Raw genomic sequence first — 66,341 nt, forward strand, 5'->3', positions numbered from 1 at the left:
CCGTGCTTCTCCTGCTGCTGGCCGCCGTGGCTGTCTGGTGGGCCTTTGGCCACCGGCAACCGCGGGGCCGGCGGACACGGAGAGGGAAGTGGAGGAAGCGCCCCAGGGTCCAGCCCAGAGGCTCACGGAGGAAGCGAGGAGCCCCTGCGGCTCCCAGGTTCCCCAGGCCTCGGGCGACTCCTGGCAAGCGGCCACGTGCTCCCGCCAGCCCCCTGGGCAGCCCCTGCAGCTGCGGCCCCTGCCTGGCAGAGGCCCGGGAGCTGCAGGAACTGATGCTGCACCTCGGGGATGGCAACGGGACACGTGAGCCGCTCTATTCTGGGATGTGGCAGGCATTGTGGAAAGAACTGGAGGAGCTGCAGAACCAAGGCCACCTGCCCTGCTGTGGCTTAGCCAGCTCCTCCAGAAGCCTCCATCCCATCCAGAGGCTGCTCCCAGCAAGATTCTCCATCCCTGGGAGAGCCTCACGGCCTGCAAGGATGGCACAGCAGGGGAGAGACATCACCATCCATGCAGGAAGCTCAGGCTGTCAGAGACCCTGCATCCTGCCAGGAGCCTCTGCTATCTCTGACAGCCTCCATCCCTTGCAGAGGCTCAGTGAGACCTGTCAGCCTGCGGAAAGAGCAGAGCCCGTGGACAGGTCTCCCAGCTCCCTTGGACTCTGGGACTTCAACAACACAGGCGCCATCCTGACCCTTGACGTGGCAAGGGAAAGCCCAGAAGTCCAACTGGGAGCCCAGCCCGGTGCAGGGGAGCCTGCTGAGGAGCAGCTGGCGGGGCAGCAAGCGTCCTGGAGCCAGCAGTGGGCATCCCACAGCAGCCAGGACAGCCAGGACGCTCTTCTGGTTCTGCCCGCCAGCAACAGCCCCAGCCTGGTGGTGGAGACGGGCCTCCAGACAGCACGGAGGTTCCTCCATCTGCAGGAAGCTGCCCCAAGACAGCCCTCGAGTGCTGCCAAGGCCTTTCTAGTAGCAGGTGAGATCTCCCGAGGAGCTGCCTGCGGCTCCCCCGGGGCTCTGGAGGGGCGCGGCCAGGCCAGGCCAGGGCCCCTGCGAGCAGCCTAGTCGCTGGCTGTTTCCAGTGCCTCCGACGGCACGGCTTGAAAAAGCCCTGTCTGCCTTGCAGCCGCTCCTGGCATCCCCCTGTGCCAAGGCTCGGGCTGCAGCCCCGGCCGTCGTCAGGAGCAGAGCCCAGCCCACGCCGCCGGGGACAGCGACGGTGCCGCCCTGCCCCGCTGCCCCGGGGCTGCCGCAGCCGCCTGTGCGCGCTGCCCCGGCCCGGCTCTGCCGCTCGCCAGCCCGGCGGCTGCAGGGCGGTGGCCGCTGCCCGGCGCGCAGCAGGAAGCAGGTGAGAGCGCGGCGGCCGCGGGGGCCCGGCCCGCTTCACTCGCGGGCACTTGCGGGGGGTTCTGGGCGCAAGGCTGATGGCTTCTCTCGGCCGCAGGGCAACAGAGGCAGCGGCAGGAGCTGTACCTGTGGGGCCCGCAGCTGGGCAGCGGCGGCTTCAGCACCGTCTACTCGGGCATCCGCCTCTCGGACGGGAGCCCGGTGAGTGGCCGCCACGGCCGGGCGGGGCAGGAGGGGCAGCGGCGGGGAGCGGCAGGGCTGGAGCTCAGCCCTCCTCTCTCCGTGGCTCGCAGGTGGCCATCAAACGCGTGGCCCGGGAGAGCGTCCTGCAGTGGGACGAGCTGGTGAGTGAACGGGGCCAGCGGGACAGAGCGGGGCGTGGCGGGCAGGGAGAATCCCGGGGCGGGCTCAGCGTGCGGAGCCGCAGCCCCGCGGGCCTGGGCACACCGGAGAGCGGAGCTGGGGCCGGGCAGCGGCAGCCCCGAGCATCCCCCGGGCGGGAGGAAGCGCAAGCGCCTGGGCGGCTGCGCCAGGGGGCACTGGGGCATCCCGGGCAGGGCGCAGCGCAGCCCCAGGGCTGCTGCAGCAGCAGCAGCAGCAGCAGCAGCAGGCTGCTGCAGGCACTGACTTTCTCCTGCTCACAGCCCGACGGCACCCGCGTGCCCTTGGAGGTGGTGCTCATGGAGAAGGTGGGCTCTGGCTGCCAGAATATCATCCAGCTCCTCGATTGGTTTGAGCTGCCTGACAGCTTTGTGCTGGTCCTGGAGCGTCCGGAGGCATCGCAGGATCTCCTGCAGTTCCTGCAGGAGCAGGGCTGCCTGTGCGAGGAGCAGGCATGCTGGCTTTTCTGCCAGGTGCTGGAGGCCGTGCGGCACTGCACTGCCTGCGGCGTCCTGCACCGGGACATCAAGCCAGAGAACCTCCTGGTGAACCCGGAGAGCGGCCACCTGAAGCTCATTGACTTCGGCTGCGGCACCTTCCTCCAGGAGCGGGCCTTCACGGGCTTTGCCGGTGAGCCCATGGCCTGGGCCCTGCTCCCGGTGCCAGGCACCGCACGGCCCCGTTCCCTCCTGGGCTGCGGGCTGCGTCCTTCAGCCGGCCGCCTTTAGGAACGGGGCGGATGCCGAGACCCAGGAGCCGGCTGCCGGCCCTGCCGACAGAGGGGGGGCAAAAGCGGCTCCCGGCCCCTGGGCTCAGCGGGCCCACGAGGGCCTGGGCTGCTCCGCTGGCCTTCTTGGCCTTGCGGAATGGTTTCGTGCCTTTGGCCAGCTGGCTGGGGGACGCGGGGTGGCCTCGGGGGGAAGCTGTGGCCACGGCTGCAGCCCCTGCCTCGGCCAGGAGGCCGGCGCCAGGCTCTGGAAGGCAGCAGCCTGTGCCCGGCCAGCGCCGCCTGTCTCCCCTAGGAACGCGCGTGTACAGCCCGCCCGAGTGGATCTGGCTCGGCTGCTACCACGGCCACGCGGCCACCATCTGGTCCCTGGGCGTGCTGCTCTACGTCATGGTCTGCGGGAGCCTCCCCTTCCAGGATGAGCCTGACATCGTGCTGGGCAAGCTCGTCTTCCGGCAGCAGCTCTCTCCAGGTGGGTGTCCGGCCTCAAGCCGGCGGGCTTTGGCAGCTGGCGGCGCGCAGCTCGGCGCGGCCCTCACCAGCTCCGCGGGACGTGGATCTGCCCTCCAGGGCCGGCCGCAGGAGGGGCCCGTGCCGACGGGGTCAGCGCGGCACGGGCGGCCAGAGGAGGCGGCCGTGTCCCGCCGTGCCGCTCTCCCGCGTGGGGCAGAGCCGGTCGGGAGCCCGGCACGGCCCAGAGCCCGGCACAACATGGCCCGGGCCCCGCGGGCAACGGGGGCAGCTGGGCAGGAGACTCTGCCGGTGACCGGCACTTTCTGCCTTCTCTCCCCAGAGCTCCAGCACCTGATCCGATGGTGTTTGGCCAAGCACCCTGCGGACAGGCCGGAGCTGGAGGAGATCTCATGCCACCCTTGGGTGCGGGGACGGCATTTTTGATGCCTTGCCGGAACCTCTGCAGCACCAACTTAGCGAGTCCCACGCAGGACTGAGAACCCGAAAAATAAAACAGCAAACCCATTGCGGTGTGTCAAGGGGCTGATTCTTTTCAGCAACTTCAGCTAAAGAAACATCTTGGGCAAGGGGGGAATCAGAGTGCTGCCTTCAGCCTTTGTCAAGCTTTCCATGCCTGCCCTCCCGGCTGGTTCTTTATATCTTCCAGCTCAGGCCGTATTGCGGGTAGGAGGGGCTTTGCCCAGCCAAGAAATGCAGCAGTGGAACAACAGCTGCTCTTGCAAAGTGGCAGGGCTTCTTGGTGTCTCTTGAAGTGACACACAGGTCCATGTGTGCATTCCAGGGGTTATTTGGTTTCAGGGACAGAGACGTTCCTCTCTTAGCAGAACTCTGAGGAGAGCCAGAAGCTACAAAATATCATTTCAGGTTGAGCCCTGCTGAACTCTTTTTCTTTCTTCCTATGAAATGGGAGGCAGGGCTAGGCAGTTCTCTGGGATTCTCGCTGAAGGAGCTGCTTCTCTCGGAATCCCGCAAAGAGAGAGCTGCTCTGTCTCCCAAAAAGGTACCACTTTATACCATAAAAGAGTGCTTGGCTTCCCCCTCTGGGTGGAGCATCTCAAATTGGGATGGTGTTACGTTACCGGGCCTGCAGTGAGCCAGTCAATGGCCCATTAACAAACGATTACCTCTTCGGAGCAAACCATCGTTCTTGCAAGAGATAATAAACCTGCCCAACCTCCAACAGATGGCAAATAGAATACAAGCTTATCTTACAAACCAGGACAACTACTTTATAGAGAGGTAGCGGTTGTAACCAATACTTATTAGATTTTTTTTGTTGTTTCGATTTATACTATGGCAAGATGATAAAATATGTATTTGACATTACCTTGGAATGCAAAGTTTTTAAAAATAATTTTAAGGGAAAATATATTGAAACTGGTTTGGATAGCATAATTTTAAAAAGCCAGTTTCAATACCAGTGCAGTAGCCACAAAGAAGATCTGCATCACTCATCTAAAAAGAAAGCAAGCTTTAGATTTGACATGCACATTTAGATTTTTTTTGTCATGTATAAAAGAAAGGAGAAAAAATACACTATGACAGTTTATCTTCAACTGCACATCACTTGAACCTTGAGTGAAGACTCTGCATTATTGAAGAGAACCAGCTGAGGCAGTGCAGCTCCAGGTTCACACATTATCAGAACCTTCGACTGCTCATTAAAAGCAGAAAATAGTGTGGCTGCCTCTGCGAGGCAACAGCGCATTCTCCTGCTGTCATTGCCACTGTCAGAGCAAAACTGGAACCAAGCCATCCCATTCCATCACAAGCACCCTTACGCTGCAAAGGTGGAGCCCTGATCTCAGGAATGCCATTTGTGGCAGAGGTTTTCCATGGGTGATGTCACACAGCTCTCTGTGATGCCACACTGACACCTCTGTGATGTCACAAATCTTTCTGTGATGTCACATGGACATCCTTGTGATGTTACACTAATATCTGTGATGCCACACAGCTCTCTGTGATGTCACACAACCTCCTCTGACATCACAATGACATCTCTATGATGTCACACTGACACCTTTGTGACGTTGCACAGCTCTCTGTGGTAACACATGGGCATCTGTGGTGTCACACAGCTCTCTGTGATGTCACAATGCCATCTGTGATGTCACACAAGCTCCTGTGATGTTACACAGACCTCTCTGTGATGTCACGCTGACATCTCTCTGATGTCACACAAGTGTAACAAGAAAAGAAATAGCTGAAGGAAAATTAGCAGTATTTTATTTGTCCTGAATCTAAGAATTTAGAACCTTCAATTTTTACAAACATGATTTGATACTAACTATAGGCAATGAAGTTTTCCATCCCCAGTAAAGAAAAGGATTTGGCCTGAACCACGGCTGCAGCACCCCCAAGGATGTAACTGCTCTGCCAGGGGTTCTTCCATGGTCATGGCTCTCAGGTGCTCCAGCACGACCCCAGGCACAGGCACTGATGTTTCGAGGGCTACCTGCTGAGCATGGCCTAATCCACAGCCACAGAGGCTTCAGGTTTATCCCTGGGCCACAATCCCTTCTTGGCCATGGAAACAACCATGGCCACAGGTACTCTGAGAGATTCCTGCTCTGCCATGGGCTTATTCCCAGCCGCGGATGCCTGCGGGTGTCCTGCTCCTTTCTGGGCTCGTCCACAGGTTACAGATCCCTCAACTGGAGCTCACACCACTGGAGTTCCAGCAGCATAGAAACAGCAGCGATGTCCTGGCCTGGTCTCATGGATGATGGGAAGGCAAAGCAGGTTCTATTTCAGGGTTTTAAGTACAGTTTTGATCCTGTTCCTCGCAGAATACATCTGGAGCAGGTGTCCAGCTGTGAGACAAACAGAGACAGGGTGTGCTGGGTGAAGAATGGTGATGTACTGGTTTTCAAGGGGATAGGATCCATTTTCTTCCCAGGCAGCGGCAAAGAGCTGGGTTTGGATTCAGCACGGGAATGTGGTGGATAGCACACGGATGGCTTGGATGTTGCTGAGCGGGGCTTGCCCTCCTCAAGGACTTTGCAGTGGCACATTGGACAATCCATGTCCCGTGCTCTGCCAGCAAGGAGGTGAGACCATCAACATTCCCCTCCTCATCCCTGTGTCCTACGTAAAGAAGAATCTTCCACCCGCTCTGCTCCAGAGAGCTGGCAAGTGCCCCTAGGGAGCCCCCTCATCCCTCCTGGGGCACTGCGGAGGGCGGGGCCGAGGCAGGGCTGTGACTGCACAAAGGGGCAGAGCGCTGGCGTGAGGCAGGGCTGTGATGTCCCAGGGCTGTGCTGGCCGCAGCACTGTGACATCGCTGTGACATCACCGCGCTGTGGCTGTGTGAGACGGGCCAGCGCCCGCAGCTGCCAGTGCAGTCGCGACGGGACGTGCCGGAGCCATGGGTGACGGTGACGTCCTGCTGACCGTGCTTCTCTTGCTGCTGGCCGCCGTGGCTGTCTGGTGGGCCTTTGGCCACCGGCAACCGCGGGGCCGGCGGACACGGAGAGGGAAGTGGAGGAAGCGCCCCAGGGTCCAGCCCAGAGGCTCACGGAGGAAGCGAGGAGCCCCTGCGGCTCCCAGGTTCCCCAGGCCTCGGGCGACTCCTGGCAAGCGGCCACGTGCTCCCGCCAGCCCCCTGGGCAGCCCCTGCAGCTGCGGCCCCTGCCTGGCAGAGGCCCGGGAGCTGCAGGAACTGATGCTGCACCTCGGGGATGGCAACAGGACACGTGAGCCGCTCTATTCTGGGATGTGGCAGGCATTGTGGAAAGAACTGGAGGAGCTGCAGAACCAAGGCCACCTGCCCTGCTGTGGCTTAGCCAGCTCCTCCAGAAGCCTCCATCCCGTCCAGAGGCTGCTCCCAGCAAGTTTCTCCATCCCTGGGAGAGCCTCACGGCCTGCAAGGATGGCACAGCAGGGGAGAGACATCACCATCCATGCAGGAAGCTCAGGCTGTCAGAGACCCTGCATCCTGCCAGGAGCCTCTGCTATCTCTGACAGCCTCCATCCCTTGCAGAGGCTCAGTGAGACCTGTCAGCCTGCAGAAGGAGCAGAGCCCGTGGACAGGTCTCCCAGCTCCCTTGGACTGACGGACTACAACAACACGGGCGAAATCCTGAACCTTGGCATGGCAAGGGAAAGCCCAGAAGTCCAACTGGGAGCCCAGCCCGATGCAGGGGAGCCTGCTCAGGAGCAGCTGGCGGGGCAGCAAGCGTCCTGCAGCCAGCAGTGGGCATCCCACAGCAGCCAGGACAGCCAGGACGCTCTTCTGGTTCTGCCCGCCAGCAACAGCCCCAGCCTGGTGGTGGAGACGGGCCTCCAGACAGCACGGAGGTTCCTCCATCTGCAGGAAGCTGCCCCAAGACAGCCCTCGAGTGCTGCCAAGGCCTTTCTAGTAGCAGGTGAGATCTCCCGAGGAGCTGCCTGCGGCTCCCCCGGGGCTCTGGAGGGGCGCGGCCAGGCCAGGCCAGGGCCCCTGCGAGCAGCCTAGTCGCCGGCTGTTTCCAGTGCCTCCGACGGCACGGCTTGAAAAAGCCCTGTCTGCCTTGCAGCCGCTCCTGGCATCCCCCTGTGCCAAGGCTCGGGCTGCAGCCCCGGCCGTCGTCAGGAGCAGAGCCCAGCCCACGCCGCCGGGGACAGCGACGGTGCCGCCCTGCCCCGCTGCCCCGGGGCTGCCGCAGCCGCCTGTGCGCGCTGCCCCGGCCCGGCTCTGCCGCTCGCCAGCCCGGCGGCTGCAGGGCGGTGGCCGCTGCCCGGCGCGCAGCAGGAAGCAGGTGAGAGCGCGGCGGCCGCGGGGGCCCGGCCCGCTTCACTCGCGGGCACTTGCGGGGGGTTCTGGGCGCAAGGCTGATGGCTTCTCTCGGCCGCAGGGCAACAGAGGCAGCGGCAGGAGCTGTACCTGTGGGGCCCGCAGCTGGGCAGCGGCGGCTTCAGCACCGTCTACTCGGGCATCCGCCTCTCGGACGGGAGCCCGGTGAGTGGCCGCCACGGCCGGGCGGGGCAGGAGGGGCAGCGGCGGGGAGCGGCAGGGCTGGAGCTCAGCCCTCCTCTCTCCGTGGCTCGCAGGTGGCCATCAAACGCGTGGCCCGGGAGAGCGTCCTGCAGTGGGACGAGCTGGTGAGTGAACGGGGCCAGCGGGACAGAGCGGGGCGTGGCGGGCAGGGAGAATCCCGGGGCGGGCTCAGCGTGCGGAGCCGCAGCCCCGCGGGCCTGGGCACACCGGAGAGCGGAGCTGGGGCCGGGCAGCGGCAGCCCCGAGCATCCCCCGGGCGGGAGGAAGCGCAAGCGCCTGGGAGGCTGCGCCAGGGGGCACTGGGGCATCCCGGGCAGGGCGCAGCGCAGCCCCAGGGCTGCTGCAGCAGCAGCAGCAGCAGCAGCAGGCTGCTGCAGGCACTGACTTTCTCCTGCTCACAGCCCGACGGCACCCGCGTGCCCTTGGAGGTGGTGCTCATGGAGAAGGTGGGCTCTGGCTGCCAGAATATCATCCAGCTCCTCGATTGGTTTGAGCTGCCGGACAGCTTTGTGCTAGTGCTGGAGCGTCCGGAGGCATCGCAGGATCTCCTGCAGTTCCTGCAGGAGCAGGGCTGCCTGTGCGAGGAGCAGGCGCGCTGGCTTTTCTGCCAGGTGCTGGAGGCCGTGCGGCACTGCACCGCCTGCGGCGTCCTGCACCGGGACATCAAGCCAGAGAACCTCCTGGTGAACCCGGAGAGCGGCCACCTGAAGCTCATTGACTTCGGCTGCGGCACCTTCCTCCAGGAGCGGGCCTTCACGGGCTTTGCCGGTGAGCCCATGGCCTGAGCCCTGCTCCCGGTGCCAGGCACCGCACGGCCCCGTTCCCTCCTGGGCTGCGGGCTGCGTCCTTCAGCCAGCCGCCTTTAGGCACGGGGCGGATGCCGAGCCCCAGGAGCCGGCTGCCGGCCCTGCCGACAGAGGGGGGACAAAAGCGGCTCCCGGCCCCTGGGCTCAGCGGGCCCACGAGGGCCTGGGCTGCTCCGCTGGCCTTCTTGGCCTTGCGGAATGGTTTCGTGCCTTTGGCCAGCTGGCTGGGGGATGCGGGGTGGCCTCGGGGGGAAGCTGTGGCCACGGCTGCAGCCCCTGCCTCGGGCCGGAGGCCGCCGCCAGGCTCTGGAAGGCAGCAGCCTGCGCCCGGCCAGCGCCGCCTGTCTCCCCTAGGAACGCGCGTGTACAGCCCGCCCGAGTGGATCTGGCTCGGCTGCTACCACGGCCACGCGGCCACCATCTGGTCCCTGGGCGTGCTGCTGTACGTCATGGTCTGCGGGAGCCTCCCCTTCCAGGATGAGCCTGACATCGTGCTGGGCAAGCTCGTCTTCCGGCAGCAGCTCTCTCCAGGTGGGTGTCCGGCCTCAAGCCGGCGGGCTTTGGCAGCTGGTGGCGCGCAGCTCGGCGCGGCCCTCACCAGCTCCGCGGGACGTGGATCTGCCCTCCAGGGCCGGCCGCAGGAGGGGCCCGTGCCGACGGGGTCAGCGCGGCACGGGCGGCCGGAGGAGGCGGCCGTGTCCCGCCGTGCCGCTCTCCCGCGTGGGGCAGAGCCGGTCGGGAGCCCGGCACGGCCCAGAGCCCGGCACAACATGGCCCGGGCCCCACGGGCGACGGGGGCAGCTGGGCAGGAGACTCTGCCAGTGACCGGCGCTTTCTGCCTTCTCTCCCCAGAGCTCCAGCACCTGATCCGATGGTGTTTGGCCAAGCACCCTGCGGACAGGCCGGAGCTGGAGGAGATCTCATGCCACCCTTGGGTGCGGGGCCGGCGCTTTTCATGCCTTGCCGGAGCCTCTGCAGCACCAATTTAGCGAGTCCCGCGCAGGACTGAGAAGCCGAAAAATAAAACAGCAAACCCATTGCGGTGTGTCAAGGGGCTGGTTCTTTTCAGCAACTTCAGCTAAAGAAACGTCTTGGGCAAGGGGGGAATCAGAGTGCTGCCTTCAGCCTTTGTCAAGCTTTCCATGCCTGCCCTCCCGGCTGGTTCTTTATATCTTCCAGCTCAGGCCGTAGTGCGGGTAGGAGGGGCTTTGCCTAGCCAAGAAATGCGGCAGTGGAACAACAGCTGCTCTTGCAAAGTGGCAGGGCTTCTTGGTGTCTCTTGAAGTGACACACAGGTCCATGTGTGCATTCCAGGGGTTATTTGGTTTCAGGGACAGAGACGTTCCTCTCTTAGCAGAACTCTGAGGAGAGCCAGAAGCTACAAAATATCATTTCAGGTTGAGCCCTGCTGAACTCTTTTTCTTTCTTCCTATGAAATGGGAGGCAGGGCTAGGCAGTTCTCTGGGACTCTCGCTGAAGGAGCTGCTTCTCTCGGAATCCCGCAAAGAGAGAGCTGCTCTGTCTCCCAAAAAGGTACCACTTTATACCATAAAAGAGTGCTTGGCTTCCCCCTCTGGGTGGAGCATCTCAAATTGGGATGGTGTTACGTTACCGGGCCTGCAGTGAGCCAGTCAATGGCCCATTAACAAACGATTACCTCTTCGGAGCAAACCATCGTTCTTGCAAGAGATAATAAACCTGCCCAACCTCCAACAGATGGCAAATAGAATACAAGCTTATCTTACAAACCAGGACAACTACTTTATAGAGAGGTAGCGGTTGTAACCAATACTTATTAGATTTTTTTTGTTGTTTCGATTTATACTATGGCAAGATGATAAAATATGTATTTGACATTACCTTGGAATGCAAAGTTTTTAAAAATAATTTTAAGGGAAAATATATTGAAACTGGTTTGGATAGCATAATTTTAAAAAGCCAGTTTCAATACCTGTGCAGTAGCCACAAAGAAGATCTGCATCACTCATCTAAAAAGAAAGCAAGCTTTAGATTTGACATGCACATTTAGATTTTTTTTGTCATGTATAAAAGAAAGGAGAAAAAATACACTATGACAGTTTATCGTCAACTGCACATCACTTGAACCTTGAGTGAAGACTCTGCATTATTGAAGAGAACCAGCTGAGGCAGTGCAGCTCCAGGTTCACACATTATCAGAACCTTCGACTGCTCATTAAAAGCAGAAAATAGTGTGGCTGCCTCTGCGAGGCAACAGCGCATTCTCCTGCTGTCATTGCCACTGTCAGAGCAAAACTGGAACCAAGCCATCCCATTCCATCACAAGCACCCTTACGCTGCAAAGGTGGAGCCCTGATCTCAGGAATGCCATTTGTGGCAGAGGTTTTCCATGGGTGATGTCACACAGCTCTCTGTGATGCCACACTGACACCTCTGTGATGTCACAAATCTTTCTGTGATGTCACATGGACATCCTTGTGATGTTACACTAATATCTGTGATGCCACACAGCTCTCTGTGATGTCACACAACCTCCTCTGACATCACAATGACATCTCTATGATGTCACACTGACACCTTTGTGACGTTGCACAGCTCTCTGTGGTAACACATGGGCATCTGTGGTGTCACACAGCTCTCTGTGATGTCACAATGCCATCTGTGATGTCACACAAGCTCCTGTGATGTTACACAGACCTCTCTGTGATGTCACGCTGACATCTCTCTGATGTCACACAAGTGTAACAAGAAAAGAAATAGCTGAAGGAAAATTAGCAGTATTTTATTTGTCCTGAATCTAAGAATTTAGAACCTTCAATTTTTACAAACATGATTTGATACTAACTATAGGCAATGAAGTTTTCCATCCCCAGTAAAGAAAAGGATTTGGCCTGAACCACGGCTGCAGCACCCCCAAGGATGTAACTGCTCTGCCAGGGGTTCTTCCATGGTCATGGCTCTCAGGTGCTCCAGCACGACCCCAGGCACAGGCACTGATGTTTCGAGGGCTACCTGCTGAGCATGGCCTAATCCACAGCCACAGAGGCTTCAGGTTTATCCCTGGGCCACAATCCCTTCTTGGCCATGGAAACAACCATGGCCACAGGTACTCTGAGAGATTCCTGCTCTGCCATGGGCTTATTCCCAGCCGCGGATGCCTGCGGGTGTCCTGCTCCTTTCTGGGCTCGTCCACAGGTTACAGATCCCTCAACTGGAGCTCACACCACTGGAGTTCCAGCAGCATAGAAACAGCAGCGATGTCCTGGCCTGGTCTCATGGATGATGGGAAGGCAAAGCAGGTTCTATTTCAGGGTTTTAAGTACAGTTTTGATCCTGTTCCTCGCAGAATACATCTGGAGCAGGTGTCCAGCTGTGAGACAAACAGAGACAGGGTGTGCTGGGTGAAGAATGGTGATGTACTGGTTTTCAAGGGGATAGGATCCATTTTCTTCCCAGGCAGCGGCAAAGAGCTGGGTTTGGATTCAGCACGGGAATGTGGTGGATAGCACACGGATGGCTTGGATGTTGCTGAGCGGGGCTTGCCCTCCTCAAGGACTTTGCAGTGGCACATTGGACAATCCATGTCCCGTGCTCTGCCAGCAAGGAGGTGAGACCATCAACATTCCCCTCCTCATCCCTGTGTCCTACGTAAAGAAGAATCTTCCACCCGCTCTGCTCCAGAGAGCTGGCAAGTGCCCCTAGGGAGCCCCCTCATCCCTCCTGGGGCACTGCGGAGGGCGGGGCCGAGGCAGGGCTGTGACTGCACAAAGGGGCAGAGCGCTGGCGTGAGGCAGGGCTGTGATGTCCCAGGGCTGTGCTGGCCGCAGCACTGTGACATCGCTGTGACATCACCGCGCTGTGGCTGTGTGAGACGGGCCAGCGCCCGCAGCTGCCAGTGCAGTCGCGACGGGACGTGCCGGAGCCATGGGTGACGGTGACGTCCTGCTGACCGTGCTTCTCTTGCTGCTGGCCGCCGTGGCTGTCTGGTGGGCCTTTGGCCACCGGCAACCGCGGGGCCGGCGGACACGGAGAGGGAAGTGGAGGAAGCGCCCCAGGGTCCAGCCCAGAGGCTCACGGAGGAAGCGAGGAGCCCCTGCGGCTCCCAGGTTCCCCAGGCCTCGGGCGACTCCTGGCAAGCGGCCACGTGCTCCCGCCAGCCCCCTGGGCAGCCCCTGCAGCTGCGGCCCCTGCCTGGCAGAGGCCCGGGAGCTGCAGGAACTGATGCTGCACCTCGGGGATGGCAACAGGACACGTGAGCCGCTCTATTCTGGGATGTGGCAGGCATTGTGGAAAGAACTGGAGGAGCTGCAGAACCAAGGCCACCTGCCCTGCTGTGGCTTAGCCAGCTCCTCCAGAAGCCTCCATCCCGTCCAGAGGCTGCTCCCAGCAAGTTTCTCCATCCCTGGGAGAGCCTCACGGCCTGCAAGGATGGCACAGCAGGGGAGAGACATCACCATCCATGCAGGAAGCTCAGGCTGTCAGAGACCCTGCATCCTGCCAGGAGCCTCTGCTATCTCTGACAGCCTCCATCCCTTGCAGAGGCTCAGTGAGACCTGTCAGCCTGCAGAAGGAGCAGAGCCCGTGGACAGGTCTCCCAGCTCCCTTGGACTGACGGACTACAACAACACGGGCGAAATCCTGAACCTTGGCATGGCAAGGGAAAGCCCAGAAGTCCAACTGGGAGCCCAGCCCGATGCAGGGGAGCCTGCTCAGGAGCAGCTGGCGGGGCAGCAAGCGTCCTGCAGCCAGCAGTGGGCATCCCACAGCAGCCAGGACAGCCAGGACGCTCTTCTGGTTCTGCCCGCCAGCAACAGCCCCAGCCTGGTGGTGGAGACGGGCCTCCAGACAGCACGGAGGTTCCTCCATCTGCAGGAAGCTGCCCCAAGACAGCCCTCGAGTGCTGCCAAGGCCTTTCTAGTAGCAGGTGAGATCTCCCGAGGAGCTGCCTGCGGCTCCCCCGGGGCTCTGGAGGGGCGCGGCCAGGCCAGGCCAGGGCCCCTGCGAGCAGCCTAGTCGCCGGCTGTTTCCAGTGCCTCCGACGGCACGGCTTGAAAAAGCCCTGTCTGCCTTGCAGCCGCTCCTGGCATCCCCCTGTGCCAAGGCTCGGGCTGCAGCCCCGGCCGTCGTCAGGAGCAGAGCCCAGCCCACGCCGCCGGGGACAGCGACGGTGCCGCCCTGCCCCGCTGCCCCGGGGCTGCCGCAGCCGCCTGTGCGCGCTGCCCCGGCCCGGCTCTGCCGCTCGCCAGCCCGGCGGCTGCAGGGCGGTGGCCGCTGCCCGGCGCGCAGCAGGAAGCAGGTGAGAGCGCGGCGGCCGCGGGGGCCCGGCCCGCTTCACTCGCGGGCACTTGCGGGGGGTTCTGGGCGCAAGGCTGATGGCTTCTCTCGGCCGCAGGGCAACAGAGGCAGCGGCAGGAGCTGTACCTGTGGGGCCCGCAGCTGGGCAGCGGCGGCTTCAGCACCGTCTACTCGGGCATCCGCCTCTCGGACGGGAGCCCGGTGAGTGGCCGCCACGGCCGGGCGGGGCAGGAGGGGCAGCGGCGGGGAGCGGCAGGGCTGGAGCTCAGCCCTCCTCTCTCCGTGGCTCGCAGGTGGCCATCAAACGCGTGGCCCGGGAGAGCGTCCTGCAGTGGGACGAGCTGGTGAGTGAACGGGGCCAGCGGGACAGAGCGGGGCGTGGCGGGCAGGGAGAATCCCGGGGCGGGCTCAGCGTGCGGAGCCGCAGCCCCGCGGGCCTGGGCACACCGGAGAGCGGAGCTGGGGCCGGGCAGCGGCAGCCCCGAGCATCCCCCGGGCGGGAGGAAGCGCAAGCGCCTGGGAGGCTGCGCCAGGGGGCACTGGGGCATCCCGGGCAGGGCGCAGCGCAGCCCCAGGGCTGCTGCAGCAGCAGCAGCAGCAGCAGCAGGCTGCTGCAGGCACTGACTTTCTCCTGCTCACAGCCCGACGGCACCCGCGTGCCCTTGGAGGTGGTGCTCATGGAGAAGGTGGGCTCTGGCTGCCAGAATATCATCCAGCTCCTCGATTGGTTTGAGCTGCCGGACAGCTTTGTGCTAGTGCTGGAGCGTCCGGAGGCATCGCAGGATCTCCTGCAGTTCCTGCAGGAGCAGGGCTGCCTGTGCGAGGAGCAGGCGCGCTGGCTTTTCTGCCAGGTGCTGGAGGCCGTGCGGCACTGCACCGCCTGCGGCGTCCTGCACCGGGACATCAAGCCAGAGAACCTCCTGGTGAACCCGGAGAGCGGCCACCTGAAGCTCATTGACTTCGGCTGCGGCACCTTCCTCCAGGAGCGGGCCTTCACGGGCTTTGCCGGTGAGCCCATGGCCTGAGCCCTGCTCCCGGTGCCAGGCACCGCACGGCCCCGTTCCCTCCTGGGCTGCGGGCTGCGTCCTTCAGCCAGCCGCCTTTAGGCACGGGGCGGATGCCGAGCCCCAGGAGCCGGCTGCCGGCCCTGCCGACAGAGGGGGGACAAAAGCGGCTCCCGGCCCCTGGGCTCAGCGGGCCCACGAGGGCCTGGGCTGCTCCGCTGGCCTTCTTGGCCTTGCGGAATGGTTTCGTGCCTTTGGCCAGCTGGCTGGGGGATGCGGGGTGGCCTCGGGGGGAAGCTGTGGCCACGGCTGCAGCCCCTGCCTCGGGCCGGAGGCCGCCGCCAGGCTCTGGAAGGCAGCAGCCTGCGCCCGGCCAGCGCCGCCTGTCTCCCCTAGGAACGCGCGTGTACAGCCCGCCCGAGTGGATCTGGCTCGGCTGCTACCACGGCCACGCGGCCACCATCTGGTCCCTGGGCGTGCTGCTGTACGTCATGGTCTGCGGGAGCCTCCCCTTCCAGGATGAGCCTGACATCGTGCTGGGCAAGCTCGTCTTCCGGCAGCAGCTCTCTCCAGGTGGGTGTCCGGCCTCAAGCCGGCGGGCTTTGGCAGCTGGTGGCGCGCAGCTCGGCGCGGCCCTCACCAGCTCCGCGGGACGTGGATCTGCCCTCCAGGGCCGGCCGCAGGAGGGGCCCGTGCCGACGGGGTCAGCGCGGCACGGGCGGCCGGAGGAGGCGGCCGTGTCCCGCCGTGCCGCTCTCCCGCGTGGGGCAGAGCCGGTCGGGAGCCCGGCACGGCCCAGAGCCCGGCACAACATGGCCCGGGCCCCACGGGCGACGGGGGCAGCTGGGCAGGAGACTCTGCCAGTGACCGGCGCTTTCTGCCTTCTCTCCCCAGAGCTCCAGCACCTGATCCGATGGTGTTTGGCCAAGCACCCTGCGGACAGGCCGGAGCTGGAGGAGATCTCATGCCACCCTTGGGTGCGGGGCCGGCGCTTTTCATGCCTTGCCGGAGCCTCTGCAGCACCAATTTAGCGAGTCCCGCGCAGGACTGAGAAGCCGAAAAATAAAACAGCAAACCCATTGCGGTGTGTCAAGGGGCTGGTTCTTTTCAGCAACTTCAGCTAAAGAAACGTCTTGGGCAAGGGGGGAATCAGAGTGCTGCCTTCAGCCTTTGTCAAGCTTTCCATGCCTGCCCTCCCGGCTGGTTCTTTATATCTTCCAGCTCAGGCCGTAGTGCGGGTAGGAGGGGCTTTGCCTAGCCAAGAAATGCGGCAGTGGAACAACAGCTGCTCTTGCAAAGTGGCAGGGCTTCTTGGTGTCTCTTGAAGTGACACACAGGTCCATGTGTGCATTCCAGGGGTTATTTGGTTTCAGGGACAGAGACGTTCCTCTCTTAGCAGAACTCTGAGGAGAGCCAGAAGCTACAAAATATCATTTCAGGTTGAGCCCTGCTGAACTCTTTTTCTTTCTTCCTATGAAATGGGAGGCAGGGCTAGGCAGTTCTCTGGGACTCTCGCTGAAGGAGCTGCTTCTCTCGGAATCCCGCAAAGAGAGAGCTGCTCTGTCTCCCAAAAAGGTACCACTTTATACCATAAAAGAGTGCTTGGCTTCCCCCTCTGGGTGGAGCATCTCAAATTGGGATGGTGTTACGTTACCGGGCCTGCAGTGAGCCAGTCAATGGCCCATTAACAAACGATTACCTCTTCGGAGCAAACCATCGTTCTTGCAAGAGATAATAAACCTGCCCAACCTCCAACAGATGGCAAATAGAATACAAGCTTATCTTACAAACCAGGACAACTACTTTATAGAGAGGTAGCGGTTGTAACCAATACTTATTAGATTTTTTTTGTTGTTTCGATTTATACTATGGCAAGATGATAAAATATGTATTTGACATTACCTTGGAATGCAAAGTTTTTAAAAATAATTTTAAGGGAAAATATATTGAAACTGGTTTGGATAGCATAATTTTAAAAAGCCAGTTTCAATACCTGTGCAGTAGCCACAAAGAAGATCTGCATCACTCATCTAAAAAGAAAGCAAGCTTTAGATTTGACATGCACATTTAGATTTTTTTTGTCATGTATAAAAGAAAGGAGAAAAAATACACTATGACAGTTTATCGTCAACTGCACATCACTTGAACCTTGAGTGAAGACTCTGCATTATTGAAGAGAACCAGCTGAGGCAGTGCAGCTCCAGGTTCACACATTATCAGAACCTTCGACTGCTCATTAAAAGCAGAAAATAGTGTGGCTGCCTCTGCGAGGCAACAGCGCATTCTCCTGCTGTCATTGCCACTGTCAGAGCAAAACTGGAACCAAGCCATCCCATTCCATCACAAGCACCCTTACGCTGCAAAGGTGGAGCCCTGATCTCAGGAATGCCATTTGTGGCAGAGGTTTTCCATGGGTGATGTCACACAGCTCTCTGTGATGCCACACTGACACCTCTGTGATGTCACAAATCTTTCTGTGATGTCACATGGACATCCTTGTGATGTTACACTAATATCTGTGATGCCACACAGCTCTCTGTGATGTCACACAACCTCCTCTGACATCACAATGACATCTCTATGATGTCACACTGACACCTTTGTGACGTTGCACAGCTCTCTGTGGTAACACATGGGCATCTGTGGTGTCACACAGCTCTCTGTGATGTCACAATGCCATCTGTGATGTCACACAAGCTCCTGTGATGTTACACAGACCTCTCTGTGATGTCACGCTGACATCTCTCTGATGTCACACAAGTGTAACAAGAAAAGAAATAGCTGAAGGAAAATTAGCAGTATTTTATTTGTCCTGAATCTAAGAATTTAGAACCTTCAATTTTTACAAACATGATTTGATACTAACTATAGGCAATGAAGTTTTCCATCCCCACTAAAGAAATGGATTTGGCCTGAACCACGGCTGCAGCACCCCCAAGGCTGTAACTGCTCTGCCAGGGGTTCTTCCATGGTCATGGCTCTCAGGTGCTCCAGCACGACCCCAGGCACAGGCACTGATGTTTCGAGGGCTACCTGCTGAGCATGGCCTAATCCACAGCCACAGAGGCTTCAGGTTTATCCCTGGGCCACAATCCCTTCTTGGCCATGGAAACAACCATGGCCACAGGTACTCTGAGAGATTCCTGCTCTGCCATGGGCTTATTCCCAGCCGCGGATGCCTGCGGGTGTCCTGCTCCTTTCTGGGCTCGTCCACAGGTTACAGATCCCTCAACTGGAGCTCACACCACTGGAGTTCCAGCAGCATAGAAACAGCAGCGATGTCCTGGCCTGGTCTCATGGATGATGGGAAGGCAAAGCAGGTTCTATTTCAGGGTTTTAAGTACAGTTTTGATCCTGTTCCTCGCAGAATACATCTGGAGCAGGTGTCCAGCTGTGAGACAAACAGAGACAGGGTGTGCTGGGTGAAGAATGGTGATGTACTGGTTTTCAAGGGGATAGGATCCATTTTCTTCCCAGGCAGCGGCAAAGAGCTGGGTTTGGATTCAGCACGGGAATGTGGTGGATAGCACACGGATGGCTTGGATGTTGCTGAGCGGGGCTTGCCCTCCTCAAGGACTTTGCAGTGGCACATTGGACAATCCATGTCCCGTGCTCTGCCAGCAAGGAGGTGAGACCATCAACATTCCCCTCCTCATCCCTGTGTCCTACGTAAAGAAGAATCTTCCACCCGCTCTGCTCCAGAGAGCTGGCAAGTGCCCCTAGGGAGCCCCCTCATCCCTCCTGGGGCACTGCGGAGGGCGGGGCCGAGGCAGGGCTGTGACTGCACAAAGGGGCAGAGCGCTGGCGTGAGGCAGGGCTGTGATGTCCCAGGGCTGTGCTGGCCGCAGCACTGTGACATCGCTGTGACATCACCGCGCTGTCGCTGTGTGAGACGGGCCAGCGCCCGCAGCTGCCAGTGCAGTCGCGACGGGACGTGCCGGAGCCATGGGTGACGGTGACGTCCTGCTGACCGTGCTTCTCTTGCTGCTGGCCGCCGTGGCTGTCTGGTGGGCCTTTGGCCACCGGCAACCGCGGGGCCGGCGGACACGGAGAGGGAAGTGGAGGAAGCGCCCCAGGGTCCAGCCCAGAGGCTCACGGAGGAAGCGAGGAGCCCCTGCGGCTCCCAGGTTCCCCAGGCCTCGGGCGACTCCTGGCAAGCGGCCACGTGCTCCCGCCAGCCCCCTGGGCAGCCCCTGCAGCTGCGGCCCCTGCCTGGCAGAGGCCCGGGAGCTGCAGGAACTGATGCTGCACCTCGGGGATGGCAACAGGACACGTGAGCCGCTCTATTCTGGGATGTGGCAGGCATTGTGGAAAGAACTGGAGGAGCTGCAGAACCAAGGCCACCTGCCCTGCTGTGGCTTAGCCAGCTCCTCCAGAAGCCTCCATCCCGTCCAGAGGCTGCTCCCAGCAAGTTTCTCCATCCCTGGGAGAGCCTCACGGCCTGCAAGGATGGCACAGCAGGGGAGAGACATCACCATCCATGCAGGAAGCTCAGGCTGTCAGAGACCCTGCATCCTGCCAGGAGCCTCTGCTATCTCTGACAGCCTCCATCCCTTGCAGAGGCTCAGTGAGACCTGTCAGCCTGCAGAAGGAGCAGAGCCCGTGGACAGGTCTCCCAGCTCCCTTGGACTGACGGACTACAACAACACGGGCGAAATCCTGAACCTTGGCATGGCAAGGGAAAGCCCAGAAGTCCAACTGGGAGCCCAGCCCGATGCAGGGGAGCCTGCTCAGGAGCAGCTGGCGGGGCAGCAAGCGTCCTGCAGCCAGCAGTGGGCATCCCACAGCAGCCAGGACAGCCAGGACGCTCTTCTGGTTCTGCCCGCCAGCAACAGCCCCAGCCTGGTGGTGGAGACGGGCCTCCAGACAGCACGGAGGTTCCTCCATCTGCAGGAAGCTGCCCCAAGACAGCCCTCGAGTGCTGCCAAGGCCTTTCTAGTAGCAGGTGAGATCTCCCGAGGAGCTGCCTGCGGCTCCCCCGGGGCTCTGGAGGGGCGCGGCCAGGCCAGGCCAGGGCCCCTGCGAGCAGCCTAGTCGCCGGCTGTTTCCAGTGCCTCCGACGGCACGGCTTGAAAAAGCCCTGTCTGCCTTGCAGCCGCTCCTGGCATCCCCCTGTGCCAAGGCTCGGGCTGCAGCCCCGGCCGTCGTCAGGAGCAGAGCCCAGCCCACGCCGCCGGGGACAGCGACGGTGCCGCCCTGCCCCGCTGCCCCGGGGCTGCCGCAGCCGCCTGTGCGCGCTGCCCCGGCCCGGCTCTGCCGCTCGCCAGCCCGGCGGCTGCAGGGCGGTGGCCGCTGCCCGGCGCGCAGCAGGAAGCAGGTGAGAGCGCGGCGGCCGCGGGGGCCCGGCCCGCTTCACTCGCGGGCACTTGCGGGGGGTTCTGGGCGCAAGGCTGATGGCTTCTCTCGGCCGCAGGGCAACAGAGGCAGCGGCAGGAGCTGTACCTGTGGGGCCCGCAGCTGGGCAGCGGCGGCTTCAGCACCGTCTACTCGGGCATCCGCCTCTCGGACGGGAGCCCGGTGAGTGGCCGCCACGGCCGGGCGGGGCAGGAGGGGCAGCGGCGGGGAGCGGCAGGGCTGGAGCTCAGCCCTCCTCTCTCCGTGGCTCGCAGGTGGCCATCAAACGCGTGGCCCGGGAGAGCGTCCTGCAGTGGGACGAGCTGGTGAGTGAACGGGGCCAGCGGGACAGAGCGGGGCGTGGCGGGCAGGGAGAATCCCGGGGCGGGCTCAGCGTGCGGAGCCGCAGCCCCGCGGGCCTGGGCACACCGGAGAGCGGAGCTGGGGCCGGGCAGCGGCAGCCCCGAGCATCCCCCGGGCGGGAGGAAGCGCAAGCGCCTGGGAGGCTGCGCCAGGGGGCACTGGGGCATCCCGGGCAGGGCGCAGCGCAGCCCCAGGGCTGCAGCAGCAGCAGCAGCAGCAGCAGCAGCAGGCTGCTGCAGGCACTGACTTTCTCCTGCTCACAGCCCGACGGCACCCGCGTGCCCTTGGAGGTGGTGCTCATGGAGAAGGTGGGCTCTGGCTGCCAGAATATCATCCAGCTCCTCGATTGGTTTGAGCTGCCGGACAGCTTTGTGCTAGTGCTGGAGCGTCCGGAGGCATCGCAGGATCTCCTGCAGTTCCTGCAGGAGCAGGGCTGCCTGTGCGAGGAGCAGGCGCGCTGGCTTTTCTGCCAGGTGCTGGAGGCCGTGCGGCACTGCACCGCCTGCGGCGTCCTGCACCGGGACATCAAGCCAGAGAACCTCCTGGTGAACCCGGAGAGCGGCCACCTGAAGCTCATTGACTTCGGCTGCGGCACCTTCCTCCAGGAGCGGGCCTTCACGGGCTTTGCCGGTGAGCCCATGGCCTGAGCCCTGCTCCCGGTGCCAGGCACCGCACGGCCCCGTTCCCTCCTGGGCTGCGGGCTGCGTCCTTCAGCCAGCCGCCTTTAGGCACGGGGCGGATGCCGAGCCCCAGGAGCCGGCTGCCGGCCCTGCCGACAGAGGGGGGACAAAAGCGGCTCCCGGCCCCTGGGCTCAGCGGGCCCACGAGGGCCTGGGCTGCTCCGCTGGCCTTCTTGGCCTTGCGGAATGGTTTCGTGCCTTTGGCCAGCTGGCTGGGGGATGCGGGGTGGCCTCGGGGGGAAGCTGTGGCCACGGCTGCAGCCCCTGCCTCGGGCCGAAGGCCGCCGCCAGGCTCTGGAAGGCAGCAGCCTGCGCCCGGCCAGCGCCGCCTGTCTCCCCTAGGAACGCGCGTGTACAGCCCGCCCGAGTGGATCTGGCTCGGCTGCTACCACGGCCACGCGGCCACCATCTGGTCCCTGGGCGTGCTGCTGTACGTCATGGTCTGCGGGAGCCTCCCCTTCCAGGATGAGCCTGACATCGTGCTGGGCAAGCTCGTCTTCCGGCAGCAGCTCTCTCCAGGTGGGTGTCCGGCCTCAAGCCGGCGGGCTTTGGCAGCTGGTGGCGCGCAGCTCGGCGCGGCCCTCACCAGCTCCGCGGGACGTGGATCTGCCCTCCAGGGCCGGCCGCAGGAGGGGCCCGTGCCGACGGGGTCAGCGCGGCACGGGCGGCCGGAGGAGGCGGCCGTGTCCCGCCGTGCCGCTCTCCCGCGTGGGGCAGAGCCGGTCGGGAGCCCGGCACGGCCCAGAGCCCGGCACAACATGGCCCGGGCCCCACAGGCGACGGGGGCAGCTGGGCAGGAGACTCTGCCAGTGACCGGCGCTTTCTGCCTTCTCTCCCCAGAGCTCCAGCACCTGATCCGATGGTGTTTGGCCAAGCACCCTGCGGACAGGCCGGAGCTGGAGGAGATCTCATGCCACCCTTGGGTGCGGGGCCGGCGCTTTTCATGCCTTGCCGGAGCCTCTGCAGCACCAATTTAGCGAGTCCCACGCAGGACTGAGAAGCCGAAAAATAAAACAGCAAACCCATTGCGGTGTGTCAAGGGGCTGGTTCTTTTCAGCAACTTCAGCTAAAGAAACGTCTTGGGCAAGGGGGGAATCAGAGTGCTGCCTTCAGCCTTTGTCAAGCTTTCCATGCCTGCCCTCCCGGCTGGTTCTTTATATCTTCCAGCTCAGGCCGTAGTGCGGGTAGGAGGGGCTTTGCCTAGCCAAGAAATGCGGCAGTGGAACAACAGCTGCTCTTGCAAAGTGGCAGGGCTTCTTGGTGTCTCTTGAAGTGACACACAGGTCCATGTGTGCATTCCAGGGGTTATTTGGTTTCAGGGACAGAGACGTTCCTCTCTTAGCAGAACTCTGAGGAGAGCCAGAAGCTACAAAATATCATTTCAGGTTGAGCCCTGCTGAACCCTTTTTCTTTCTTCCTATGAAATGGGAGGCAGGGCTAGGCAGTTCTCTGGGACTCTCGCTGAAGGAGCTGCTTCTCTCGGAATCCCGCAAAGAGAGAGCTGCTCTGTCTCCCAAAAAGGTACCACTTTATACCATAAAAGAGTGCTTGGCTTCCCCCTCTGGGTGGAGCATCTCAAATTGGGATGGTGTTACGTTACCGGGCCTGCAGTGAGCCAGTCAATGGCCCATTAACAAACGATTACCTCTTCGGAGCAAACCATCGTTCTTGCAAGAGATAATAAACCTGCCCAACCTCCAACAGATGGCAAATAGAATACAAGCTTATCTTACAAACCAGGACAACTACTTTATAGAGAGGTAGCGGTTGTAACCAATACTTATTAGATTTTTTTTGTTGTTTCGATTTATACTATGGCAAGATGATAAAATATGTATTTGACATTACCTTGGAATGCAAAGTTTTTAAAAATAATTTTAAGGGAAAATATATTGAAACTGGTTTGGATAGCATAATTTTAAAAAGCCAGTTTCAATACCTGTGCAGTAGCCACAAAGAAGATCTGCATCACTCATCTAAAAAGAAAGCAAGCTTTAGATTTGACATGCACATTTAGATTTTTTTTGTCATGTATAAAAGAAAGGAGAAAAAATACACTATGACAGTTTATCTTCAACTGCACATCACTTGAACCTTGAGTGAAGACTCTGCATTATTGAAGAGAACCAGCTGAGGCAGTGCAGCTCCAGGTTCACACATTATCAGAACCTTCGACTGCTCATTAAAAGCAGAAAATAGTGTGGCTGCCTCTGCGAGGCAACAGCGCATTCTCCTGCTGTCATTGCCACTGTCAGAGCAAAACTGGAACCAAGCCATCCCATTCCATCACAAGCACCCTTACGCTGCAAAGGTGGAGCCCTGATCTCAGGAATGCCATTTGTGGCAGAGGTTTTCCATGGGTGATGTCACACAGCTCTCTGTCATGCCACACTGACACCTCTGTGATGTCACAAATCTTTCTGTGATGTCACATGGACATCCTTGTGATGTTACACTAATATCTGTGATGCCACACAGCTCTCTGTGATGTCACACAACCTCCTCTGACATCACAATGACATCTCTATGATGTCACACTGACACCTTTGTGACGTTGCACAGCTCTCTGTGGTAACACATGGGCATCTGTGGTGTCACACAGCTCTCTGTGATGTCACAATGCCATCTGTGATGTCACACAACCTCCTGTGATGTTACACAGACCTCTCTGTGATGTCACGCTGACATCTCTCTGATGTCACACAAGTGTAACAAGAAAAGAAATAGCTGAAGGAAAATTAGCAGTATTTTATTTGTCCTGAATCTAAGAATTTAGAACCTTCAATTTTTACAAACATGATTTGATACTAACTATAGGCAATGAAGTTTTCCATCCCCACTAAAGAAATGGATTTGGCCTGAACCACGGCTGCAGCACCCCCAAGGCTGTAACTGCTCTGCCAGGGGTTCTTCCATGGTCATGGCTCTCAGGTGCTCCAGCACGACCCCAGGCACAGGCACTGATGTTTCGAGGGCTACCTGCTGAGCATGGCCTAATCCACAGCCACAGAGGCTTCAGGTTTATCCCTGGGCCACAATCCCTTCTTGGCCATGGAAACAACCATGGCCACAGGTACTCTGAGAGATTCCTGCTCTGCCATGGGCTTATTCCCAGCCGCGGATGCCTGCGGGTGTCCTGCTCCTTTCTGGGCTCGTCCACAGGTTACAGATCCCTCAACTGGAGCTCACACCACTGGAGTTCCAGCAGCACGGAAACAGCAGCGATGTCCTGGCCTGGTCTCATGGATGATGGGAAGGCAAAGCAGGTTCTATTTCAGGGTTTTAAGTACAGTTTTGATCCTGTTCCTCGCAGAATACATCTGGAGCAGGTGTCCAGCTGTGAGACAAACAGAGACAGGGTGTGCTGGGTGAAGAATGGTGATGTACTGGTTTTCAAGGGGATAGGATCCATTTTCTTCCCAGGCAGCGGCAAAGAGCTGGGTTTGGATTCAGCACGGGAATGTGGTGGATAGCACACGGATGGCTTGGATGTTGCTGAGCGGGGCTTGCCCTCCTCAAGGACTTTGCAGTGGCACATTGGACAATCCATGTCCCGTGCTCTGCCAGCAAGGAGGTGAGACCATCAACATTCCCCTCCTCATCCCTGTGTCCTACGTAAAGAAGAATCTTCCACCCGCTCTGCTCCAGAGAGCTGGCAAGTGCCCCTAGGGAGCCCCCTCATCCCTCCTGGGGCACTGCGGAGGGCGGGGCCGAGGCAGGGCTGTGACTGCACAAAGGGGCAGAGCGCTGGCGTGAGGCAGGGCTGTGATGTCCCAGGGCTGTGCTGGCCGCAGCACTGTGACATCGCTGTGACATCACCGCGCTGTCGCAGTGTGAGACGGGCCAGCGCCCGCAGCTGCCAGTGCAGTCGCGACGGGACGTGCCGGAGCCATGGGTGACGGTGACGTCCTGCTGACCGTGCTTCTCCTGCTGCTGGCCGCCGTGGCTGTCTGGTGGGCCTTTGGCCACCGGCAACCGCGGGGCCGGCGGACACGGAGAGGGAAGTGGAGGAAGCGCCCCAGGGTCCAGCCCAGAGGCTCACGGAGGAAGCGAGGAGCCCCTGCGGCTCCCAGGTTCCCCAGGCCTCGGGCGACTCCTGGCAAGCGGCCACGTGCTCCCGCCAGCCCCCTGGGCAGCCCCTGCAGCTGCGGCCCCTGCCTGGCAGAGGCCCGGGAGCTGCAGGAACTGATGCTGCACCTCGGGCATGGCAACGGGACACGTGAGCCGCTCTATTCTGGGATGTGGCAGGCATTGTGGAAAGAACTGGAGGAGCTGCAGAACCAAGGCCACCTGCCCTGCTGTGGCTTAGCCAGCTCCTCCAGAAGCCTCCATCCCATCCAGAGGCTGCTCCCAGCAAGATTCTCCATCCCTGGGAGAGCCTCAAGGCCTGCAAGGATGGCACAGCAGGGGAGAGACATCACCATCCATGCAGGAAGCTCAGGCTGTCAGAGACCCTGCATCCTGCCAGGAGCCTCTGCTATCTCTGACAGCCTCCATCCCTTGCAGAGGCTCAGTGAGACCTGTCAGCCTGCAGAAGGAGCAGAGCCCGTGGACAGGTCTCCCAGCTCCCTTGGACTGACGGACTACAACAACACGGGCGAAATCCTGAACCTTGGCATGGCAAGGGAAAGCCCAGAAGTCCAACTGGGAGCCCAGCCCGATGCAGGGGAGCCTGCTCAGGAGCAGCTGGCGGGGCAGCAAGCGTCCTGCAGCCAGCAGTGGGCATCCCACAGCAGCCAGGACAGCCAGGACGCTCTTCTGGTTCTGCCCGCCAGCAACAGCCCCAGCCTGGTGGTGGAGACGGGCCTCCAGACAGCACGGAGGTTCCTCCATCTGCAGGAAGCTGCCCCAAGACAGCCCTCGAGTGCTGCCAAGGCCTTTCTAGTAGCAGGTGAGATCTCCCGAGGAGCTGCCTGCGGCTCCCCCGGGGCTCTGGAGGGGCGCGGCCAGGCCAGGCCAGGGCCCCTGCGAGCAGCCTAGTCGCCGGCTGTTTCCAGTGCCTCCGACGGCACGGCTTGAAAAAGCCCTGTCTGCCTTGCAGCCGCTCCTGGCATCCCCCTGTGCCAAGGCTCGGGCTGCAGCCCCGGCCGTCGTCAGGAGCAGAGCCCAGCCCACGCCGCCGGGGACAGCGACGGTGCCGCCCTGCCCCGCTGCCCCGGGGCTGCCGCAGCCGCCTGTGCGCGCTGCCCCGGCCCGGCTCTGCCGCTCGCCAGCCCGGCGGCTGCAGGGCGGTGGCCGCTGCCCGGCGCGCAGCAGGAAGCAGGTGAGAGCGCGGCGGCCGCGGGGGCCCGGCCCGCTTCACTCGCGGGCACTTGCGGGGGGTTCTGGGCGCAAGGCTGATGGCTTCTCTCGGCCGCAGGGCAACAGAGGCAGCGGCAGGAGCTGTACCTGTGGGGCCCGCAGCTGGGCAGCGGCGGCTTCAGCACCGTCTACTCGGGCATCCGCCTCTCGGACGGGAGCCCGGTGAGTGGCCGCCACGGCCGGGCGGGGCAGGAGGGGCAGCGGCGGGGAGCGGCAGGGCTGGAGCTCAGCCCTCCTCTCTCCGTGGCTCGCAGGTGGCCATCAAACGCGTGGCCCGGGAGAGCGTCCTGCAGTGGGACGAGCTGGTGAGTGAACGGGGCCAGCGGGACAGAGCGGGGCGTGGCGGGCAGGGAGAATCCCGGGGCGGGCTCAGCGTGCGGAGCCGCAGCCCCGCGGGCCTGGGCACACCGGAGAGCGGAGCTGGGGCCGGGCAGCGGCACCCCCGAGCATCCCCCGGGCGGGAGGAAGCGCAAGCGCCTGGGAGGCTGCGCCAGGGGGCACTGGGGCATCCCGGGCAGGGCGCAGCGCAGCCCCAGGGCTGCTGCAGCAGCAGCAGCAGCAGCAGCAGCAGGCTGCTGCAGGCACTGACTTTCTCCTGCTCACAGCCCGACGGCACCCGCGTGCCCTTGGAGGTGGTGCTCATGGAGAAGTTGGGCTCTGGCTGCCAGAATATCATCCAGCTCCTCGATTGGTTTGAGCTGCCGGACAGCTTTGTGCTAGTGCTGGAGCGTCCGGAGGCATCGTAGGATCTCCTGCAGCTCCTGCAGGAGCAGGGCTGCCTGTGCGAGGAGCAGGCGCGCTGGCTTTTCTGCCAGGTGCTGGAGGCCGTGCGGCACTGCACCGCCTGCGGCGTCCTGCACCGGGACATCAAGCCAGAGAACCTCCTGGTGAACCCGGAGAGCGGCCACCTGAAGCTCATTGACTTCGGCTGCGGCACCTTCCTCCAGGAGCGGGCCTTCACGGGCTTTGCCGGTGAGCCCATGGCCTGGGCCCTGCTCCCGGTGCCAGGCACCGCACGGCCCCGTTCCCTCCTGGGCTGCGGGCTGCGTCCTTCAGCCGGCCGCCTTTAGGCACGGGGCGGATGCCGAGCCCCAGGAGCCGGCTGCCGGCCCGGCCGACAGAGGGGGGGCAAAAGCGGCTCCCGGCCCCTGGGCTCAGCAGGCCCATGAGGGCCAGGGCTGCTCCGCTGGCCTTCTTGGCCTTGCGGAATGGTTTCGTGCCTTTGGCCAGCTGGCTGGGGGACGCGGGGTGGCCTCGGGGGGAAGCTGTGGCCACGGCTGCAGCCCCTGCCTCGGCCAGGAGGCCGGCGCCAGGCTCTGGAAGGCAGCAGCCTGCGCCCGGCCAGCGCCGCCTGTCTCCCCTAGGAACGCGCGTGTACAGCCCGCCCGAGTGGATCTGGCTCGGCTGCTACCACGGCCACGCGGCCACCATCTGGTCCCTGGGCGTGCTGCTGTACGTCATGGTCTGCGGGAGCCTCCCCTTCCAGGATGAGCCTGACATCGTGCTGGGCAAGCTCGTCTTCCGGCAGCAGCTCTCTCCAGGTGGGTGTCCGGCCTCAAGCCGGCGGGCTTTGGCAGCTGGCGGCGCGCAGCTCGGCGCGGCCCTCACCAGCTCCGCGGGACGTGGATCTGCCCTCCAGGGCCGGCCGCAGGAGGGGCCCGTGCCGACGGGGTCAGCGCGGCACGGGCGGCCGGAGGAGGCGGCCGTGTCCCGCCGTGCCGCTCTCCTGCATGGGGCAGAGCCGGTCGGGAGCCCGGCACGGCCCAGAGCCCGGCACAACATGGCCCGGGCCCCGCGGGCGACGGGGGCAGCTGGGCAGGAGACTCTGCCGGTGACTGGCGCTTTCTGCCTTCTCTCCCCAGAGCTCCAGCACCTGATCCGATGGTGTTTGGCCAAGCACCCTGCGGACAGGCCGGAGCTGGAGGAGATCTCATGCCACCCTTGGGTGCGGGGCCGGCGCTTTTCATGCCTTGCCGGAGCCTCTGCAGCACCAACTTAGCGAGTCCCACGCAGGACTGAGAAGCCGAAAAATAAAACAGCAAACCCATTGCGGTGTGTCAAGGGGCTGGTTCTTTTCAGCAACTTCAGCTAAAGAAACGTCTTGGGAAAAGGGGGGAATCAGAGTGCTGCCTTCAGCCTTTGTCAAGCTCTCCATGCCTGCCCTCCCGGCTGGTTCTTTATATCTTCCAGCTCAGGCCGTAGTGGGGGTAGGAGGGGCTTTGCCCAGCCAAGAAATGCAGCAGTGGAACAACAGCTGCTCTTGCAAAGTGGCAGGGCTTCTTGGTGTCTCTTGAAGTGACACACAGGTCCATGTGTGCATTCCAGGGGTTATTTGGTTTCAGGGACAGAGACGTTCCTCTCTTAGCAGAACTCTGAGGAGAGCCAGAAGCTACAAAATATCATTTCAGGTTGAGCCCTGCTGAACTCTTTTTCTTTCTTCCTATGAAATGGGAGGCAGGGCTAGGCACTTCTCTGGGAATCTTGCCGAAGGAGCTGCTTCTCTCGGAATCCCGCAAAGAGAGAGCTGCTCTGTCTCCCAAAAAGGTACCACTTTATACCATAAAAGAGTGCTTGGCTTCCCCCTCTGGGTGGAGCACCTCAAATTGGGATGGTGTTACGTTACCGGGCCTGCAGTGAGCCAGTCAATGGCCCATTAACAAACGATTACCTCTTCGGAGCAAACCATCGTTCTTGCAAGAGATAATAAACCTGCCCAACCTCCAACAGATGGCAAATAGAATACAAGCTTATCTTACAAACCAGGACAACTACTTTATAGAGAGGTAGCGGTTGTAACCAATACTTAGTAGATTTTTTTTGTTGTTTCGATTTATACTATGGCAAGATGATAAAATATGTATTTGACATTACCTTGGAATGCAAATTTTTTAAAAATAATTTTAAGGGAAAATATATTGAAACTGGTTTGGATAGCATAATTTCAAAAAGCCAGTTTCAATACCTGTGCAGAAGCCACGAAGAAGATCTGCATCAATCATCTAAAAAGAAAGCAAGCTTTAGATTTGACATGCACATTTAGATTTTTTTTGTCATGTATAAAAGAAAGGAGAAAAAATACACTATGACAGTTTATCTTCAACTGCACATCACTTGAACCTTGAGTGAAGACTCTGCATTATTGAAGAGAACCAGCTGAGGCAGTGCAGCTCCAGGTTCACACATTATCAGAACCTTCGACTGCTCATTAAAAGCAGAAAATAGTGTGGCTGCCTCTGCGAGGCAACAGCGCATTCTCCTGCTGTCATTGCCACTGTCAGAGCAAAACTGGAACCAAGCCATCCCATTCCATCACAAGCACCCTTACGCTGCAAAGGTGGAGCCCTGATCTCAGGAATGCCATTTGTGGCAGAGGTTTTCCATGGGTGATGTCACACAGCTCTCTGTCATGCCACACTGACACCTCTGTGATGTCACAAATCTCTCTGTGATGTCACATGGACATCCTTGTGATGTTACACTAATATCTGTGATGCCACACAGCTCTCTGTGATGTCACGCAACCTCCTCTGACATCACAATGACATCTCTATGATGTCACACTGAAACCTTTGTGACGTTGCACAGCTCTCTGTGGTAACACATGGGCATCTGTGGTGTCACACAGCTCTCTGTGATGTCACAATGACATCTCTGTGACAGCACACAGCTTTTTGTGATGTCACACAGACAACTCTGTGATGTCACAATGCCATCTGTGATGTCACACAACCTCCTGTGATGTTACACAGATCTCTCTGTGATGTCACGCTGACATCTCTCTGATGTCACACAAGTGTAACATGAAAAGAAATAGCTGAAGGAAAATTAGCAGTATTTTATTTGTCCTGAATCTAAGAATTTAGAACCTTCAATTTTTACAAACATGATTTGATACTAACTATAGGCAATGAAGTTTTCCATCCCCACTAAAGAAATGGATTTGGCCTGAACCACGGCTGCAGCACCCCCAAGGATGTAACTGCTCTGCCAGGGGTTCTTCCATGGTCATGGCTCTCAGGTGCTCCAGCACGACCCCAGGCACAGGCACTGATGTTTCGAGGGCTACCTGCTGAGCATGGCCTAATCCACAGCCACAGAGGCTTCAGGTTTATCCCTGGGCCACAATCCCTTCTTGGCCATGGAAACAACCTTGGCCACAGGTACTCTGAGAGATTCCTGCTCTGCCATGGGCTTATTCCCAGCCACGGATGCCTGCGGGTGTCCTGCTCCTTTCTGGGCTCGTCCACAGGTCACAGATCCCTCAACTGGAGCTCACACCACTGGAGTTCCAGCAGCATAGAAACAGCGGCGATGTCCTGGCCTGGTCTCATGGATGATGGGAAGGCAAAGCAGGTTCTATTTCAGGGTTTTAAGTACAGTTTTGATCCTGTTCCTCGCAGAATACATCTGGAGCAGGTGTCCAGCTGTGAGACAAACAGAGACAGGGTGTGCTGGGTGAAGAATGGTGATGTACTGGTTTTCAAGGGGATAGGATCCATTTTCTTCCCAGGGAGCGGCAAAGAGCTGGGTTTGGATTCAGCACGGGAATGTGGTGGATAGCACACGGATGGCTTGGATGTTGCTGAGCGGGGCTTGCCCTCCTCAAGGACTTTGCAGTGTCACATTGGACAATCCATGTCCCGTGCTCTGCCAGCAAGGAGGTGAGACCATCAACATTCCCCTCCTCATCCCTGTGTCCTACGTAAAGAAGAATCTTCCACCCGCTCTGCTCCAGAGAGCTGGCAAGTGCCCCTAGGGAGCCCCCTCATCCCTCCTGGGGCACTGCGGAGGGCGGGGCCGAGGCAGGGCTGTGACTGCACAAAGGGGCAGAGCGCTGGCGTGAGGCAGGGCTGTGATGTCCCAGGGCTGTGCTGGCCGCAGCACTGTGACATCGCTGTGACATCACCGCGCTGTCGCTGTGTGAGACGGGCCAGCGCCCACAGCTGCCAGTGCAGTCGCGACGGGACGTGCCGGAGCCATGGGTGACGGTGACGTCCTGCTGACCGTGCTTCTCCTGCTGCTGGCCGCCGTGGCTGTCTGGTGGGCCTTTGGCCACCGGCAACCGCGGGGCCGGCGGACACGGAGAGGGAAGTGGAGGAAGCGCCCCAGGGTCCAGCCCAGAGGCTCACGGAGGAAGCGAGGAGCCCCTGCGGCTCCCAGGTTCCCCAGGCCTCGGGCGACTCCTGGCAAGCGGCCACGTGCTCCCGCCAGCCCCCTGGGCAGCCCCTGCAGCTGCGGCCCCTGCCTGGCAGAGGCCCGGGAGCTGCAGGAACTGATGCTGCACCTCGGGGATGGCAACGGGACACGTGAGCCGCTCTATTCTGGGATGTGGCAGGCGTTGTGGAAAGAACTGGAGGAGCTGCAGAACCAAGGCCACCTGCCCTGCTGTGGCTTAGCCAGCTCCTCCAGAAGCCTCCATCCCATCCAGAGGCTGCTCCCAGCAAGATTCTCCATCCCTGGGAGAGCCTCAAGGCCTGCAAGGATGGCACAGCAGGGGAGAGACATCACCATCCATGCAGGAAGCTCAGGCTCTCAGAGACCCTGCATCCTGCCAGGAGCCTCCTCTATGTCTGACAGCCTCCATCCCTTGCAGAGGCTCAGTGAGACCTGTCAGCCTGCGGAAAGAGCAGAGCCCGTGGACAGGTCTCCCAGCTCCCTTGGACTCTGGGACTTCAACAACACAGGTGCCATCCTGACCCTTGACGTGGCAAGGGAAAGCCCAGAAGTCCAACTGGGAGCCCAGCCCGATGCAGGGGAGCCTGCTCAGGAGCAGCTGGTGGGGCAGCAAGCGTCCTGGAGCCAGCAGTGGGCATCCCACAGCAGCCAGGACAGCCAGGACGCTGTTCTGGTTCTGCCCGCCAGCAACAGCCCCAGCCTGGTGGTGGAGACGGGCCTCCAGACAGCACGGAGGTTCCTCCATCTGCAGGAAGCTGCCCCAAGACAGCCCTCGAGTGCCGCCAAGGCCTTTCTAGTAGCAGGTTAGATCTCCCGAGGAGTTGCCTGCGGCCCCCCCGGGGCTCTGGAGGGGCGCGGCCAGGCCAGGCCAGGGCCCCTGCGAGCAGCCTAGTCGCCGGCTGTTTCCAGTGCCTCCGACAGCACGGCTTGAAAAAGCCCTGTCTGCCTTGCAGCCGCTCCTGGCATCCCCCTGTGCCAAGGCTCGGGCTGCAGCCCCGGCCGTCGTCAGGAGCAGAGCCCAGCCCACGCCGCCGGGGACAGCGACGGTGCCGCCCTGCCCCGCTGCCCCGGGGCTGCCGCAGCCGCCTGTGCGCGCTGCCCCGGCCCGGCTCTGCCGCTCGCCAGCCCGGCGGCTGCAGGGCGGTGGCCGCTGCCCGGCGCGCAGCAGGAAGCAGGTGAGAGCGCGGCGGCCGCGGGGGCCCGGCCCGCTTCACTCGCGGGCACTTGCGGGGGGTTCTGGGCGCAAGGCTGATGGCTTCTCTCGGCCGCAGGGCAACAGAGGCAGCGGCAGGAGCTGTACCTGTGGGGCCCGCAGCTGGGCAGCGGCGGCTTCAGCACCGTCTACTCGGGCATCCGCCTCTCGGACGGGAGCCCGGTGAGTGGCCGCCACGGCCGGGCGGGGCAGGAGGGGCAGCGGCGGGGAGCGGCAGGGCTGGAGCTCAGCCCTCCTCTCTCCGTGGCTCGCAGGTGGCCATCAAACGCGTGGCCCGGGAGAGCGTCCTGCAGTGGGACGAGCTGGTGAGTGAACGGGGCCAGCGGGACAGAGCGGGGCGTGGCGGGCAGGGAGAATCCCGGGGCGGGCTCAGCGTGCGGAGCCGCAGCCCCGCGGGCCTGGGCACACCGGAGAGCGGAGCTGGGGCCGGGCAGCGGCACCCCCGAGCATCCCCCGGGCGGGAGGAAGCGCAAGCACCTGGGAGGCTGCGCCAGGGGGCACTGGGGCATCCCGGGCAGGGCGCAGCGCAGCCCCAGGGCTGCTGCAGCAGCAGCAGCAGCAGCAGCAGGCTGCTGCAGGCACTGACTTTCTCCTGCTCACAGCCCGACGGCACCTGCGTGCCCTTGGAGGTGGTGCTCATGGAGAAGGTGGGCTCTGGCTGCCAGAATATCATCCAGCTCCTCGATTGGTTTGAGCTGCCTGATAGCTTCGTGCTGGTCCTGGAGCGTCCGGAGGCATCGCAGGATCTCCTGCAGTTCCTGCAGGAGCAGGGCTGCCTGTGCGAGGAGCAGGCGCGCTGGCTTTTCTGCCAGGTGCTGGAGGCCGTGCGGCACTGCACCGCCTGCGGCGTCCTGCACCGGGACATCAAGCCAGAGAACCTCCTGGTGAACCCGGAGAGCGGCCACCTGAAGCTCATTGACTTCGGCTGCGGCACCTTCCTCCAGGAGCGGGCCTTCACGGGCTTTGCCGGTGAGCCCATGGCCTGGGCCCTGCTCCCGGTGCCAGGCACCACACGGCCCCGTTCCCTCCTGGGCTGCGGGCTGCGTCCTTCAGCCGGCCGCCTTTAGGCACGGGGCGGATGCCGAGCCCCAGGAGCCGGCTGCCGGCCCTGCCGACAGAGGGGAGGCAAAAGCGGCTCCCGGCCCCTGGGCTCAGCGGGCCCACGAGGGCCTGGGCTGCTCCGCTGGCCTTCTTGGCCTTGCAGAATGGTTTCGTGCCTTTGGCCAGCTGGCTGGGGGACGCGGGGTGGCCTCGGGGGGAAGCTGTGGCCACGGCTGCAGCCCCTGCCTCGGCCAGGAGGCTGGCGCCAGGCTCTGGAAGGCAGCAGCCTGCGCCCGGCCAGCGCCGCCTGTCTCCCCTAGGAACGCGCGTGTACAGCCCGCCCGAGTGGATCTGGCTCGGCTGCTACCACGGCCACGCGGCCACCATCTGGTCCCTGGGCGTGCTGCTGTACGTCATGGTCTGCGGGAGCCTCCCCTTCCAGGATGAGCCTGACATCGTGCTGGGCAAGCTCGTCTTCCGGCAGCAGCTCTCTCCAGGTGGGTGTCCGGCCTCAAGCCGGCGGGCTTTGGCAGCTGGTGGCGCGCAGCTCGGCGCGGCCCTCACCAGCTCCGCGGGACGTGGATCTGCCCTTCAGGGCCGGCCGCAGGAGGGGCCCGTGCCGACGGGGTCAGCGCGGCACGGGCGGCCGGAGGAGGCGGCCGTGTCCCGCCGTGCCGCTCTCCTGCGTGGGGCAGAGCCGGTCGGGAGCCCGGCACGGCCCAGAGCCCGGCACAACATGGCCCGGGCCCCGCGGGCGACGGGGGCAGCTGGGCAGGAGACTCTGCCGGTGACCGGCGCTTTCTGCCTTCTCTCCCCAGAGCTCCAGCACCTGATCCGATGGTGTTTGGCCAAGCACCCTGCGGACAGGCCGGAGCTGGAGGAGATCTCATGCCACCCTTGGGTGCGGGGCCGGCGCTTTTCATGCCTTGCCGGAGCCTCTGCAGCACCAACTTAGCGAGTCCCACGCAGGACTGAGAAGCCGAAAAATAAAACAGCAAACCCATTGCGGTGTGTCAAGGGGCTGGTTCTTTTCAGCAACTTCAGCTAAAGAAACGTCTTGGGAAAAGGGGGGAATCAGAGTGCTGCCTTCAGCCTTTGTCAAGCTCTCCATGCCTGCCCTCCCGGCTGGTTCTTTATATCTTCCAGCTCAGGCCGTAGTGGGGGTAGGAGGGGCTTTGCCCAGCCAAGAAATGCAGCAGTGGAACAACAGCTGCTCTTGCAAAGTGGCAGGGCTTCTTGGTGTCTCTTGAAGTGACACACAGGTCCATGTGTGCATTCCAGGGGTTATTTGGTTTCAGGGACAGAGACGTTCCTCTCTTAGCAGAACTCTGAGGAGAGCCAGAAGCTACAAAATATCATTTCAGGTTGAGCCCTGCTGAACTCTTTTTCTTTCTTCCTATGAAATGGGAGGCAGGGCTAGGCACTTCTCTGGGAATCTTGCCGAAGGAGCTGCTTCTCTCGGAATCCCGCAAAGAGAGAGCTGCTCTGTCTCCCAAAAAGGTACCACTTTATACCATAAAAGAGTGCTTGGCTTCCCCCTCTGGGTGGAGCACCTCAAATTGGGATGGTGTTACGTTACCGGGCCTGCAGTGAGCCAGTCAATGGCCCATTAACAAACGATTACCTCTTCGGAGCAAACCATCGTTCTTGCAAGAGATAATAAACCTGCCCAACCTCCAACAGATGGCAAATAGAATACAAGCTTATCTTACAAACCAGGACAACTACTTTATAGAGAGGTAGCGGTTGTAACCAATACTTAGTAGATTTTTTTTGTTGTTTCGATTTATACTATGGCAAGATGATAAAATATGTATTTGACATTACCTTGGAATGCAAATTTTTTAAAAATAATTTTAAGGGAAAATATATTGAAACTGGTTTGGATAGCATAATTTCAAAAAGCCAGTTTCAATACCTGTGCAGAAGCCACGAAGAAGATCTGCATCAATCATCTAAAAAGAAAGCAAGCTTTAGATTTGACATGCACATTTAGATTTTTTTTGTCATGTATAAAAGAAAGGAGAAAAAATACACTATGACAGTTTATCTTCAACTGCACATCACTTGAACCTTGAGTGAAGACTCTGCATTATTGAAGAGAACCAGCTGAGGCAGTGCAGCTCCAGGTTCACACATTATCAGAACCTTCGACTGCTCATTAAAAGCAGAAAATCGTGTGGCTGCCTCTGCGAGGCAACAGCGCATTCTCCTGCTGTCATTGCCACTGTCAGAGCAAAACTGGAACCAAGCAATCCCATTCCATCACAAGCACCCTTACGCTGCAAAGGTGGAGCCCTGATCTCAGGAATGCCATTTGTGGCAGAGGTTTTCCATGGGTGATGTCACACAGCTCTCTGTCATGCCACACTGACACCTCTGTGATGTCACAAATCTCTCTGTGATGTCACATGGACATCCTTGTGATGTTACACTAATATCTGTGATGCCACACAGCTCTCTGTGATGTCACGCAACCTCCTCTGACATCACAATGACATCTCTATGATGTCACACTGACACCTTTGTGACGTTGCACAGCTCTCTGTGGTAACACATGGGCATCTGTGGTGTCACACAGCTCTCTGTGATGTCACAATGACATCTCTGTGACAGCACACAGCTTTTTGTGATGTCACACAGACACCTCTGTGATGTCACAATGCCATCTGTGATGTCACACAACCTCCTGTGATGTTACACAGATCTCTCTGTGATGTCACGCTGACATCTCTCTGATGTCACACAAGTGTAACATGAAAAGAAATAGCTGAAGGAAAATTAGCAGTATTTTATTTGTCCTGAATCTAAGAATTTAGAACCTTCAATTTTTACAAACATGATTTGATACTAACTATAGGCAATGAAGTTTTCCATCCCCAGTAAAGAAAAGGATTTGGCCTGAACCACGGCTGCAGCACCCCCAAGGATGTAACTGCTCTGCCAGGGGTTCTTCCATGGTCATGGCTCTCAGGTGCTCCAGCACGACCCCAGGCACAGGCACTGATGTTTCGAGGGCTACCTGCTGAGCATGGCCTAATCCACAGCCACAGAGGCTTCAGGTTTATCCCTGGGCCACAATCCCTTCTTGGCCATGGAAACAACCTTGGCCACAGGTACTCTGAGAGATTCCTGCTCTGCCATGGGCTTATTCCCAGCCACGGATGCCTGCGGGTGTCCTGCTCCTTTCTGGGCTCGTCCACAGGTCACAGATCCCTCAACTGGAGCTCACACCACTGGAGTTCCAGCAGCATAGAAACAGCGGCGATGTCCTGGCCTGGTCTCATGGATGATGGGAAGGCAAAGCAGGTTCTATTTCAGGGTTTTAAGTACAGTTTTGATCCTGTTCCTCGCAGAATACATCTGGAGCAGGTGTCCAGCTGTGAGACAAACAGAGACAGGGTGTGCTGGGTGAAGAATGGTGATGTACTGGTTTTCAAGGGGATAGGATCCATTTTCTTCCCAGGGAGCGGCAAAGAGCTGGGTTTGGATTCAGCACGGGAATGTGGTGGATAGCACACGGATGGCTTGGATGTTGCTGAGCGGGGCTTGCCCTCCTCAAGGACTTTGCAGTGTCACATTGGACAATCCATGTCCCGTGCTCTGCCAGCAAGGAGGTGAGACCATCAACATTCCCCTCCTCATCCCTGTGTCCTACGTAAAGAAGAATCTTCCACCCGCTCTGCTCCAGAGAGCTGGCAAGTGCCCCTAGGGAGCCCCCTCATCCCTCCTGGGGCACTGCGGAGGGCGGGGCCGAGGCAGGGCTGTGACTGCACAAAGGGGCAGAGCGCTGGCGTGAGGCAGGGCTGTGATGTCCCAGGGCTGTGCTGGCCGCAGCACTGTGACATCGCTGTGACATCACCGAGCTGTCGCAGTGTGAGACGGGCCAGCGCCCGCAGCTGCCAGTGCAGTCGCGACGGGACGTGCCGGAGCCATGGGTGACGGTGACGTCCTGCTGACCGTGCTTCTCCTGCTGCTGGCCGCCGTGGCTGTCTGGTGGGCCTTTGGCCACCGGCAACCGCGGGGCCGGCGGACACGGAGAGGGAAGTGGAGGAAGCGCCCCAGGGTCCAGCCCAGAGGCTCACGGAGGAAGCGAGGAGCCCCTGCGGCTCCCAGGTTCCCCAGGCCTCGGGCAACTCCTGGCAAGCGGCCACGTGCTCCCGCCAGCCCCCTGGGCAGCCCCTGCAGCTGCGGCCCCTGCCTGGCAGAGGCCCGGGAGCTGCAGGAACTGATGCTGCACCTCGGGCATGGCAACGGGACACGTGAGCCGCTCTATTCTGGGATGTGGCAGGCATTGTGGAAAGAACTGGAGGAGCTGCAGAACCAAGGCCACCTGCCCTGCTGTGGCTTAGCCAGCTCCTCCAGAAGCCTCCATCCCATCCAGAGGCTGCTCCCAGCAAGATTCTCCATCCCTGGGAGAGCCTCAAGGCCTGCAAGGATGGCACAGCAGGGGAGAGACATCACCATCCATGCAGGAAGCTCAGGCTCTCAGAGACCCTGCATCCTGCCAGGAGCCTCCTCTATGTCTGACAGCCTCCATCCCTTGCAGAGGCTCAGTGAGACCTGTCAGCCTGCGGAAAGAGCAGAGCCCGTGGACAGGTCTCCCAGCTCCCTTGGACTCTGGGACTTCAACAACACAGGTGCCATCCTGACCCTTGACGTGGCAAGGGAAAGCCCAGAAGTCCAACTGGGAGCCCAGCCCGATGCAGGGGAGCCTGCTCAGGAGCAGCTGGTGGGGCAGCAAGCGTCCTGGAGCCAGCAGTGGGCATCCCACAGCAGCCAGGACAGCCAGGACGCTCTTCTGGTTCTGCCCGCCAGCAACAGCCCCAGCCTGGTGGTGGAGACGAGCCTCCAGACAGCACGGAGGTTCCTCCATCTGCAGGAAGCTGCCCCAAGACAGCCCTCGAGTGCCGCCAAGGCCTTTCTAGTAGCAGGTGAGATCTCCCGAGGAGCTGCCTGCGGCTCCCCCGGCGCTCTGGAGGGGCGCGGCCAGGCCAGGCCAGGGCCCCTGCGAGCAGCCTCGTCGCCGGCTGTTTCCAGTGCCTCCGACGGCACGGCTTGAAAAAGCCCTGTCTGCCTTGCAGCCGCTCCTGGCATCCCCCTGTGCCAAGGCTCGGGCTGCAGCCCCGGCCGTCGTCAGGAGCAGAGCCCAGCCCACGCCGCCGGGGACAGCGACGGTGCCGCCCTGCCCCGCTGCCCCGGGGCTGCCGCAGCCGCCTGTGCGCGCTGCCCCGGCCCGGCTCTGCCGCTCGCCAGCCCGGCGGCTGCAGGGCGGTGGCCGCTGCCCGGCGCGCAGCAGGAAGCAGGTGAGAGCGCGGCGGCCGCGGGGGCCCGGCCCGCTTCACTCGCGGGCACTTGCGGGGGGTTCTGGGCGCAAGGCTGATGGCTTCTCTCGGCCGCAGGGCAACAGAGGCAGCGGCAGGAGCTGTACCTGTGGGGCCCGCAGCTGGGCAGCGGCGGCTTCAGCACCGTCTACTCGGGCATCCGCCTCTCGGACGGGAGCCCGGTGAGTGGCCGCCACGGCCGGGCGGGGCAGGAGGGGCAGCGGCGGGGAGCGGCAGGGCTGGAGCTCAGCCCTCCTCTCTCCGTGGCTCGCAGGTGGCCATCAAACGCGTGGCCCGGGAGAGCGTCCTGCAGTGGGACGAGCTGGTGAGTGAACGGGGCCAGCGGGACAGAGCGGGGCGTGGCGGGCAGGGAGAATCCCGGGGCGGGCTCAGCGTGCGGAGCCGCAGCCCCGCGGGCCTGGGCACACCGGAGAGCGGAGCTGGGGCCGGGCAGCGGCACCCCCGAGCATCCCCCGGGCGGGAGGAAGCGCAAGCGCCTGGGAGGCTGCGCCAGGGGGCACTGGGGCATCCCGGGCAGGGCGCAGCGCAGCCCCAGGGCTGCTGCAGCAGCAGCAGCAGCAGCAGCAGGCTGCTGCAGGCACTGACTTTCTCCTGCTCACAGCCCGACGGCACCCGCGTGCCCTTGGAGGTGGTGCTCATGGAGAAGGTGGGCTCTGGCTGCCAGAATATCATCCAGCTCCTCGATTGGTTTGAGCTGCCGGACAGCTTTGTGCTAGTGCTGGAGCGTCCGGAGGCATCGCAGGATCTCCTGCAGTTCCTGCAGGAGCAGGGCTGCCTGTGCGAGGAGCAGGCGCGCTGGCTTTTCTGCCAGGTGCTGGAGGCCGTGCGGCACTGCACCGCCTGCGGCGTCCTGCACCGGGACATCAAGCCAGAGAACCTCCTGGTGAACCCGGAGAGCGGCCACCTGAAGCTCATTGACTTCGGCTGCGGCACCTTCCTCCAGGAGCGGGCCTTCACGGGCTTTGCCGGTGAGCCCATGGCCTGGGCCCTGCTCCCGGTGCCAGGCACCGCACGGCCCCGTTCCCTCCTGGGCTGCGGGCTGCGTCCTTCAGCCGGCCGCCTTTAGGCACGGGGCGGATGCCGAGCCCCAGGAGCCGGCTGCCGGCCCTGCCGACAGAGGGGAGGCAAAAGCGGCTCCCGGCCCCTGGGCTCAGCGGGCCCACGAGGGCCTGGGCTGCTCCGCTGGCCTTCTTGGCCTTGCAGAATGGTTTCGTGCCTTTGGCCAGCTGGCTGGGGGACGCGGGGTGGCCTCGGGGGGAAGCTGTGGCCACGGCTGCAGCCCCTGCCTCGGCCAGGAGGCTGGCGCCAGGCTCTGGAAGGCAGCAGCCTGCGCCCGGCCAGCGCCGCCTGTCTCCCCTAGGAACGCGCGTGTACAGCCCGCCCGAGTGGATCTGGCTCGGCTGCTACCACGGCCACGCGGCCACCATCTGGTCCCTGGGCGTGCTGCTCTACGTCATGGTCTGCGGGAGCCTCCCCTTCCAGGATGAGCCTGACATCGTGCTGGGCAAGCTCGTCTTCCGGCAGCAGCTCTCTCCAGGTGGGTGTCCGGCCTCAAGCCGGCGGGCTTTGGCAGCTGGCGGCGCGCAGCTCGGCGCGGCCCTCACCAGCTCCGCGGGACGTGGATCTGCCCTCCAGGGCCGGCCGCAGGAGGGGCCCGTGCCGACGGGGTCAGCGCGGCACGGGCGGCCGGAGGAGGCGGCCGTGTCCCGCCGTGCCGCTCTCCTGCGTGGGGCAGAGCCGGTCGGGAGCCCGGCACGGCCCAGAGCCCGGCACAACATGGCCCGGGCCCCGCGGGCGACGGGGGCAGCTGGGCAGGAGACTCTGCCGGTGACTGGCGCTTTCTGCCTTCTCTCCCCAGAGCTCCAGCACCTGATCCAATGGTGTTTGGCCAAGCACCCTGCGGACAGGCCGGAGCTGGAGGAGATCTCATGCCACCCTTGGGTGCGGGGCCGGCATTTTTGATGCCTTGCCGGAGCCTCTGCAGCACCAACTTAGCAAGTCCCACGCAGGACTGAGAACCCGAAAAATAAAACAGCAAACCCATTGCGGTGTGTCAAGGGGCTGGTTCTTCTCAGCAACTTCAGCTAAAGAAACGTCCTGGGCAAGGGGGGAATCAGAGTGCTGCCTTCAGCCTTTGTCAAGCTTTCCATGCCTGCCCTCCCGGCTGGTTCTTTGTATCTTCAAGCTCAGGCCCTAGTGCGGGTAGGAGGGGCTTTGCCCAGCCAAGAAATGCAGCAGTGGAACAACAGCTGCTCTTGCAAAGTGGCAGGGCTTCTTGGTGTCTCTTGAAGTGACACACAGGTCCATGTGTGCATTCCAGGGGTTATTTGGTTTCAGGGACAGAGACGTTCCTCTCTTAGCAGAACTCTGAGGAGAGCCAGAAGCTACAAAATATCATTTCAGGTTGAGCCCTGCTGAACTCTTTTTCTTTCTTCCTATGAAATGGGAGGCAGGGCTAGGCACTTCTCTGGGAATCTTGCCGAAGGAGCTGCTTCTCTCGGAATCCCGCAAAGAGAGAGCTGCTCTGTCTCCCAAAAAGGTACCACTTTATACCATAAAAGAGTGCTTGGCTTCCCCCTCTGGGTGGAGCATCTCAAATTGGGATGGTGTTACGTTACCGGGCCTGCAGTGAGCCAGTCAATGGCCCATTAACAAACGATTACCTCTTCGGAGCAAACCATCGTTCTTGCAAGAGATAATAAACCTGCCCAACCTCCAACAGATGGCAAATAGAATACAAGCTTATCTTACAAACCAGGACAACTACTTTATAGAGAGGTAGCGGTTGTAACCAATACTTATTAGATTTTTTTTGTTGTTTCGATTTATACTATGGCAAGATGATAAAATATGTATTTGACATTACCTTGGAATGCAAATTTTTTAAAAATAATTTTAAGGGAAAATATATTGAAACTGGTTTGGATAGCATAATTTCAAAAAGCCAGTTTCAATACCTGTGCAGTAGCCACAAAGAAGATCTGCATCAATCATCTAAAAAGAAAGCAAGCTTTAGATTTGACATGCACATTTAGATTTTTTTTGTCATGTATAAAAGAAAGTAGAAAAAATACACTATGACAGTTTATCTTCAACTGCACATCACTTGAACCTTGAGTGAAGACTCTGCATTATTGAAGAGAACCAGCTGAGGCAGTGCAGCTCCAGGTTCACACATTATCAGAACCTTCGACTGCTCATTAAAAGCAGAAAATCGTGTGGCTGCCTCTGCGAGGCAACAGCGCATTCTCCTGCTGTCATTGCCACTGTCAGAGCAAAACTGGAACCAAGCAATCCCATTCCATCACAAGCACCCTTACGCTGCAAAGGTGGAGCCCTGATCTCAGGAATGCCATTTGTGGCAGAGGTTTTCCATGGGTGATGTCACACAGCTCTCTGTCATGCCACACTGACACCTCTGTGATGTCACAAATCTCTCTGTGATGTCACATGGACATCCTTATGATGTTACACTAATATCTGTGATGCCACACAGCTCTCTGTGATGTCACACAACCTCCTCTGACATCACAATGACATCTCTATGATGTCACACTGACACCTTGCACAGCTCTCTGTGGTAACACATGGGCATCTGTGGTGTCACACAGCTCTCTGTGATGTCACACTGACATCTCTGTGACATCACACAGCTTTTTGTGATGTCACACAGACACCTCTGTGATGTCACAATGACATCTGTGATGTCACACAAGCTCCTGTGATGTTACACAGACCTCTCTGTGATGTCATGCTGACATCTCTCTGATGTCACACAAGTGTAACAAGAAAAGAAATAGCTGAAGGAAAATTAGCAGTATTTTATTTGTCCTGAATCTAAGAATTTAGAACCTTCAATTTTTACAAACATGATTTGATACTAACTATAGGCAATGAAGTTTTCCATCCCCAGTAAAGAAAAGGATTTGGCCTGAACCACGGCTGCAGCACCCCCAAGGCTGTAACTGCTCTGCCAGGGGTTCTTCCATGGTCATGGCTCTCAGGTGCTCCAGCACGACCCCAGGCACAGGCACTGATGTTTCGAGGGCTACCTGCTGAGCATGGCCTAATCCACAGCCACAGAGGCTTCAGGTTTATCCCTGGGCCACAATCCCTTCTTGGCCATGGAAACAACCTTGGCCACAGGTACTCTGAGAGATTCCTGCTCTGCCATGGGCTTATTCCCAGCCGCGGATGCCTGCGGGTGTCCTGCTCCTTTCTGGGCTCATCCACAGGTCACAGATCCCTCAACTGGAGCTCACACCACTGGAGTTCCAGCAGCACAGAAACAGCAGCGATGTCCTGGCCTGGTCTCATGGATGATGGGAAGGCAAAGCAGGTTCTATTTCAGGGTTTTAAGTGCAGTTTTGATCCTGTTCCTCGCAGAATACATCTGGAGGAGGTGTCCAGCTGTGAGACAAACAGAGACAGGGTGTGCTGGGTGAAGAATGGTGATGTACTGGTTTTCAAGGGGATAGGATCCATTTTCTTCCCAGGGAGCGGCAAAGAGCTGGGTTTGGATTCAGCACGGGAATGTGGTAGATAGCACACGGATGGCTTGGATGTTGCTGAGTGGGGCTTGCCCTCCTCAAGGACTTTGCAGTGGCACATTGGACAATCCATGTCCCGTGCTCTGCCAGCAAGGAGGTGAGACCATCAACATTCCCCTCCTCATCCCTGTGTCCTACGTAAAGAAGAATCTTCCACCCGCTCTGCTCCAGAGAGCTGGCAAGTGCCCCTAGGGAGCCCCCTCATCACTCCTGGGGCACTGCGGAGGGCGGGGCCGAGGCAGGGCTGTGACTGCACAAAGGGGCAGAGCGCTGGCGTGAGGCAGGGCTGTGATGTCCCAGGGCTGTGCTGGCCGCAGCACTGTGACATCGCTGTGACATCACCGAGCTGTCGCAGTGTGAGACGGGCCAGCGCCCGCAGCTGCCAGTGCAGTCGCGACGGGACGTGCCGGAGCCATGGGTGACGGTGACGTCCTGCTGACCGTGCTTCTCCTGCTGCTGGCCGCCGTGGCTGTCTGGTGGGCCTTTGGCCACCGGCAACCGCGGGGCCGGCGGACACGGAGAGGGAAGTGGAGGAAGCGCCCCAGGGTCCAGCCCAGAGGCTCACGGAGGAAGCGAGGAGCCCCTGCGGCTCCCAGGTTCCCCAGGCCTCGGGCGACTCCTGGCAAGCGGCCACGTGCTCCCGCCAGCCCCCTGGGCAGCCCCTGCAGCTGCGGCCCCTGCCTGGCAGAGGCCCGGGAGCTGCAGGAACTGATGCTGCACCTCGGGGATGGCAACGGGACACGTGAGCCGCTCTATTCTGGGATGTGGCAGGCATTGTGGAAAGAACTGGAGGAGCTGCAGAACCAAGGCCACCTGCCCTGCTGTGGCTTAGCCAGCTCCTCCAGAAGCCTCCATCCTGTCCAGAGGCTGCTCCCAGCAAGATTCTCCATCCCTGGGAGAGCCTCAAGGCCTGCAAGGATGGCACAGCAGGGGAGAGACATCACCATCCATGCAGGAAGCTCAGGCTGTCAGAGACCCTGCATCCTGCCAGGAGCCTCTGCTATCTCTGACAGCCTCCATCCCTTGCAGAGGCTCAGTGAGACCTGTCAGCCTGCAGAAGGAGCAGACCCCGTGGACAGGTCTCCCAGCTCCCTTGGACTCTGGGACTTCAACAACACAGGTGCCATCCTGACCCTTGACGTGGCAGGGCAATGCGCAGAAGTCCAACTGGGAGCCCAGACCGGTGCTGGGGAGCCTGCTCAGGAGCAGCTGGCGGGGCAACAAGCGTCCTGCAGCCAGCAGTGGGCATCCCACAGCAGCCAGGACAGCCAGGACGCTCTTCTGGTTCTGCCCGCCAGCAACAGCCCCAGCCTGGTGGTGGAGACGAGCCTCCAGACAGCACGGAGGTTCCTCCATCTGCAGGAAGCTGCCCCAAGACAGCCCTCGAGTGCAGCCAAGGCCTTTCTAGTAGCAGGTGAGATCTCCCGAGGAGCTGCCTGCGGCTCCCCCGGGGCTCTGGAGGGGCGCGGCCAGGCCAGGCCAGGGCCCCTGCGAGCAGCCTAGTTGCCGGCTGTTTCCAGTGCCTCCGACGGCACGGCTTGAAAAAGCCCTGTCTGCCTTGCAGCCGCTCCTGGCATCCCCCTGTGCCAAGGCTCGGGCTGCAGCCCCGGCCGTCGTCAGGAGCAGAGCCCAGCCCACGCCGCCGGGGACAGCGACGGTGCCGCCCTGCCCCGCTGCCCCGGGGCTGCCGCAGCCGCCTGTGCGCGCTGCCCCGGCCCGGCTCTGCCGCTCGCCAGCCCGGCGGCTGCAGGGCGGTGGCCGCTGCCCGGCGCGCAGCAGGAAGCAGGTGAGAGCGCGGCGGCCGCGGGGGCCCGGCCCGCTTCACTCGCGGGCACTTGCGGGGGGTTCTGGGCGCAAGGCTGATGGCTTCTCTCGGCCGCAGGGCAACAGAGGCAGCGGCAGGAGCTGTACCTGTGGGGCCCGCAGCTGGGCAGCGGCGGCTTCAGCACCGTCTACTCGGGCATCCGCCTCTCGGACGGGAGCCCGGTGAGTGGCCGCCACGGCCGGGCGGGGCAGGAGGGGCAGCGGCGGGGAGCGGCAGGGCTGGAGCTCAGCCCTCCTCTCTCCGTGGCTCGCAGGTGGCCATCAAACGCGTGGCCCGGGAGAGCGTCCTGCAGTGGGACGAGCTGGTGAGTGAACGGGGCCAGCGGGACAGAGCGGGGCGTGGCGGGCAGGGAGAATCCCGGGGCGGGCTCAGCGTGCGGAGCCGCAGCCCCGCGGGCCTGGGCACACCGGAGAGCGGAGCTGGGGCCGGGCAGCGGCACCCCCGAGCATCCCCCGGGCGGGAGGAAGCGCAAGCGCCTGGGAGGCTGCGCCAGGGGGCACTGGGGCATCCCGGGCAGGGCGCAGCGCAGCCCCAGGGCTGCTGTAGCAGCAGCAGCAGCAGCAGCAGGCTGCTGCAGGCACTGACTTTCTCCTGCTCACAGCCCGACGGCACCCGCGTGCCCTTGGAGGTGGTGCTCATGGAGAAGGTGGGCTCTGGCTGCCAGAATATCATCCAGCTCCTCGATTGGTTTGAGCTGCCGGACAGCTTTGTGCTAGTGCTGGAGCGTCCGGAGGCATCGCAGGATCTCCTGCAGTTCCTGCAGGAGCAGGGCTGCCTGTGCGAGGAGCAGGCGCGCTGGCTTTTCTGCCAGGTGCTGGAGGCCGTGTGGCACTGCACCGCCTGCGGCGTCCTGCACCGGGACATCAAGCCAGAGAACCTCCTGGTGAACCCGGAGAGCGGCCACCTGAAGCTCATTGACTTCGGCTGCGGCACCTTCCTCCAGGAGCGGGCCTTCACGGGCTTTGCCGGTGAGCCCATGGCCTGGGCCCTGCTCCCGGTGCCAGGCACCGCACGGCCCCGTTCCCTCCTGGGCTGCGGGCTGCGTCCTTCAGCCGGCCGCCTTTAGGCACGGGGCGGATGCCGAGCCCCAGGAGCCGGCTGCCGGCCCTGCCGACAGAGGGGAGGCAAAAGCGGCTCCCGGCCCCTGGGCTCAGCGGGCCCACGAGGGCCTGGGCTGCTCCGCTGGCCTTCTTGGCCTTGCAGAATGGTTTCGTGCCTTTGGCCAGCTGGCTGGGGGACGCGGGGTGGCCTCGGGGGGAAGCTGTGGCCACGGCTGCAGCCCCTGCCTCGGCCAGGAGGCTGGCGCCAGGCTCTGGAAGGCAGCAGCCTGCGCCCGGCCAGCGCCGCCTGTCTCCCCTAGGAACGCGCGTGTACAGCCCGCCCGAGTGGATCTGGCTCGGCTGCTACCACGGCCACGCGGCCACCATCTGGTCCCTGGGCGTGCTGCTCTACGTCATGGTCTGCGGGAGCCTCCCCTTCCAGGATGAGCCTGACATCGTGCTGGGCAAGCTCGTCTTCCGGCAGCAGCTCTCTCCAGGTGGGTGTCCGGCCTCAAGCCGGCGGGCTTTGGCAGCTGGCGGCGCGCAGCTCGGCGCGGCCCTCACCAGCTCCGCGGGACGTGGATCTGCCCTCCAGGGCCGGCCGCAGGAGGGGCCCGTGCCGACGGGGTCAGCGCGGCACGGGCGGCCGGAGGAGGCGGCCGTGTCCCGCCGTGCCGCTCTCCTGCGTGGGGCAGAGCCGGTCGGGAGCCCGGCACGGCCCAGAGCCCGGCACAACATGGCCCGGGCCCCGCGGGCGACGGGGGCAGCTGGGCAGGAGACTCTGCCGGTGACCGGCGCTTTCTGCCTTCTCTCCCCAGAGCTCCAGCACCTGATCCGATGGTGTTTGGCCAAGCACCCTGCGGACAGGCCGGAGCTGGAGGAGATCTCATGCCACCCTTGGGTGCGGGGCCGGCATTTTTGATGCCTTGCCGGAGCCTCTGCAGCACCAACTTAGCAAGTCCCACGCAGGACTGAGAACCCGAAAAATAAAACAGCAAACCCATTGCGGTGTGTCAAGGGGCTGGTTCTTTTCAGCAACTTCAGCTAAAGAAACGTCTTGGGCAAGGGGGGAATCAGAGTGCTGCCTTCAGCCTTTGTCAAGCTTTCCATGCCTGCCCTCCCGGCTGGTTCTTTGTATCTTCAAGCTCAGGCCCTAGTGCGGGTGAGAGGGGCTTTGCCCAGCCAAGAAATGCAGCAGTGGAACAACAGCTGCTCTTGCAAAGTGGCAGGGCTTCTTGGTGTCTCTTGAAGTGACACACAGGTCCATGTGTGCATTCCAGGGGTTATTTGGTTTCAGGGACAGAGACGTTCCTCTCTTAGCAGAACTCTGAGGAGAGCCAGAAGCTACAAAATATCATTTCAGGTTGAGCCCTGCTGAACTCTTTTTCTTTCTTCCTATGAAATGGGAGGCAGGGCTAGGCACTTCTCTGGGAATCTTGCCGAAGGAGCTGCTTCTCTCGGAATCCCGCAAAGAGAGAGCTGCTCTGTCTCCCAAAAAGGTACCACTTTATACCATAAAAGAGTGCTTGGCTTCCCCCTCTGGGTGGAGCATCTCCCAGTGAGATGGTGTTACATTACCGTGCCTGCAGAAAGCCAGTCAATGGCCCATTAACAAACGATTACCTCTTCGGAGCAAACCATCGTTCTTGCAAGAGATAATAAACCTGCCCAACCTCCAACAGATGGCAAATAGAATACAAGCTTATCTTACAAACCAGGACAACTACTTTATAGAGAGGTAGCGGTTGTAACCAATACTTAGTAGATTTTTTTTGTTGTTTCGATTTATACTATGGCAAGATGATAAAATATGTATTTGACATTACCTTGGAATGCAAATTTTTTAAAAATAATTTTAAGGGAAAATATATTGAAACTGGTTTGGATAGCATAATTTCAAAAAGCCAGTTTCAATACCTGTGCAGAAGCCACAAAGAAGATCTGCATCAATCATCTAAAAAGAAAGCAAGCTTTAGATTTGACATGCACATTTAGATTTTTTTTGTCATGTATAAAAGAAAGGAGAAAAAATACACTATGACAGTTTATCTTCAACTGCACATCACTTGAACCTTGAGTGAAGACTCTGCATTATTGAAGAGAACCAGCTGAGGCAGTGCAGCTCCAGGTTCACACATTATCAGAACCTTCGACTGCTCATTAAAAGCAGAAAATCGTGTGGCTGCCTCTGCGAGGCAACAGCGCATTCTCCTGCTGTCATTGCCACTGTCAGAGCAAAACCGGAACCAAGCCATCCCATTCCATTACAAGCACCCTTACGCTGCAAAGGTGGAGCCCTGATCTCAGGAATGCCATTTGTGGCAGAGGTTTTCCATGGGTGATGTCACACAGCTCTCTGTCATGCCACACTGACACCTCTGTGATGTCACAAATCTCTCTGTGATGTCACATGGACATCCTTGTGATGTTACACTAATATCTGTGATGCCACACAGCTCTCTGTGATGTCACACAACCTCCTCTGACATCACAATGACATCTCTATGATGTCACACTGACACCTTTGTGACGTTGCACAGCTCTCTGTGGTAACACATGGGCATCTGTGGTGTCACACAGCTCTCTGTGATGTCACAATGACATCTCTGTGACAGCACACAGCTTTTTGTGATGTCACACAGACACCTCTGTGATGTCACAATGCCATCTGTGATGTCACACAACCTCCTGTGATGTTACACAGATCTCTCTGTGATGTCACGCTGACATCTCTCTGATGTCACACAAGTGTAACATGAAAAGAAATAGCTGAAGGAAAATTAGCAGTATTTTATTTGTCCTGAATCTAAGAATTTAGAACCTTCAATTTTTACAAACATGATTTGATACTAACTATAGGCAATGAAGTTTTCCATCCCCAGTAAAGAAAAGGATTTGGCCTGAACCATGCCTGCAGCACCCCCAAGGCTGTAACTGCTCTGCCAGGGGTTCTTCCATGGTCATGGCTCTCAGGTGCTCCAGCACGACCCCAGGCACAGGCACTGATGTTTCGAGAGCTACCTGCTGAGCATGGCCTAATCCACAGCCACAGAGGCTTCAGGTTTATCCCTGGGCCACAATCCTTTCTTGGCCATGGAAACAACCTTGGCCACAGGTACTCTGAGAGATTCCTGCTCTGCCATGGGCTTATTCCCAGCCGCGGATGCCTGCAGGTGTCCTGCTCCTTTCTGGGCTCGTCCACAGGTCACAGATCCCTCAACTGGAGCTCACACCACTGGAGTTCCAGCAGCATAGAAACAGCGGCGATGTCCTGGCCTGGTCTCATGGATGATGGGAAGGCAAAGCAGGTTCTATTTCAGGGTTTCAAGTGCAGTTTTGATCCTGTTCCTCGCAGAATACATCTGGAGGAGGTGTCCAGCTGTGAGACAAACAGAGACAGGGTGTGCTGGGTGAAGAATGGTGATGTACTGGTTTTCAAGGGGATAGGATCCATTTTCTTCCCAGGGAGCGGCAAAGAGGTGGGTTTGGATTCAGCACGGGAATGTGGTGGATAGCACACGGATGGCTTGGATGTTGCTGAGTGGGGCTTGCCCTCCTCAAGGACTTTGCAGTGGCACATTGGACAATCCATGTGCCGTGCTCTGCCAACAAGGAGGTGAGACCATCAACATTCCCCTCCTCATCCCTGTGTCCTACGTAAAGAAGAATCTTCCACCCGCTCTGCTCCAGAGAGCTGGCAAGTGCCCCTAGGGAGCCCCCTCATCCCTCCTGGGGCACTGCGGAGGGCGGGGCCGAGGCAGGGCTGTGACTGCACAAAGGGGCAGAGCGCTGGCGTGAGGCAGGGCTGTGATGTCCCAGGGCTGTGCTGGCCGCAGCACTGTGACATCGCTGTGACATCACCGCGCTGTGGCTGTGTGAGACGGGCCAGCGCCCGCAGCTGCCAGTGCAGTCGCGACGGGACGTGCCGGAGCCATGGGTGACGGTGACGTCCTGCTGACCGTGCTTCTCCTGCTGCTGGCCGCCGTGGCTGTCTGGTGGGCCTTTGGCCACCGGCAACCGCGGGGCCGGCGGACACGGAGAGGGAAGTGGAGGAAGCGCCCCAGGGTCCAGCCCAGAGGCTCACGGAGGAAGCGAGGAGCCCCTGCGGCTCCCAGGTTCCCCAGGCCTCGGGCGACTCCTGGCAAGCGGCCACGTGCTCCCGCCAGCCCCCTGGGCAGCCCCTGCAGCTGCGGCCCCTGCCTGGCAGAGGCCCGGGAGCTGCAGGAACTGATGCTGCACCTCGGGGATGGCAACGGGACACGTGAGCCGCTCTATTCTGGGATGTGGCAGGCATTGTGGAAAGAACTGGAGGAGCTGCAGAACCAAGGCCACCTGCCCTGCTGTGGCTTAGCCAGCTCCTCCAGAAGCCTCCATCCCATCCAGAGGCTGCTCCCAGCAAGATTCTCCATCCCTGGGAGAGCCTCAAGGCCTGCAAGGATGGCACAGCAGGGGAGAGACATCACCATCCATGCAGGAAGCTCAGGCTCTCAGAGACCCTGCATCCTGCCAGGAGCCTCTGCTATCTCTGACAGCCTCCATCCCTTGCAGAGGCTCAGTGAGACCTGTCAGCCTGAGGAAAGAGCAGAGCCCGTGGACAGGTCTCCCAGCTCCCTTGGACTCTGGAACTTCAACAACACAGGTGCCATCCTGATCCTTGACGTGGCAAGGGAAAGCCCAGAAGTCCAACTGGGAGCCCAGACCGGTGCAGGGGAGCCTGCTCAGGAGCAGCTGGCAGGGCAGCAAGCGTCCTGGAGCCAGCAGTGGGCATCCCACAGCAGCCAGGACAGCCAGGACGCTCTTCTGGTTCTGCCCGCCAGCAACAGCCCCAGCCTGGTGGTGGAGACGGGCCTCCAGACAGCACGGAGGTTCCTCCATCTGCAGGAAGCTGCTCCAAGACAGCCCTCGAGTGCAGCCAAGGCCTTTCTAGTAGCAGGTGAGATCTCCCGAGGAGCTGCCTGCGGCTCCCCCGGGGCTCTGGAGGGGCGCGGCCAGGCCAGGCCAGGGCCCCTGCGAGCAGCCTAGTCGCCGGCTGTTTCCAGTGCCTTCGACGGCACGGCTTGAAAAAGCCCTGTCTGCCTTGCAGCCGCTCCTGGCATCCCCCTGTGCCAAGGCTCGGGCTGCAGCCCCGGCCGTCGTCAGGAGCAGAGCCCAGCCCACGCCGCCGGGGACAGCGACGGTGCCGCCCTGCCCCGCTGCCCCGGGGCTGCCGCAGCCGCCTGTGCGCGCTGCCCCGGCCCGGCTCTGCCGCTCGCCAGCCCGGCGGCTGCAGGGCGGTGGCCGCTGCCCGGCGCGCAGCAGGAAGCAGGTGAGAGCGCGGCGGCCGCGGGGGCCCGGCCCGCTTCACTCGCGGGCACTTGCGGGGGGTTCTGGGCGCAAGGCTGATGGCTTCTCTCGGCCGCAGGGCAACAGAGGCAGCGGCAGGAGCTGTACCTGTGGGGCCCGCAGCTGGGCAGCGGCGGCTTCAGCACCGTCTACTCGGGCATCCGCCTCTCGGACGGGAGCCCGGTGAGTGGCCGCCACGGCCGGGCGGGGCAGGAGGGGCAGCGGCGGGGAGCGGCAGGGCTGGAGCTCAGCCCTCCTCTCTCCGTGGCTCGCAGGTGGCCATCAAACGCGTGGCCCGGGAGAGCGTCCTGCAGTGGGACGAGCTGGTGAGTGAACGGGGCCAGCGGGACAGAGCGGGGCGTGGCGGGCAGGGAGAATCCCGGGGCGGGCTCAGCGTGCGGAGCCGCAGCCCCGCGGGCCTGGGCACACCGGAGAGCGGAGCTGGGGCCGGGCAGCGGCACCCCCGAGCATCCCCCGGGCGGGAGGAAGCGCAAGCGCCTGGGAGGCTGCGCCAGGGGGCACTGGGGCATCCCGGGCAGGGCGCAGCGCAGCCCCAGGGCTGCTGCAGCAGCAGCAGCAGCAGCAGCAGGCTGCTGCAGGCACTGACTTTCTCCTGCTCACAGCCCGACGGCACCCGAGTGCCCTTGGAGGTGGTGCTCATGGAGAAGGTGGGCTCTGGCTGCCAGAATATCATCCAGCTCCTCGATTGGTTTGAGCTGCCGGACAGCTTTGTGCTAGTGCTGGAGCGTCCGGAGGCATCGCAGGATCTCCTGCAGTTCCTGCAGGAGCAGGGCTGCCTGTGCGAGGAGCAGGCGCGCTGGCTTTTCTGCCAGGTGCTGGAGGCCGTGCGGCACTGCACCGCCTGCGGCGTCCTGCACCGGGACATCAAGCCAGAGAACCTCCTGGTGAACCCGGAGAGCGGCCACCTGAAGCTCATTGACTTCGGCTGCGGCACCTTCCTCCAGGAGCGGGCCTTCACGGGCTTTGCCGGTGAGCCCATGGCCTGGGCCCTGCTCCCGGTGCCAGGCACCGCACGGCCCCGTTCCCTCCTGGGCTGTGGGCTGCGTCCTTCAGCCGGCCGCCTTTAGGAACGGGGCGGATGCCGAGCCCCAGGAGCCGGCTGCCGGCCCTGCCGACAGAGGGGGGGCAAAAGCGGCTCCCGGCCCCTGGGCTCAGCGGGCCCACGAGGGCCTGGGCTGCTCCGCTGGCCTTCTTGGCCTTGCGGAATGGTTTCGTGCCTTTGGCCAGCTGGCTGGGGGACGCGGGGTGGCCTCGGGGGGAAGTTGTGGCCACGGCTGCAGCCCCTGCCTCGGGCCGGAGGCCGCCGGCAGGCTCTGGAAGGCAGCAGCCTGCGCCCGGCCAGCGCCGCCTGTCTCCCCTAGGAACGCGCGTGTACAGCCCGCCCGAGTGGATCTGGCTCGGCTGCTACCACGGCCACGCGGCCACCATCTGGTCCCTGGGCGTGCTGCTGTACGTCATGGTCTGCGGGAGCCTCCCCTTCCAGGATGAGCCTGACATCGTGCTGGGCAAGCTCGTCTTCCGGCAGCAGCTCTCTCCAGGTGGGTGTCCGGCCTCAAGCCGGCGGGCTTTGGCAGCTGGCGGCGCGCAGCTCGGCGCGGCCCTCACCAGCTCCGCGGGACGTGGATCTGCCCTCCAGGGCCGGCCGCAGGAGGGGCCCGTGCCGACGGGGTCAGCGCGGCACGGGCGGCCGGAGGAGGCGGCCGTGTCCCGCCGTGCCGCTCTCCCGCGTGGGGCAGAGCCGGTCGGGAGCCCGGCACGGCCCAGAGCCCGGCACAACATGGCCCGGGCCCCGCGGGCGACGGGGGCAGCTGGGCAGGAGACTCTGCCGGTGACCGGCGCTTTCTGCCTTCTCTCCCCAGAGCTCCAGCACCTGATCCGATGGTGTTTGGCCAAGCACCCTGCGGACAGGCCGGAGCTGGAGGAGATCTCATGCCACCCTTGGGTGCGGGGCCGGCGCTTTTCATGCCTTGCCGGAGCCTCTGCAGCACCAATTTAGCGAGTCCCACGCAGGACTGAGAACCCGAAAAATAAAACAGCAAACCCATTGCGGTGTGTCAAGGGGCTGGTTCTTTTCAGCAACTTCAGCTAAAGAAACGTCTTGGGAAAAGGGGGGCTTTGTCAAGCTTTCCATGCCTGCCCTCCCGGCTGGTTCTTTATATCTTCCAGCTCAGGCCGTAGTGCGGGTAGGAGGGGCTTTGCCCAGCCAAGAAATGCGGCAGTGGAACAACAGCTGCTCTTGCAAAGTGGCAGGGCTTCTTGGTGTCTCTTGAAGTGACACACAGGTCCATGTGTGCATTCCAGGGGTTATTTGGTTTCAGGGACAGAGACGTTCCTCTCTTAGCAGAACTCTGAGGAGAGCCAGAAGCTACAAAATATCATTTCAGGTTGAGCCCTGCTGAACTCTTTTTCTTTCTTCCTATGAAATGGGAGGCAGGGCTAGGCACTTCTCTGGGAATCTTGCCGAAGGAGCTGCTTCTCTCGGAATCCCGCAAAGAGAGAGCTGCTCTGTCTCCCAAAAAGGTACCACTTTATACCATAAAAGAGTGCTTGGCTTCCCCCTCTGGGTGGAGCATCTCAAATTGGGATGGTGTTACGTTACCGGGCCTGCAGTGAGCCAGTCAATGGCCCATTAACAAACGATTACCTCTTCGGAGCAAACCATCGTTCTTGCAAGAGATAATAAACCTGCCCAACCTCCAACAGATGGCAAATAGAATACAAGCTTATCTTACAAACCAGGACAACTACTTTATAGAGAGGTAGCGGTTGTAACCAATACTTACTAGATTTTTTTTGTTGTTTCGATTTATACTATGGCAAGATGATAAAATATGTATTTGACATTACCTTGGAATGCAAATTTTTTAAAAATAATTTTAAGGGAAAATATATTGAAACTGGTTTGGATAGCATAATTTCAAAAAGCCAGTTTCAATACCTGTGCAGAAGCCACAAAGAAGATCTGCATCAATCATCTAAAAAGAAAGCAAGCTTTAGATTTGACATGCACATTTAGATTTTTTTTGTCATGTATAAAAGAAAGTAGAAAAAATACACTATGACAGTTTATCTTCAACTGCACATCACTTGAACCTTGAGTGAAGACTCTGCATTATTGAAGAGAACCAGCTGAGGCAGTGCAGCTCCAGGTTCACACATTATCAGAACCTTCAACTGCTCATTAAAAGCAGAAAATCGTGTGGCTGCCTCTGCGAGGCAACAGCGCATTCTCCTGCTGTCATTGCCACTGTCAGAGCAAAACCGGAACCAAGCCATCCCATTCCATTACAAGCACCCTTACGCTGCAAAGGTGGAGCCCTGATCTCAGGAATGCCATTTGTGGCAGAGGTTTTCCATGGGTGATGTCACACAGCTCTCTGTCATGCCACACTGACACCTCTGTGATGTCACAAATCTCTCTGTGATGTCACATGGACATCCTTGTGATGTTACACTAATATCTGTGATGCCACACAGCTCTCTGTGATGTCACACAACCTCCTCTGACATCACAATGACATCTCTATGATGTCACACTGACACCTTTGTGACGTTGCACAGCTCTCTGTGGTAACACATGGGCATCTGTGGTGTCACACAGCTCTCTGTGATGTCACAATGACATCTGTGATGTCACACAAGCTCCTGTGATGTTACACAGATCTCTCTGTGATGTCACGCTGACATCTCTCTGATGTCACACAAGTGTAACATGAAAAGAAATAGCTGAAGGAAAATTAGCAGTATTTTATTTGTCCTGAATCTAAGAATTTAGAACCTTCAATTTTTACAAACATGATTTGATACTAACTATAGGCAATGAAGTTTTCCATCCCCAGTAAAGAAAAGGATTTGGCCTGAACCATGCCTGCAGCACCCCCAAGGCTGTAACTGCTCTGCCAGGGGTTCTTCCATGGTCATGGCTCTCAGGTGCTCCAGCACGACCCCAGGCACAGGCACTGATGTTTCGAGAGCTACCTGCTGAGCATGGCCTAATCCACAGCCACAGAGGCTTCAGGTTTATCCCTGGGCCACAATCCCTTCTTGGCCATGGAAACAACCTTGGCCACAGGTACTCTGAGAGATTCCTGCTCTGCCATGGGCTTATTCCCAGCCGCGGATGCCTGCAGGTGTCCTGCTCCTTTCTGGGCTCGTCCACAGGTCACAGATCCCTCAACTGGAGCTCACACCACTGGAGTTCCAGCAGCATAGAAACAGCAGCGATGTCCTGGCCTGGTCTCATGGATGATGGGAAGGCAAAGCAGGTTCTATTTCAGGGTTTCAAGTACAGTTTTGATCCTGTTCCTCGCAGAATACATCTGGAGGAGGTGTCCAGCTGTGAGACAAACAGAGACAGGGTGTGCTGGGTGAAGAATGGTGATGTACTGGTTTTCAAGGGGATAGGATCCATTTTCTTCCCAGGGAGCGGCAAAGAGGTGGGTTTGGATTCAGCACGGGAATGTGGTGGATAGCACACGGATGGCTTGGATGTTGCTGAGTGGGGCTTGCCCTCCTCAAGGACTTTGCAGTGGCACATTGGACAATCCATGTGCCGTGCTCTGCCAACAAGGAGGTGAGACCATCAACATTCCCCTCCTCATCCCTGTGTCCTACGTAAAGAAGAATCTTCCACCCGCTCTGCTCCAGAGAGCTGGCAAGTGCCCCTAGGGAGCCCCCTCATCCCTCCTGGGGCACTGCGGAGGGCGGGGCCGAGGCAGGGCTGTGACTGCACAAAGGGGCAGAGCGCTGGCGTGAGGCAGGGCTGTGATGTCCCAGGGCTGTGCTGGCCGCAGCACTGTGACATCGCTGTGACATCACCGCGCTGTGGCTGTGTGAGACGGGCCAGCGCCCGCAGCTGCCAGTGCAGTCGCGACGGGACGTGCCGGAGCCATGGGTGATGGTGACGTCCTGCTGACCGTGCTTCTCCTGCTGCTGGCCGCCGTGGCTGTCTGGTGGGCCTTTGGCCACCGGCAACCGCGGGGCCGGCGGACACGGAGAGGGAAGTGGAGGAAGCGCCCCAGGGTCCAGCCCAGAGGCTCACGGAGGAAGCGAGGAGCCCCTGCGGCTCCCAGGTTCCCCAGGCCTCGGGCGACTCCTGGCAAGCGGCCACGTGCTCCCGCCAGCCCCCTGGGCAGCCCCTGCAGCTGCGGCCCCTGCCTGGCAGAGGCCCGGGAGCTGCAGGAACTGATGCTGCACCTCGGGGATGGCAACGGGACACGTGAGCCGCTCTATTCTGGGATGTGGCAGGCATTGTGGAAAGAACTGGAGGAGCTGCAGAACCAAGGCCACCTGCCCTGCTGTGGCTTAGCCAGCTCCTCCAGAAGCCTCCATCCCATCCAGAGGCTGCTCCCAGCAAGATTCTCCATCCCTGGGAGAGCCTCAAGGCCTGCAAGGATGGCACAGCAGGGGAGAGACATCACCATCCATGCAGGAAGCTCAGGCTGTCAGAGACCCTGCATCCTGCCAGGAGCCTCTGCTATCTCTGACAGCCTCCATCCCTTGCAGAGGCTCAGTGAGACCTGTCAGCCTGAGGAAAGAGCAGAGCCCGTGGACAGGTCTCCCAGCTCCCTTGGACTCTGGAACTTCAACAACACAGGTGCCATCCTGATCCTTGACGTGGCAAGGGAAAGCCCAGAAGTCCAACTGGGAGCCCAGACCGGTGCAGGGGAGCCTGCTCAGGAGCAGCTGGCAGGGCAGCAAGCGTCCTGGAGCCAGCAGTGGGCATCCCACAGCAGCCAGGACAGCCAGGACGCTCTTCTGGTTCTGCCCGCCAGCAACAGCCCCAGCCTGGTGGTGGAGACGGGCCTCCAGACAGCACGGAGGTTCCTCCATCTGCAGGAAGCTGCTCCAAGACAGCCCTCGAGTGCAGCCAAGGCCTTTCTAGTAGCAGGTGAGATCTCCCGAGGAGCTGCCTGCGGCTCCCCCGGGGCTCTGGAGGGGCGCGGCCAGGCCAGGCCAGGGCCCCTGCGAGCAGCCTAGTCGCCGGCTGTTTCCAGTGCCTTCGACGGCACGGCTTGAAAAAGCCCTGTCTGCCTTGCAGCCGCTCCTGGCATCCCCCTGTGCCAAGGCTCGGGCTGCAGCCCCGGCCGTCGTCAGGAGCAGAGCCCAGCCCACGCCGCCGGGGACAGCGACGGTGCCGCCCTGCCCCGCTGCCCCGGGGCTGCCGCAGCCGCCTGTGCGCGCTGCCCCGGCCCGGCTCTGCCGCTCGCCAGCCCGGCGGCTGCAGGGCGGTGGCCGCTGCCCGGCGCGCAGCAGGAAGCAGGTGAGAGCGCGGCGGCCGCGGGGGCCCGGCCCGCTTCACTCGCGGGCACTTGCGGGGGGTTCTGGGCGCAAGGCTGATGGCTTCTCTCGGCCGCAGGGCAACAGAGGCAGCGGCAGGAGCTGTACCTGTGGGGCCCGCAGCTGGGCAGCGGCGGCTTCAGCACCGTCTACTCGGGCATCCGCCTCTCGGACGGGAGCCCGGTGAGTGGCCGCCACGGCCGGGCGGGGCAGGAGGGGCAGCGGCGGGGAGCGGCAGGGCTGGAGCTCAGCCCTCCTCTCTCCGTGGCTCGCAGGTGGCCATCAAACGCGTGGCCCGGGAGAGCGTCCTGCAGTGGGACGAGCTGGTGAGTGAACGGGGCCAGCGGGACAGAGCGGGGCGTGGCGGGCAGGGAGAATCCCGGGGCGGGCTCAGCGTGCGGAGCCGCAGCCCCGCGGGCCTGGGCACACCGGAGAGCGGAGCTGGGGCCGGGCAGCGGCACCCCCGAGCATCCCCCGGGCGGGAGGAAGCGCAAGCGCCTGGGAGGCTGCGCCAGGGGGCACTGGGGCATCCCGGGCAGGGCGCAGCGCAGCCCCAGGGCTGCTGCAGCAGCAGCAGCAGCAGCAGCAGGCTGCTGCAGGCACTGACTTTCTCCTGCTCACAGCCCGACGGCACCCGCGTGCCCTTGGAGGTGGTGCTCATGGAGAAGGTGGGCTCTGGCTGCCAGAATATCATCCAGCTCCTCGATTGGTTTGAGCTGCCGGACAGCTTTGTGCTAGTGCTGGAGCGTCCGGAGGCATCGCAGGATCTCCTGCAGCTCCTGCAGGAGCAGGGCTGCCTGTGCGAGGAGCAGGCGCGCTGGCTTTTCTGCCAGGTGCTGGAGGCCGTGCGGCACTGCACCGCCTGCGGCGTCCTGCACCGGGACATCAAGCCAGAGAACCTCCTGGTGAACCCGGAGAGCGGCCACCTGAAGCTCATTGACTTCGGCTGCGGCACCTTCCTCCAGGAGCGGGCCTTCACGGGCTTTGCCGGTGAGCCCATGGCCTGGGCCCTGCTCCCGGTGCCAGGCACCGCACGGCCCCGTTCCCTCCTGGGCTGCGGGCTGCGTCCTTCAGCCGGCCGCCTTTAGGAACGGGGCGGATGCCGAGCCCCAGGAGCCGGCTGCCGGCCCGGCCGACAGAGGGGGGGCAAAAGCGGCTCCCGGCCCCTGGGCTCAGCAGGCCCACGAGGGCCAGGGCTGCTCCGCTGGCCTTCTTGGCCTTGCGGAATGGTTTCGTGCCTTTGGCCAGCTGGCTGGGGGACGCGGGGTGGCCTCGGGGGGAAGCTGTGGCCACGGCTGCAGCCCCTGCCTCGGCCAGGAGGCCGGCGCCAGGCTCTGGAAGGCAGCAGCCTGCGCCCGGCCAGCGCCGCCTGTCTCCCCTAGGAACGCGCGTGTACAGCCCGCCCGAGTGGATCTGGCTCGGCTGCTACCACGGCCACGCGGCCACCATCTGGTCCCTGGGCGTGCTGCTGTACGTCATGGTCTGCGGGAGCCTCCCCTTCCAGGATGAGCCTGACATCGTGCTGGGCAAGCTCGTCTTCCGGCAGCAGCTCTCTCCAGGTGGGTGTCCGGCCTCAAGCCGGCGGGCTTTGGCAGCTGGCGGCGCGCAGCTCGGCGCGGCCCTCACCAGCTCCGCGGGACGTGGATCTGCCCTCCAGGGCCGGCCGCAGGAGGGTCCCGTGCCGACGGGGTCAGCGCGGCACGGGCGGCCGGAGGAGGCGGCCGTGTCCCGCCGTGCCGCTCTCCTGCGTGGGGCAGAGCCGGTCGGGAGCCCGGCACGGCCCAGAGCCCGGCACAACATGGCCCGGGCCCCGCGGGCGACGGGGGCAGCTGGGCAGGAGACTCTGCCGGTGACCGGCGCTTTCTGCCTTCTCTCCCCAGAGCTCCAGCACCTGATCCGATGGTGTTTGGCCAAGCACCCTGCGGACAGGCCGGAGCTGGAGGAGATCTCATGCCACCCTTGGGTGCGGGGCCGGCGCTTTTCATGCCTTGCCGGAGCCTCTGCAGCACCAACTTAGCGAGTCCCACGCAGGACTGAGAAGCCGAAAAATAAAACAGCAAACCCATTGTGGTGTGTCAAGGGGCTGGTTCTTTTCAGCAACTTCAGCTAAAGAAACGTCTTGGGAAAAGGGGGGAATCAGAGTGCTGCCTTCAGCCTTTGTCAAGCTTTCCATGCCTGCCCTCCCGGCTGGTTCTTTATATCTTCCAGCTCAGGCCGTAGTGCGGGTGAGAGGGGCTTTGCCCAGCCAAGAAATGCAGCAGTGGAACAACAGCTGCTCTTGCAAAGTGGCAGGGCTTCTTGGTGTCTCTTGAAGTGACACACAGGTCCATGTGTGCATTCCAGGGGTTATTTGGTTTCAGGGACAGAGACGTTCCTCTCTTAGCAGAACTCTGAGGAGAGCCAGAAGCTACAAAATATCATTTCAGGTTGAGCCCTGCTGAACTCTTTTTCTTTCTTCCTATGAAATGGGAGGCAGGGCTAGGCACTTCTCTGGGAATCTTGCCGAAGGAGCTGCTTCTCTGGGAGTCACGCCGAAGGAGCTGCTTCTCTCAGAATCCCGCAAAGAGAGAGCTGCTCTGTCTCCCAAAAAGGTACCACTTTATACCATAAAAGAGTGCTTGGCTTCCCCCTCTGGGTGGAGCACCTCAAATTGGGATGGTGTTACGTTACCGGGCCTGCAGTGAGCCAGTCAATGGCCCATTAACAAACGATTACCTCTTCGGAGCAAACCATCGTTCTTGCAAGAGATAATAAACCTGCCCAACCTCCAACAGATGGCAAATAGAATACAAGCTTATCTTACAAACCAGGACAACTACTTTATAGAGAGGTAGCGGTTGTAACCAATACTTAGTAGATTTTTTTTGTTGTTTCGATTTATACTATGGCAAGATGATAAAATATGTATTTGACATTACCTTGGAATGCAAATTTTTTAAAACTAATTTTAAGGGAAAATATATTGAAACTGGTTTGGATAGCATAATTTCAAAAAGCCAGTTTCAATACCTGTGCAGAAGCCACGAAGAAGATCTGCATCAATCATCTAAAAAGAAAGCAAGCTTTAGATTTGACATGCACATTTAGATTTTTTTTGTCATGTATAAAAGAAAGGAGAAAAAATACACTATGACAGTTTATCTTCAACTGCACATCACTTGAACCTTGAGTGAAGACTCTGCATTATTGAAGAGAACCAGCTGAGGCAGTGCAGCTCCAGGTTCACACATTATCAGAACCTTCGACTGCTCATTAAAAGCAGAAAATAGTGTGGCTGCCTCTGCGAGGCAACAGCGCATTCTCCTGCTGTCATTGCCACTGTCAGAGCAAAACTGGAACCAAGCCATCCCATTCCATCACAAGCACCCTTACGCTGCAAAGGTGGAGCCCTGATCTCAGGAATGCCATTTGTGGCAGAGGTTTTCCATGGGTGATGTCACACAGCTCTCTGTCATGCCACACTGACACCTCTGTGATGTCACAAATCTCTCTGTGATGTCACATGGACATCCTTGTGATGTTACACTAATATCTGTGATGCCACACAGCTCTCTGTGATGTCACACAACCTCCTCTGACATCACAATGACATCTCTATGATGTCACACTGACACCTTTGTGACGTTGCACAGCTCTCTGTGGTAACACATGGGCATCTGTGGTGTCACACAGCTCTCTGTGATGTCACAATGACATCTGTGATGTCACACAAGCTCCTGTGATGTTACACAGACCTCTCTGCGATGTCACGCTGACATCTCTCTGATGTCACACAAGTGTAACAAGAAAAGAAATAGCTGAAGGAAAATTAGCAGTATTTTATTTGTCCTGAATCTAAGAATTTAGGACCTTCAATTTTTACAAACATGATTTGATACTAACTATAGGCAATGAAGTTTTCCATCCCCACTAAAGAAATGGATTTGGCCTGAACCATGGCTGCAGCACCCCCAAGGCTGTAACTGCTCTGCCAGGGGTTCTTCCATGGTCATGGCTCTCAGGTGCTCCAGCACGACCCCAGGCACAGGCACTGATGTTTCGAGGGCTACCTGCTGAGCATGGCCTAATCCACAGCCACAGAGGTTTCAGGTTTATCCCTGGGCCACAATCCCTTCTTGGCCATGGAAACAACCATGGCCACAGGTACTCTGAGAGATTCCTGCTCTGCCATGGGCTTATTCCCAGCCGCGGATGCCTGCGGGTGTCCTGCTCCTGTCTGGGCTCATCCACAGGTCACAGATCCCTCAACTGGAGCTAACACCACTGGAGTTCCAGCAGCACAGAAACAGCAGCGATGTCCTGGCCTGGTCTCATGGATGATGGGAAGGCAAAGCAGGTTCTATTTCAGGGTTTCAAGTACAGTTTTGATCCTGTTCCTCGCAGAATACATCTGGAGCAGGTGTCCAGCTGTGAGACAAACAGAGACAGGGTGTGCTGGGTGAAGAATGGTGATGTACTGGTTTTCAAGGGGATAGGATCCATTTTCTTCCCAGGCAGCGGCAAAGAGCTGGGTTTGGATTCAGCACGGGAATGTGGTGGATAGCACACGGATGGCTTGGATGTTGCTGAGCGGGGCTTGCCCTCCTCAAGGACTTTGCAGTGGCACATTGGACAATCCATGTCCCGTGCTCTGCCAGCAAGGAGGTGAGACCATCAACATTCCCCTCCTCATCCCTGTGTCCTACGTAAAGAAGAATCTTCCACCCGCTCTGCTCCAGAGAGCTGGCAAGTGCCCCTAGGGAGCCCCCTCATCCCTCCTGGGGCACTGCGGAGGGCGGGGCCGAGGCAGGGCTGTGACTGCACAAAGGGGCAGAGCGCTGGCGTGAGGCAGGGCTGTGATGTCCCAGGGCTGTGCTGGCCGCAGCACTGTGACATCGCTGTGACATCACCGCGCTGTGGCTGTGTGAGACGGGCCAGCGCCCGCAGCTGCCAGTGCAGTCGCGACGGGACGTGCCGGAGCCATGGGTGACGGTGACGTCCTGCTGACCGTGCTTCTCCTGCTGCTGGCCGCCGTGGCTGTCTGGTGGGCCTTTGGCCACCGGCAACCGCGTGGCCGGCGGACACGGAGAGGGAAGTGGAGGAAGCGCCCCAGGGTCCAGCCCAGAGGCTCACGGAGGAAGCGAGGAGCCCCTGCGGCTCCCAGGTTCCCCAGGCCTCGGGCGACTCCTGGCAAGCGGCCACGTGCTCCCGCCAGCCCCCTGGGCAGCCCCTGCAGCTGCGGCCCCTGCCTGGCAGAGGCCCGGGAGCTGCAGGAACTGATGCTGCACCTCGGGGATGGCAACGGGACACGTGAGCCGCTCTATTCTGGGATGTGGCAGGCATTGTGGAAAGAACTGGAGGAGCTGCAGAACCAAGGCCACCTGCCCTGCTGTGGCTTAGCCAGCTCCTCCAGAAGCCTCCATCCCATCCAGAGGCTGCTCCCAGCAAGATTCTCCATCCCTGGGAGAGCCTCAAGGCCTGCAAGGATGGCACAGCAGGGGAGAGACATCACCATCCATGCAGGAAGCTCAGGCTCTCAGAGACCCTGCATCCTGCCAGGAGCCTCTGCTATCTCTGACAGCCTCCATCCCTTGCAGAGGCTCAGTGAGACCTGTCAGCCTGAGGAAAGAGCAGAGCCCGTGGACAGGTCTCCCAGCTCCCTTGGACTCTGGAACTTCAACAACACAGGTGCCATCCTGATCCTTGACGTGGCAAGGGAAAGCCCAGAAGTCCAACTGGGAGCCCAGACCGGTGCAGGGGAGCCTGCTCAGGAGCAGCTGGCAGGGCAGCAAGCGTCCTGGAGCCAGCAGTGGGCATCCCACAGCAGCCAGGACAGCCAGGACGCTCTTCTGGTTCTGCCCGCCAGCAACAGCCCCAGCCTGGTGGTGGAGACGGGCCTCCAGACAGCACGGAGGTTCCTCCATCTGCAGGAAGCTGCTCCAAGACAGCCCTCGAGTGCAGCCAAGGCCTTTCTAGTAGCAGGTGAGATCTCCCGAGGAGCTGCCTGCGGCTCCCCCGGGGCTCTGGAGGGGCGCGGCCAGGCCAGGCCAGGGCCCCTGCGAGCAGCCTAGTCGCCGGCTGTTTCCAGTGCCTTCGACGGCACGGCTTGAAAAAGCCCTGTCTGCCTTGCAGCCGCTCCTGGCATCCCCCTGTGCCAAGGCTCGGGCTGCAGCCCCGGCCGTCGTCAGGAGCAGAGCCCAGCCCACGCCGCCGGGGACAGCGACGGTGCCGCCCTGCCCCGCTGCCCCGGGGCTGCCGCAGCCGCCTGTGCGCGCTGCCCCGGCCCGGCTCTGCCGCTCGCCAGCCCGGCGGCTGCAGGGCGGTGGCCGCTGCCCGGCGCGCAGCAGGAAGCAGGTGAGAGCGCGGCGGCCGCGGGGGCCCGGCCCGCTTCACTCGCGGGCACTTGCGGGGGGTTCTGGGCGCAAGGCTGATGGCTTCTCTCGGCCGCAGGGCAACAGAGGCAGCGGCAGGAGCTGTACCTGTGGGGCCCGCAGCTGGGCAGCGGCGGCTTCAGCACCGTCTACTCGGGCATCCGCCTCTCGGACGGGAGCCCGGTGAGTGGCCGCCACGGCCGGGCGGGGCAGGAGGGGCAGCGGCGGGGAGCGGCAGGGCTGGAGCTCAGCCCTCCTCTCTCCGTGGCTCGCAGGTGGCCATCAAACGCGTGGCCCGGGAGAGCGTCCTGCAGTGGGACGAGCTGGTGAGTGAACGGGGCCAGCGGGACAGAGCGGGGCGTGGCGGGCAGGGAGAATCCCGGGGCGGGCTCAGCGTGCGGAGCCGCAGCCCCGCGGGCCTGGGCACACCGGAGAGCGGAGCTGGGGCCGGGCAGCGGCACCCCCGAGCATCCCCCGGGCGGGAGGAAGCGCAAGCGCCTGGGAGGCTGCGCCAGGGGGCACTGGGGCATCCCGGGCAGGGCGCAGCGCAGCCCCAGGGCTGCTGCAGCAGCAGCAGCAGCAGCAGCAGGCTGCTGCAGGCACTGACTTTCTCCTGCTCACAGCCCGACGGCACCCGCGTGCCCTTGGAGGTGGTGCTCATGGAGAAGGTGGGCTCTGGCTGCCAGAATATCATCCAGCTCCTCGATTGGTTTGAGCTGCCGGACAGCTTTGTGCTAGTGCTGGAGCGTCCGGAGGCATCGCAGGATCTCCTGCAGCTCCTGCAGGAGCAGGGCTGCCTGTGCGAGGAGCAGGCGCGCTGGCTTTTCTGCCAGGTGCTGGAGGCCGTGCGGCACTGCACCGCCTGCGGCGTCCTGCACCGGGACATCAAGCCAGAGAACCTCCTGGTGAACCCGGAGAGCGGCCACCTGAAGCTCATTGACTTCGGCTGCGGCACCTTCCTCCAGGAGCGGGCCTTCACGGGCTTTGCCGGTGAGCCCATGGCCTGGGCCCTGCTCCCGGTGCCAGGCACCGCACGGCCCCGTTCCCTCCTGGGCTGCGGGCTGCGTCCTTCAGCCGGCCGCCTTTAGGAACGGGGCGGATGCCGAGCCCCAGGAGCCGGCTGCCGGCCCGGCCGACAGAGGGGGGGCAAAAGCGGCTCCCGGCCCCTGGGCTCAGCAGGCCCACGAGGGCCAGGGCTGCTCCGCTGGCCTTCTTGGCCTTGCGGAATGGTTTCGTGCCTTTGGCCAGCTGGCTGGGGGACGCGGGGTGGCCTCGGGGGGAAGCTGTGGCCACGGCTGCAGCCCCTGCCTCGGCCAGGAGGCCGGCGCCAGGCTCTGGAAGGCAGCAGCCTGCGCCCGGCCAGCGCCGCCTGTCTCCCCTAGGAACGCGCGTGTACAGCCCGCCCGAGTGGATCTGGCTCGGCTGCTACCACGGCCACGCGGCCACCATCTGGTCCCTGGGCGTGCTGCTGTACGTCATGGTCTGCGGGAGCCTCCCCTTCCAGGATGA

General features: G+C 60.9%; 6 protein-coding genes across 6 annotated transcripts in view; all 6 read left to right on the forward strand.

The window, feature by feature from the left end:
- The first annotated feature begins 288 nt into the window (after window positions 1–288).
- Window positions 289–5,657, forward strand: LOC146767684 (serine/threonine-protein kinase pim-1-like). The gene is made up of 9 exons (XM_085579534.1): window positions 289–303; window positions 591–802; window positions 860–975; window positions 1,444–1,547; window positions 1,640–1,690; window positions 1,991–2,357; window positions 2,750–2,926; window positions 3,248–3,341; window positions 5,570–5,657. The coding sequence occupies exons 1-9, from the start codon at window positions 289–291 to the stop codon at window positions 5,655–5,657; spliced, it is 1,224 nt and encodes a 407-aa protein (XP_085435660.1).
- Window positions 5,658–6,298: 641 nt separating this feature from the next.
- LOC144246167 (serine/threonine-protein kinase pim-1-like) lies at window positions 6,299–10,913 on the forward strand. Its single transcript, XM_085579535.1, has 8 exons — window positions 6,299–6,360; window positions 7,183–7,298; window positions 7,767–7,870; window positions 7,963–8,013; window positions 8,311–8,677; window positions 9,070–9,246; window positions 9,568–9,672; window positions 10,858–10,913. Exons 1-8 carry the CDS (start codon window positions 6,299–6,301, stop codon window positions 10,911–10,913), a joined length of 1,038 nt encoding a protein of 345 aa, XP_085435661.1.
- A 1,705-nt stretch (window positions 10,914–12,618) lies between these two features.
- LOC144246168 (serine/threonine-protein kinase pim-1-like) lies at window positions 12,619–17,233 on the forward strand. Its single transcript, XM_085579536.1, has 8 exons — window positions 12,619–12,680; window positions 13,503–13,618; window positions 14,087–14,190; window positions 14,283–14,333; window positions 14,631–14,997; window positions 15,390–15,566; window positions 15,888–15,992; window positions 17,178–17,233. Exons 1-8 carry the CDS (start codon window positions 12,619–12,621, stop codon window positions 17,231–17,233), a joined length of 1,038 nt encoding a protein of 345 aa, XP_085435662.1.
- Window positions 17,234–18,938: 1,705 nt separating this feature from the next.
- Window positions 18,939–23,556, forward strand: LOC144246169 (serine/threonine-protein kinase pim-1-like). Its single transcript, XM_085579537.1, has 8 exons — window positions 18,939–19,000; window positions 19,823–19,938; window positions 20,407–20,510; window positions 20,603–20,653; window positions 20,954–21,320; window positions 21,713–21,889; window positions 22,211–22,315; window positions 23,501–23,556. The coding sequence occupies exons 1-8, from the start codon at window positions 18,939–18,941 to the stop codon at window positions 23,554–23,556; spliced, it is 1,038 nt and encodes a 345-aa protein (XP_085435663.1).
- Window positions 23,557–57,093: 33,537 nt separating this feature from the next.
- Window positions 57,094–62,802, forward strand: LOC144246154 (serine/threonine-protein kinase pim-1-like). The gene is made up of 8 exons (XM_085579538.1): window positions 57,094–57,155; window positions 57,978–58,093; window positions 58,562–58,665; window positions 58,758–58,808; window positions 59,169–59,472; window positions 59,865–60,041; window positions 60,363–60,445; window positions 62,668–62,802. Exons 1-8 carry the CDS (start codon window positions 57,094–57,096, stop codon window positions 62,800–62,802), a joined length of 1,032 nt encoding a protein of 343 aa, XP_085435664.1.
- A 641-nt stretch (window positions 62,803–63,443) lies between these two features.
- LOC144246155 (serine/threonine-protein kinase pim-1-like) overlaps window positions 63,444–66,341 on the forward strand; it is a 5,708-nt gene continuing 2,810 nt past the window's right edge. Inside the window, exons 1-6 of the mRNA XM_085579539.1 lie at window positions 63,444–63,505; window positions 64,328–64,443; window positions 64,912–65,015; window positions 65,108–65,158; window positions 65,519–65,822; window positions 66,215–66,341. The exon at window positions 66,215–66,341 is cut by the window's right edge and continues 50 nt beyond it. Coding sequence (XP_085435665.1) covers window positions 63,444–63,505; window positions 64,328–64,443; window positions 64,912–65,015; window positions 65,108–65,158; window positions 65,519–65,822; window positions 66,215–66,341 — 764 coding nt within the window. The remainder of the gene's footprint in view (window positions 63,506–64,327; window positions 64,444–64,911; window positions 65,016–65,107; window positions 65,159–65,518; window positions 65,823–66,214) is intronic.

This window comes from Lonchura striata, chromosome 4, assembly GCF_050655825.1.
Source record: "Lonchura striata isolate lonStrDom1 chromosome 4, ASM5065582v1, whole genome shotgun sequence".
Taxonomy (NCBI): Eukaryota; Metazoa; Chordata; class Aves; order Passeriformes; family Estrildidae; genus Lonchura; species Lonchura striata.

What these genes read in the sequence shown, in the direction of transcription:
- LOC144246154 (XM_085579538.1), top strand. Translation starts at nt 57,094, where the DNA reads ATGGGTGATGGTGACGTCCTGCTGACCGTGCTTCTCCTGCTGCTGGCC. An exon ending in TCCTGCAGTGGGACGAGCTG is followed by an intron (nt 58,809 to 59,168) that starts GTGAGTGAACGG and finishes TCTGGCTGCCAG; the next exon opens with AATATCATCCAGCTCCTCGA. An exon ending in CCGGCAGCAGCTCTCTCCAG is followed by an intron (nt 60,042 to 60,362) that starts GTGGGTGTCCGG and finishes TTCTCTCCCCAG; the next exon opens with AGCTCCAGCACCTGATCCGA.
- LOC144246168 (XM_085579536.1), top strand. Translation starts at nt 12,619, where the DNA reads ATGGGTGACGGTGACGTCCTGCTGACCGTGCTTCTCTTGCTGCTGGCC. An exon ending in CAAGGCCTTTCTAGTAGCAG is followed by an intron (nt 13,619 to 14,086) that starts GTGAGATCTCCC and finishes TCTCGGCCGCAG; the next exon opens with GGCAACAGAGGCAGCGGCAG. An exon ending in TCCTGCAGTGGGACGAGCTG is followed by an intron (nt 14,334 to 14,630) that starts GTGAGTGAACGG and finishes TCCTGCTCACAG; the next exon opens with CCCGACGGCACCCGCGTGCC.
- LOC144246169 (XM_085579537.1), top strand. Translation starts at nt 18,939, where the DNA reads ATGGGTGACGGTGACGTCCTGCTGACCGTGCTTCTCTTGCTGCTGGCC. An exon ending in GGCCTTCACGGGCTTTGCCG is followed by an intron (nt 21,321 to 21,712) that starts GTGAGCCCATGG and finishes TGTCTCCCCTAG; the next exon opens with GAACGCGCGTGTACAGCCCG. An exon ending in GCGGGGCCGGCGCTTTTCAT is followed by an intron (nt 22,316 to 23,500) that starts GCCTTGCCGGAG and finishes GAAGAGAACCAG; the next exon opens with CTGAGGCAGTGCAGCTCCAG.
- LOC146767684 (XM_085579534.1), top strand. An exon ending in CAAGCGTCCTGGAGCCAGCA is followed by an intron (nt 803 to 859) that starts GTGGGCATCCCA and finishes TCTGCCCGCCAG; the next exon opens with CAACAGCCCCAGCCTGGTGG. An exon ending in CAAGGCCTTTCTAGTAGCAG is followed by an intron (nt 976 to 1,443) that starts GTGAGATCTCCC and finishes TCTCGGCCGCAG; the next exon opens with GGCAACAGAGGCAGCGGCAG.
- LOC144246167 (XM_085579535.1), top strand. Translation starts at nt 6,299, where the DNA reads ATGGGTGACGGTGACGTCCTGCTGACCGTGCTTCTCTTGCTGCTGGCC. An exon ending in GGCCTTCACGGGCTTTGCCG is followed by an intron (nt 8,678 to 9,069) that starts GTGAGCCCATGG and finishes TGTCTCCCCTAG; the next exon opens with GAACGCGCGTGTACAGCCCG. An exon ending in GCGGGGCCGGCGCTTTTCAT is followed by an intron (nt 9,673 to 10,857) that starts GCCTTGCCGGAG and finishes GAAGAGAACCAG; the next exon opens with CTGAGGCAGTGCAGCTCCAG.